Below are 72,089 nucleotides of genomic sequence, written 5' to 3'. Positions count from 1 at the left end.
TAACTATTTTGATGTGCTACCTTTATATCAGTTACACAGTCAGACATGGCCCATACATTGCCCATCCCTGTAACACCTTTAAATAATGGTACCATCCAATCAGGTCACAGTCTTTGAAATTCTCCAGAAACATTCACATGGCTGCTGATGCAGACACTCTTCTGAAGGTGGCGCTCTTAGGTTTAGAATGGGTAAGAGTATCAGAGGTCATACATGATTGCAGTGGTCTTCATCTTCCTGCTGATGGCGTCTGGTATATAGCCAAAAGGTCTTTGTATCAAGTGGCCTGAGGACAGGTTCAACTGCATTTTGCTTGGAGATAAGAGGTCAACTTGAAGAACAATGGTTTGTAATCCCAACACCACAGGGGTTATGTACCTTTGAAGAGGCCAGACATGATGTCCATCTGGCATGTAGGTGCTCTCTTTACTCTATCACTAGAACAAAAGGCACCACACCACAGGACACACAATGTCTTCTTGCCTCACAGGTTTTATGACTCCACAGCACATGGTCAATCTCTTTGATATAGTCCTTTGATGAACTTTAGTGCTATACAGGGTTTGTGGATCAAATTGTGAGTTCAGTCATTCATATTACACGTACGATAGATATTGTCCATGTTGGGTTCCAACATAACCCTCTTTGGGTCTAATTATTTAAACACTTGGATTACTGTATTATTTATATCTCGGTAACTTTGCATGGATCTTGATACTTTACAGCTATCTATTTATTTAATTGGATTTTCCATCTATAAATCCATTCATTTAGGACTATCAGTTTAAATTTTCATACTTATCTGCCACCTGGATTGTACGCTTGCTTTTTTCTTGTCTGTTTTTTCCACCCTTATACACTCAAATTCTTGATCAATAAAATATTTAATATATTGCACTATTACTATTGACCTCTTGTCGTTTTTTTTCTTCAGTCTGGTGATTTATTCATTTTTCCTGATTGGTCACTATTGAATGTAATCCACACATGTACTTTAATAATGGAGACTTCTCCCTTCATATTGATGGGTATTGATTATTGTGTATATATGTATATATATATATATATATATACTGTATATTGAGATTTGCATGTGTATTTTATTTCTTTTGAAGTGTTTCTTATGAGGGCAGGTTTTGCAGCTCTTCACATTGCAGGGATAAGTTCGGAACTTCAAATCATGATGTTTCTTAAATTCCAAGGTTGCCTGTAACATAGCAAGGGAGGGTCTTTGAATATTGTTTTTAGCTGGTCATCCTTGAGTAGGATGTGGTGGAGTTTTTTAGCAGTTTGTACCTTAAGCTGTGGGTTGTAGGTCACCACAAGAGGTACAGGATTATTTTCCTCTTTTTCTCCGTATTGAAATAATTGACTTTTAGGGATCCTTGTGGCTCTAATAATCCGTTCATCAATGAAGGTGGGGTGGTAGCCTTGGTTTAAATATGTCTTTTTAAGAGGGGTTAAGTGTTCATCCCAGTCCGTTGGGCTGGAACAGATACGATTATATCTAGGCCCTGGCTGTAGACGATGGACTTTTTAATGTGTTTCGGATGGAAGCTGTCCCATCTGAGGTATGTGGGATGGTCAACTGGTTTCCCACACACCGATTTCAGGATTGAACCATTTTGAATTTTTATGGTGGTATCCAGAAAGTTGATTTCCATTTTTTAGTGGTCCTTTTCATGGCTAAACTGGAAAATTATTTTTTAGCATCCTGCTCCATCAAACCCTTGGCCTATTTCCGTTACATCGATGACATCTTAATAATCTGGACTGAGTCTGAACAAGAACGTCTAAAATTCCATGACAAATTCAATACATTTTAACCCACCATGAGCTTAACATTGGACCACTCAAACACGGAAATCAACTTTCTAGATACCACCATAAAAATTCAAAATGGTTCAATCCAAACATCAGTATATCAGAAACCAATTGACCATCCCACATACCTCAGATGGGACAGCTTCCACCCGAAACACATTAAAAAGTCCATTGTCTACAGCTTTGTAACACTATTAATTTTATTTTTGCTAGCCATTAAAAGGTATCATAACTACATGATTATTATCTTGTTTTTCCCACTGACAGCAATCTTTTTTCAACTGGCTAACATGGTACCAAACCCTTTTTTTCTTTTAATTAATTCTAATGAAATGTATTATTTTAATATATTTATGCTTTGTACCATGTGTGTCTACTTTTCCATACTAAGTACACCCAAATGATGAGAAGTTCCAACCAAGTCCCCCTCACCACCCCTCAATAAAGAAATGGATTGTAAGTGTTAATAAAATAACATAAGTATTGTAAAATATATTGATCATCGTCATTTTATGTAAATCCATGTGCATTTCATACAGGCTGCTATTTCATATACTCTCACATGTTTTGTATACTCAGTGGCGTACCAACAATGGCAGGAGGCCACGCCACTGCTATGAGGACCGTGAGCCGGGGGGCCTGCAGCGGGCTCTCACCGCACCAGGCCCTGCCTCCACCCACCTGTTAGCACCCGCACTGCCTAGAGGCCCGCACAGAATTACGGTGTGACAGTGTCTTCTGACGCTCCCTCCTCTATCATCATTGCTCACGCTGATGGCTGGAGAGGGGTCCAGGGCGACCAATGATGATGCAGGAGGGAGCGTCAGTAGACGTTTCCACCCCAATCATTCTTCCATGGTGACTGACGTCTCAGAGCAGCATGAGCGATGATGTCATTACAGGGTGCCCGCTGCTCTGAGATGTGCGGCACGTCACACCACACGCTGAGGAGACTGGAGCATCGGGCGGAACCAGGAGAGGTGAGTACTGTATTTATTTTTTAAATGCATTAGATTATGTGGAGGACCATGGGGGGGACCATGCTGTATGGAGGACCTTGGCAAGTGTATTATACTGTATGAAGGACAATGGGGGGTGTATTATACTGTACGGAGGACCATGAGGGTGCATTATGCTGTATGGAGAACCATGGGGTGCATTATGCTGTATGGAGGACCATGGGGGTGCATTTTGCTGTATGGAGGACCATGGGGGGTGCATTATACTGTATGGAGGACCATGGGGGTGCATTATGCTGTATGGAGGACCATGGGGTGCCTTATGTTTATGGATGACCATTGAGGGGTGCATTATACAAAGAAAAAGGGATAGTTGTTCCTGCTTCTGGTAAAATAATTCTTTCTTCATTTTTCGTCCAAAAAAAACGAAAAATAAAGAAAGAATTATTTTACCAGACGCTGGAACAACTATCCCTTTATTTTAGCATATTCTGGTGTGGATCCACCTGGTTCCGTGCAAGCTGGATTATAAGTACTGGGTGAGCTGGCTTTCCTTTTACTATATGTGCATTATACTGTATGGAAGACCATGGAGGTACATTATACTGTATGGAGGAACATGGGGGGGTGCATTATACTGTATGGAGGACCATGGGGGTGCATTATACTGTATGGAGGATCAATCGTGGGTGCATTATATTGCATGGAGAATCATGTTGGGAGCATTATATTGCATGGAGGATCATGGGGGTGCCTTATACAGTAAGAAGGACCATGGGGGTGCATTATACTATATGGAGGACCATGAGAGGTGCATTATATTGTATGTAGGATCATGGTGGGCTCATTATATTATGTGGAGGACCATAGGGGTGCCTTATACTGTATGGAGTACCTTGTGGGCCGCATTATACTTATTATAGAGAACCATGTGGGGTACAGTATATTGTGTGGAGGACCATGGGAAAAGCATTTTATTATATGGAGGACCATGGGGAGAACATTTTATTATATGGAGGACCATGGGGAGTGCATTATATTTTATGGAGGACCATGGGGAGTGCATTATATTCTATGGAGGACGGAGGAGCTTTATATGGAGCTTTATACGGAGGAGCTTTATATGGAAAGCTATGTAGGGCCATTATAATATGTGGGGGTCCATTATACTGTATGCAATTATACAGTGTGAAGGTTTTATGGGTCCATCATACTGTGTCGGGGCCATTACAATGGGAAAAAAAAGTATTTAGTCAACCACCAATTGTGCAAGTTCTCCCGCTTAAAAAGATGAGAGAGGCCTGTAATTTAAATCATAGGTAGACCTCAACTATGAGAGACAAAATGAGAAAACAAATCCTGAAAATCACATTGTCTGATTTGGAAAGAATTTTTTTTCAAATTTTGGTGGAAAATAAGTGTTTGGTCAATTACAAACAAGCAAGATTTCTGGCTCTCACAGACCTGTAACTTCTTCTTTAAGAAGCTCCTCTGTCCTCCACTCATTACCTGTAGTACTGGTGTGACGCCCGTGGAGGTTCGATCGCCACAGGGATACTGCACCTCTTTAATGGGGTGTGGTATCTCTCCTTCGAGGTAAGGATGATGCAACTGTCAGGACCCCACCTTTGCACCCAACACTACACTTCTCCCACCTGTAGGGGAGGCTAATATGCACCAGCGTGCTGCCCCAGCTGGGATAAGTGGAGATGGCTTAACCAAAAGATAGGGGAACCTAGTAGTGGGTGAGGGTGGAGGACGCACATTTAGGTTACACTCAATATTTCATATTTAATAAACAGCCATCTTGGGCTTATGGTCTTTTGATTGTGATCTTCATCACTGAACGTGGCTTTCTGTGTGAACCTGCAGTTGATGGGGACACGGTCCTCGTACTCTGGCCTTGAGTCGAGGAGCGGGCAAGAGTTAACGGTTGTCTCTACCCGGTCAAGGTCCCTACCCAAGAAGGCCTGGAGCAGAGGAATCTAGCTCCACCGCAAAAGGATCCTAGGGGGATGCAGACGGAGCGGTATACGCCACCTGTCCTCGCTATTCTGGCCTAGTCAGAGGGATTCCTGCTGTAAAAGGGGTACCGGCCCCCGATATCTGACTTTGTTACTCTATGTCTCAGTCGGAGAAGCCCGGAGGCTCAGTGGATCCCACCGGGTAACGGAGCGGAGTCACCACCCGTACCCTTGTTCTGTGCATAGTCCAGAGGGAGACCCGGCCTTTCTACACACACGGATAGGAGAGGACTTAGTTTGAAGTCTAGGAACACTTTGGTGCGGGGTTCTGACTAAAGCACCTGAATTACTCGGAGGTTGTCGGACCCCCGGTCCTGGTGGCCGCAGAGCCCCGTGAGGAGCAGGGAGAAGCCTTGCAGCTGCATGCACCACCATGAGTAAAAACCCTGGAAGTCTACCCCTATGGCCTCCGGTCTCTTTATTTCTGCACCGCACCGCACAGCACCAGAACTCCTCCACTACAACTCCCTCCATCCGCCTTTCTGCCCTGAGGCCCTGCTCCGCCTGTGGGGAGTAGCACCATCTCCTGCTGCCACTACATCCTGCCTCAGAGGACTGCCACAGCGCTGGTGGCCATCACCAGACACCACAGGTGGTGTAGTCAATACCACCACTCGATGAACACTAACCCTGAAAGCCCATTACACCCTTTTAAAATGTGACGGCCCTGGGCACGGAACGGGTCCAGGCCACGGCTACAACCCACCAAACATCTGACCCGGCTCCGAGTAACCCCACTTCCCAGGGTGAGGGCTGCGAGCGTCACACTGGCACCTGTTTGAACTTGTTATCTGACTCGCCCCCTGGGCCGTGGGGCACTCGGATCCGGGCAATAGGGAACGATGGGAGTAGTAGTGGCAACCCGGTTCCGTGGCTCAGGGTGGTCAGGCCAGTTGTAGTCCGTTATATTGATTATGTCCGACTACGCCACCCGTGGATTGCGGTTATTAGGAACCGCCGCTGCATGCAGACCGCTGGGGCTGATGAGGTGTGCAGCTATGGTAGTGTGACTCCCCACGGGAAGAGTGCGGCCCCAGGGCAGTATAGTGGATGGTGGGAGTGATGGTAGTGCTGGAGGAGCAAGGAGCACACAGACAACAGGTTGCAGTCCAGGGTCTTTACTAAACAGGTAAACTGACCCACAAACAGTCATAGTCCAAGCTAGGAGGGGACCTGGATGTCTGAGAGCAACGGGGAAATTGGCCCTGGTCAGGGTGAGGGTGTAGGCCTACCGTGCTTTCTGCGCTCCTTCTGGCTATCTCCTCTTTATAAGGTAACAGCCCACGTTTCCAAGCTTTCCGTGTATTCTCGCCTGTATGGCCGGCGACGTGGGTTCCTTTCTGCTCCCAGCCTTGTACGGCTTTACTGGTCCCTTCGGTTGTGGCAGGGCGTCCAGGCTTCTTAGGCCAAGGAATGTACAGTCCCTTGCGGACTGGTTCTCTGCTGGGGGATGTGGAATCCTTCCAGCCTCAGACACCAAAGTCTGGTAGATTAAGTCCTCTTTCTGCCAGGACAGGCTCTCTTCGCCTCTTGTCTCTGGCTGGTGGCTCTCTCCTACTGCCACACTTCCTCTTAGGTGCAATCAACTTTCTGTCCCTGCTCCACTCTGGGACACGTCTCAGAGCTGAGACAGGCAATCCAGTTCTCCCTAACCCTGCCCTCAGTACCAGCTTTTATAGGGGCAGCCAGCTCCCCCTACTGGTGTGGGGGTCGTGACGACAAATCACTCGTCCTCCAGTCACTCCAAATTCAAACTATGAGCATGGGTCAACCATTCAAAGAATGAGTCAGACAACAAGCTGGTTCAAACTCAGAGCATGCTCAAAAGACTACTACAGACAACGTTCTCAGCAATGTTCTATATTTATTTTTTACATGCACAAACCTAAATACACTACATAATGGGAGGGGAAAGGGGTTGTCCGGAGCGGGGTAAGCCATGAAAGTCCAGTGTCTGACCACTCCTGATTGGTCCACATCTCCTTATCTCAGTCTCTGGGCAGATATTGCAGCCGTCAGCTTATAATCTTGTTTCGTTTCTCTGAAATAAGTCTTGGCAATACTGGAACTGTCTTAGTTTAAGTTTCGATTTGAGTAATACGTAGCAAGGAAAGCTTATTGTTATAAGACACAAAATGATGGTTAGTACATTAGCAAAAAAGCGTATAAAAGTTACAAAAGTATAAAAGTTACAAATATATATATTCTCTTTTACCCCGACATTCCCCCCTAAACACTAAGCTTTCCCTTGCTTCGGGGCCTTTGAGACTGTCCATGTGTGGGGAGAGGGGAGGTGGATTTCTTCACCCAATCATCTTAGAAGCTGCCCCCTTATGGGACGCCCCCAGACAATCGAGCCCTATCCTGGGTGACACATGGAGTTCTCCCAACTGTCCCTAAACTAAATCTCTCAATTGGACTTTGTCATGGGGGGGGCTGGTCAGGCTTGTTCAAAGGAGTGTATTTCTCTATATCTTCTCTTGATTCAGAAAGATCCCGGAGGTTGGGACAGCATTGGTTATAGCTTTCCTGTATAAGGGGACTATGCAGCACAGGACCACCAGGCCCAATACTAGTAGACCTCCCATTACTAGACAAACTTGTTGGAGGAATCCCTTGAGCCCTCCCAACCAACCTGAGAAGAAGGAGGTATCTACCCCTGTGTGGTAGCTGTCCACCCTGGGACAGACAGTAAGCATATGGAAAGGATATAGAAGAAGGTAGTCATCTTTTATAGACTCGTTCTGTCTCTCTTGCAGTGGGAGGCGTGAATCCAGGTGCTCTTGCCCTCAAGCTTCAGAGCCGTCGGGGTGGTGAAAAGCACAGTGTACGGTCCCTCGAACCGCGGCTGGAGGCAGTCTTTCCGGACAAACTTCTTCACATACACTAGATCGCCTGGGATGAAATCATGTACTGCATCACCTGTAGATTCTGGGAGAGAAGCGGATACTGGAGAGCGGGTGTTAGTCAATTCTCTAGACAAGGCAATCACAAATTTTACCACTCTATCATGTGTTTCAGACAACTCTTGGGGCCTAATCTCTCCTATCTTGGGTGGGGTCCCAAACAAAATTTTATAGGGAGTCAGCCCATGTTTGGCCTGAGGAGTGTGTGTGATATGATACAATACTATGGGGAGTAGGTCGGGCCAGGGGAGGTGATGATCTCAGGTCATTTTCAAGAGCTGGGTCTTGAGTGTGGAATTCATTCTCTCCACTTTGCCTGAACTGGCAGGATGGTATGGAGTGTGGAGGCCCAAATCTGTTCCCAACATGTTCCAGAGTTCTTCGTAGATATTTGCTGTGAAAGCTGGTCCTTGATCCGATTCTATGACTTGGGGAACTCCAAATCTGTAGGCAATTTCGGTGATCAGTTTCTTGGCTGTGACTTTAGCAGTCATGTTGACAACCGGGTAGGCCTCGGGCCAGGCTGAGAACATATCCACGGCTACCAAAACGTACTCATATTTTCCTGCTTTAGGCATTTGGATATGGTCGACTTGTATTCTCTGCCAAGGGTAGTCTGGTTTAGCCAGGTGTTGGAGAAGGACCCGTGCCGCACACGTTGGGTTCCAGGTAGCGCAGACAGAGCAGGATTTTGAGTATGCAGTCACAGTGGAAGAGATTCCGGGTGCAAAGTACAGTTTCTTGATACCTGCCAAGGCTTGATTCTTTCCTCTGTGTATAGGCCCGTGAGCCCATGCTGCCACAGCTGAGTACATGCGTCTAGGCAAGCAAGGCTTCCCATCCACTTGGTAAAGAGTTGAGTCAACCTTTAAATCTTTGCAACCTGCCAGCACGGCTCCCGCCGCTTTCCATTGCTTGACTTCTTCAGTGGGGGTCTTCCTTTTCTTCTTCACACAATTTTTCTTCAGGCATCCTGACCCCCCTGGATTCCACTCGTGTCTCCGCTGGACTTGTATGATCTTCCGCCGGCTGTTCTTTGGCTTTTGCTCTAGTGAGCGCCACAGCTACGGTTTGCAGGGTTTCCCCCATCCCTTCTTCCTTTTCCTGCCACTTTGATGACACATTCTCCACTGCTGCAGTCTTGGCTGCTTGATCAGCCAGGTGGTTGCCCCTGGCTTCCCTGGAATCTAGTCTTCCATGAGCCTTGACCTTGATAACAGCAACCTGAATGGGTAGTTCCAGGGCCTCCATTAGGGCCTTAATCCATGAGGCATGTTTCACTGGTGTACCTGCAGCTGTGATGAATCCTCTAGACTTCCACAAGAGTCCAAAATCATTGCAAATTCCATGTCCATACCTGGAATCGGTATATATATTCGCCGTTGTTCCTGCTGCCAGGTGGCAGGCCTCTGTGAGAGCCACAAGTTCAGCTTCTTGTGCAGACATGTATGGTGGTAGAACTTCAGCCTTGAGGACTGTTAGGTCTGTTGTGACAGCATATCCCGTGTGGAACTTCCCTTGAGGGTCTGCGAAACGGGATCCATCTGTCCATAGGTGCAAGGCAGGGTCTGCGAGCGGATGTGCCACCATATTCTCTGGAGCAGAAGTCTCTTCCTGCAAAATTTTTATACAATCATGAGGTTCCACCAATGGACCTTCACCCTCTTCACCTTCCCCCCTAGAAGGTGGAAGCAAAGTGGCAGGGTTGATAGTCAGACATCTGGTAAATGTTATATTGGAGGGCAACAATAGGGAATACTGCAGCCGCAGGTGTCTTTGGTTGGTTAGATGTTTCGGAGATGTTTGTTGCAGAACAGCTGAGAGATCATGGCCGGCCTGTATAACTAGATCATGTCCAAGGACGATATCAGCTGATTTGTCAAGGAGGATGTGAGCAGCGTGGACCGCCTTAAGGCACGTGGGGGTAGTTCGGGCAACAGGGTCCAGGCGGGCTGAGTAGTAGCCCAAAGGCCGATACTTATGATCATAGCGTTGTGCTAGAACACCAGAGGCATGACCTTCCGATTCCGAGACAAAAAGGTGAAATGGCTGAGTATAGTCTGGTAAGCCCAAGGCCGGGGCAGAGACAAAAGCCTGTTTAAGGCGGTCAAAACATAGTCTGTGTTGAAGAGAAACACGTGAATCTTCAGCATGAAGCCAAACTGAGCCTCCATCCTTGAGACAGTCTGACATCTCTGGCAAATTTTCTTCAGTGCCACAGAGTAAAAGATCATCCACATACTGTAGAAGGGTGACCTGAGGGTTCTCTTGAACCCATGGCTCCAGAATAGACTTCATAGAATGAGTGAATTGGTTAGTAGAGTTCTGGGCTCTTTGCGGAGTCCTGGTCCATGTAAGCTGTGCTCCTTGAAAGGTGAAGGCAGAAAGAAACCACGAATCTTGTGAGTACTCCGGTGAACGGTCCTGCAGACACAGGGACTGTGAGTGGAGAGGAAATATGTTGGCCTTCCACCCCAACACAGGTGAGGGTATCCGGTGATAGGGATACAGAAGGAGGGAGCTGTGCAGAGGAAATGACAGATGTGGCCACCCCAGTGTCCACCAGGAACTCCAGTGGTTAATGGTCCACCTGTAAAATGACAGTCCCACAGGCGGCCGTGAGATGCGTAGCTGGGAAAGTGGACACTGGTTGACCGAGCCGTCATTGGCGTGGATGAGATGGTTCACGGGAAGGTCCATGGTTGTGTGGACCGTCACGGAACGACCGGTCATGGTACTGTCTGCGGGTTGGACAGTCTCTGAGAATGTGATTAGGGTTACCACACTCCCAACACAACATTCGTCCTTCAGAATCACGAGATTGTCTTCTATTTCTGGATGGTCCCTTGTCATCTCTTCTGTCTCGTCTTCTATATGTGGGAGGAGTATCATCACCTGTGCCTTTAACCATTACCCACTTGATTCCATGTTGGTTGCCAGGGGTGGGTAGCTTTCTTGAGCTTGATATAGCATGGCAGGTGCGGCTTTCTTCTTTGGCTTAGTATCTTTTTCCATTTTTAGCATTGATTTTTGGAAAGCTTTAACGAAGTCCACCGCGTCGTTGAAAGAAGAAGAACGAATCTCGGGCCGTACTCTCAGGACTTCATCTCTGAGAGCGTCTTGTAGGCCATCTACTAGGGCCTGAACCAACAGGGCGGCCTGCGTCTTGACGTGAGGACTGTATCCGAGATCCTCAAAATGCATGCTGAGTCTTGCAGCATATCTTTCCACAGATTCATCAGGGTCTTGCTGAACATCTTGAACAGACCCAGCTTGATCTGACAAGCGATTCTGAGCCCAGGCCTTTAACTGTTTCATGTATTCTAGGCCGGATTCATACGTACTAAGGGGTCCTGCTTTTGTGGAATCCATGGCCTTTTGAAAGCTCTCCGTTTTCGGCTAAGTGAGCCTGGCAATCTGCAGCCAGAGTAGAACCAGCAGCAAGGGCAATTTTACGAGCCAATCCTCCAGCATGGCTCATACAAGTGTTGGCAGGGTTGACTATGGCCCCCACCCGATGTGTAAGGATGTCACCATAGCCTATTGACAGAGTGACAGGGCGTCCTGATGGGTCTACTAGATTACGGGAGCGGCAGGGGTCCCAGACTTCTGAGGGGCTGGGGGGGTGGTGCTCTTTCAGCAGTTGCTTGGAGCAAGGGCCGGAGTATGGGCAATGAATGTGGGGTGGAGGATGCCATAGGAGACGTATGGGGTAAAGGAGGGGGGGCTGGAGTATCTTGAGCCCATCCCTCATCTGGCTCCGTATCGTCTTGAGTAACAGTATGTTGGCGGAGGGAGAGCAGTCTGGCCTGAAATTCTGGGGAGTTGAGGAGGATATCCCCAGGGTTGTGGGTGACTCCCATAGGAAACAGGGGAAGCGTCTCAGCATCGTGGACTGGAGCAGAGGGTGTCACATTAACTTCAGATGGGTGCTCTGGGACTGCGGGCTTTTCCACCTGTGCTGGTGGCTGGTAATATGCACCGGACGGATATAGTAGTGGATATAGGCCGGATTGGGGCTTTCCGGGCCTCCCACAACAAGTAAGAGGTGTAGCAAGATGGCCGTGGGAGGGAGGAGTTAGAGTGGAAGTGGGATTGTTCTTGGGGGCAGGCTGGGCATCGTGCCATGGGCGGCCCCCCCCCATAGACACAGCAGAACTTCGCCCAGGGCGGGTTCTGCTGTCAGCACATACGACACGTCCATCCTTCCGATGATTTAGCGTCGGCGCCATTATAGGGTGGTGGCTGAGGGCTCGGTGTAGTGACAGGCATCAACGGGGTTACGGCCAATTTAGGGTCACATACCAAATCACATTCTGCAGCTTTCATGTATCCGAACAAAGGCTCGGCATTCTCTGTTCCCCCCTGCACCATCTACTCTAAGATGTGTCTGAGCCTGGTGCAGGAGTCCTCACCCAGCTTTCCCAATTTCTGTGTAACACATTCTTTCTACACTGAAAACTAAAGCCTGCCTGTACTGGATAAGCTTATCATGTTATACAAATTCCTAACATTCTTCTTGCCTTCTTGCCTTCCCGTAACTCCACTAATTGGCTTAACTCCTACAGCAGCATTCCGCAACTTACGAGATCTTTCAAATTTGAATATACGCAACATTTTCTTATAGAATGCAATGATCTGTCGCGACTCAGATCACTGGTGCAGTCGACAGGTCGCCACCCGTCAGTGTAGAGTACTCCTCAATACACTGATAAGACAGAGAGTACACCTCAATCTATCCCTTCCCTAACCTTGAATGGCGACTTTACAGTACGACTCACCACGGCACCCTGACTGACAGCAGAACCCCTCCTTATGAGGTTTCTCTGTATAAGACGAAGAGTACCCCTCAATCCGTCTTCTTTCCTACTACGGCACCACCCGTCAGTGTAGAGTACACCTCAATACACTGATGAGACAGAGAGTACACCTCAATCTATCTCCTTTCCTAACTTTGACTTTACAGCAGTCTCTGTGGTATACGAAGAGCACTTCTCAATTCGTCACAGATCCTTTCTCCCTTACACTACAACTCAGGAATGCTTTGAAACCTCGATTATCAGTCACGGGAGGCAGCTATCTAAGAAAAGTACAGTGACCGGGGGAGGAGGAGGTGGTGTTCACACGAGCACGCGCAGGCATGCGACGTCACTCGTTTTAACACTTGCTGGTTCAGGACGTGGTGCGGGACGCCTGAGGTCTCACCACTCGACCGGTCACCCACCCAGATCCAACCTGACAACCCAACAGGAACCGCTGCGGCTGACACACAGGCAAGTGAGACATATAAAATACATCTCAACTTACCGTGTTCGATGGAGGTTGATCAGGCCTCAAATTCAGCCACCGCGGTCACCACCAGGGAAATCAGCGATATGGGTCCAGGAGGGCGGCGTACCGCTAGCCACGCCGCACGTTGAGCGCCATTTGTAGGGGTCGTGACGACAAATCACTCGTCCTCCAGTCACTCCAAATTCAAACTATGAGCATGGGTCAACCATTCAAAGAATGAGTCAGACAACAAGCTGGTTCAAACTCAGAGCATGCTCAAAATACTACTACAGACAACGTTCTCAGCAATGTTCTATATTTATTTTTTACATGCACAAACCTAAATACACTACATAATGGGAGGGGAAAGGGGTTGTCCGGAGCGGGGTAAGCCATGAAAGTCCAGTGTCTGACCACTCCTGATTGGTCCACATCTCCTTATCTCAGTCATATTGCAGCCGTCAGCTTATAATCTTGTTTCGTTTCTCTGAAATAAGTCTTGGCAATACTGGAACTGTCTTAGTTTAAGTTTCGATTTGAGTAATACGTAGCAAGGAAAGCTTATTGTTATAAGACACAAAATGATGGTTAGTACATTAGCAAAAAAGCGTATAAAAGTTACAAAAGTATAAAAGTTACAAATATATATATTCTCTTTTACCCCGACACTGGCCTGAGACAGGAGGCATTGCATGCTAATGTTCCCCTGACCAGAGAACCTCCCCCTTGCTCTCAGACACAGCTTTAATTACACTTGTGGCATCCAGGTCAGGGTGACACATTCCCCCCTAGTGAAATTTAGTACTCCGGGACTAAACAATAAACAAAGATAATATACATGACTATAAAACATTAATAGACAGACGACGCACAAATTGAGTTCTTAAGGTCACAGTGTGGCCTGTGACCAGGTGTCCATATCACCAGCACAACGGGGAGCCTTAACCAGGTGGGGGTCTGTCCTACCCCAAGTCCTTTACAGTCTTAGTTCATTCCTGGGTTAGGCTCCGAATGCAGTCCATACAAGGTCCCGGTTATAAAAGTCCATAACCTGTGAGTCCTTATGGTAGCTGCAAGAAACTGAAACACACTATTAATAAACATGCAGGTAACTTTGGCAAACATTTTAACATTTGGCAACAGGGTTATTTACAATTTTTAGTACACTCTATATTCTCCAGCGAGCGGGTATCTGCCCTTTTGTGCTCCTGGTTGACCTACGTAGCCCACTGTCTGGTGGTGGACCAACCTGGTTTTCCCCACTAGCGTTAGGGGTACAGCTACCAGCTGGGTGTACAGGTAGGGCAGGCAGCTGTCTGCGGGTCCTTTGGCTTACCGCAGGCATGGCAGGCTCACTGTCAGCAGAGGGTTGACTCTCCTGGGCTGCTGGTACAGGCTCTTCTGCCTCTGGAACCGCTTGCTCCTCTTCACCTTCCGGCTCTGGTGTTGGTTGTTGCTGTGCCGGTTGCAGGAAATGCAGGACGGGTACCACTATGGCATCATTTATGCGAGTCCAGGACTGAGGGAACTCTCCGAGAACGGTGCTGATCATTTCTTCCTTGTCCTCTGCGGGTTCAAGGTCACTCTGATCCTCTTCTGCACTACGGAGTTGCTCGGGGCACCTTTTGAGGTGGTCTCTGGAGACGACACTAGTGGTTTCTCCTCCGTCCTTGGTGATTACGCACACCTTTGGGTTGTCGTGGTCAGACTGCAGTACGGTGTAGGGTTCCCTTTCCCACTGGTCGTCCAACTTATGTAGCCTTCTCTTCCGCTTCAGGACTTGCTCACCAGGTTCTAGGGGACCAGCAGGGGCGTGTTGATTGAAGAGTCTTTCTTGCTTCTCTCTCACCTGGGCCAGGCTCTTCTCCACACTCTCCTGTACCTTCTTGTACTGCAGTTGCCTTTCCGTATCCCAGTCCGCATCCGGGGAGGTGTCCTCAGGTATTAGGACTCCCATCTCCAGGTCTATGGGCAGCTTACCTGGTCTAGCTCGCATCAGGTAAGCCGGGGTGCAGTTTGTAGCATTCACCGGGATGTTGTTGTACATGTCTACCAGGTCCGGCAACTTTTCTGGCCACAGGCTGCGTTCCTCCAGGGGCAACGTCTTCAGGAGATCAATGACTATATTGTTCATCTTCTCACACATCCCGTTGGTTTGGGGGTGGTAAGGCGTTGTCCGAATCTTCTTACAGCCATAGAGGTTGCAGAACTCCTGGAAGATTTCAGCTTCGAACGCTGGACCCTGGTCTGTCAGGACCTGTTCCGGATACCCGTGTGGACGGCAGAAATATTGCTGGAAGGCTCTGGCCGCTGTTTGGGCTGTCAAGTCCTTTACCGGGACCACCACTAGAAAACGGGAATAGTGGTCCACGATTGTCAGGGCATAGATGTATCCAGACCGGCTTGGAGCCAATTTGACGTGGTCCAGAGCTACCAGCTCAAGAGGCTGCGTGGTGACGATGGGCCTCAAGGGTGTCTTCTGGCTGGTGCGGTCCTTCCTCCTCAGGTGACAAGGGCCACAGTCTCTGCACCACTTTTCTACTGCTCCTCTCATGCCGACCCAAAAGAATCTTCCTCTTAGCAGGAACTCCAGTTTCTTCCAACCGAAGTGTCCCGCTCGGTCATGGTAAGCCCCCAGGACCATAGCTGCATCTCGCCTTGGGACCACGACTTGCCAGGTCAGCTCGTGCGTCCGGTGGTTGACAATCCTTCTGCACAACTTGCCTTCGTAGAGGAACAGCTTGCTCTTCTCCTTCCATAGCTGCTTGGCTTCCTCTGGGGCATCTGGATCTAGGCGGGCGTCTTCCCGGGTCAGCAGATCTTTCACCAGGCGGACTGCAGGGTCACTATCTTGGGTCTCGGCCCAGCTGTGGTGAGGTAGGGGATTCATCATCACAGTTGTTAGATCCTCCTCCTTCACGCGGTGAGAGTGTTGAGCGGCTCCATACCGGTGAAACGCGGGGAGTTCTACCTCCTCCAGCTCTTCTGGGTCTTCGTCACCTTCAGGTAAGTGAGGCATTCTTGATAGGGCATCCGCGTTGGCGTTGGTTTTGCCTGCCCGGTACTTGATCACGAAGTCATAGTTGGAGAGACGGGCCATCCACCGCTGTTCCAGGGCACCCAGTCTTGCATTGTCCAGGTGTGTCAACGGGTTGTTGTCCGTGTACACGGTGAACTTTGCGGAGGCCAGGTAATGCTTGAAGCGTTCCGTCACGGCCCACACCACCGCCAAGAATTCTAGCTTGAAGGAGCTGTAATTCTCCGGGTTCCTCTCGGTGGGCCTCAGCTTCCGGCTGGCGTATGCGATCACCCGTTCTCTGCCCTGTTGGTTTTGGGACAGTACGGCTCCCAGCCCCACATTACTGGCGTCTGTGTGGAGAATGAAAGGCTGGCCATAATCAGGGTAGGCCAGGATCTCATCCCCCGTGAGGGCCATCTTTAGCTGGCGGAAGGACTCCTCTTCCGGTTTATCCCACTTGAAGGGTGGCTTTTGACTCCTGGACTTAGACTGTCCGATCAGGAGGTCCTGCATAGGAGCTGCCATCTTAGTGAACCCGGGGATGAACCTTCGGTAGTAGCCTACCAACCCGAGAAACTGTCTCACCTCTTTGATGTTCGAGGGGCTTGGCCAGCTCTTGATTGCCGTGACCTTGTCAGGGTCGGGGGCCACTCCTTCCGCACTTACCACGTGCCCTAGGTACTGGACCTTTGGTTTCAGCAGGTGGCACTTTGATGGTTTCACCTTCAGGCCATAGCCTGCCAGGGCTTCGAACACCTCGGCCAGGTGCTTTAGGTGGTCCTCGTAGGTCTTCGAATAGACAATCACATCGTCCAGGTAAAGGAGGACCGTCTCGAAGTTTCGGTGCCCTAGACAGCATTCCATCAGCCGCTGGAAGGTCCCTGGTGCGTTGCAGAGCCCGAAAGGCATGCAGTTGAATTCGCTCAGTCCCATCGGGGTGGTGAAGGCGGTCTTCTCCTTGTCAGCCTCTGCCACAGGAACCTGCCAGTACCCGCTAGTAAGGTCCAAAGTAGAAAAGAAGTTAGCTGATTTTAGTGCGGCTAAAGACTCCTCTATTCTAGGCAGCGGATATGCATCTTTGTGGGTGATACGGTTGATTTGTCTATAGTCCACGCACATTCTCATGGTGCCGTCTTTCTTTTTCACCAGAACCAAGGGGGCTGCCCAGGGGCTACAGCTATCTCTAATAACCCCTGCTTCCTTCATTTCTCTTAGCATACCCTTGGCGTTCTGATAATGTGCAGGGGGTACAGGTCTGTGCCTCTCTTTTATTGGTGGGTGGCTCCCTGTGGGGATGTGGTGTTCTATCCCTTTTACTCTGCCGAAGTCTAGCGGGTGCTTACTAAAGACTCTCTCGTACTCCTGTACCACCCGGTAGACTCCTTGTTTTTGGTGCAGGGGAGTGGAGTCAGCACCCACGTGGAGTTTCTGGCACCAGTCCTCTTTTTGTTTCTGGGAGCCATTACCCTCCGCCTGTGGAGATGGAGGCAAGGGTTCCACGGCCCTGATAGCTTTGTGTTCGACGACAAACAGTTTGGCGAGTGTAGCGTACCTGGGTAAGTGTACTTCCCTCTCCCCAATGTTGAGGATGCGGACGGGCACCCTCCCATGTCGGACATCAACCACCCCCCGGGCTGTCAAAATGGTGGGCCTGCTGTCTGAGTACACGGGTTCTACCATGGCTTGGTAGTCTCTACCTCTCAACCCGATTGCAGTCCGACACCAGATCATCATTTCACTTTTGGGAGGCATGGAAATGGGGAATGGATCACTGAGTCTTACGCTACCGATCTCACCACCAGACAGTTCTACCTGCTGCCGTCTCATCAGGGCTTTTATCTCCTTGTTGAGGACCCTCTGTTGGCTGGAACTAGCATTCACCGCCACCTGTTGTAGAATTACAATTACCTCTGAAAGACAATTTTCAATTATGTTAGCACCCACAGTTATTTTAGGGTGACTTTCATGACGGTCAATGTCCACAATAATCACTCCCTGTGCCGGCAGTTCAACTTTACCAATTTTAATGGTCATCTCCTTGAACCCCATCTGCGGCACGGGTAAGCCATTACTGGCGATGATGCTCAAGTTACTGTCTGGATACCGTGTGATATCAGCATCAGCCCAATACTGCTTAAAAAGTACATAAGGGATAGTGGTTACTTGTGACCCAGTATCCAGCAAGGCGCTCATGGGGATACCGTCCAGCACCACGGGTAAAACCGGGCGCCCCCCAACGTACTTATTACGCCAATTGTAAGGGCCTGGTGATCTTATGCCTGGGGGTTGGCCCTCTGCCCCAGGTTGGACCCGTTTAAATTACAGTACCTGGAAATGTGTCCGGGCTGGTTGCAATGACGGCAAATGGGCTGTCCATCCTCTGCGTAGCGGTCTGTGGGCCTCCCTCGGAACGACGGGATCCTCCTCTGTCGACGCCACGGGACATCCTCCGGACTTGAAGCCAGCTCGATGGGTCTTGACGGGTCCACTTGCAACGCCTGGACGGTCCTGGTCAACGCCGCGACGGTCCTGGTCAGCTCCTGGACTTGGTGGTGCGGATCTTTCGACGGGGCTTGGTTCAGGGCCTGTGCATCAGCCTCCATGGAGTCCATAGAGGAGGGCGGCGCCTCCTGGTGGTAAGTGATAGCAGGGCGCCGGGGGTTTATAGCGCCACTGGTTGCAGATTCACGGAGCACCCTTATGGCCCTGTCCTTAAATTGGGCAAAGGTCAGGTCGGGGTTCTGAAAGAACATGAGGCGCAGTTGGGCCCTGTGGGCGCTAGACAGCAGACCCTCTATGAATTGTTCTGTTAGCAGTTTATCTGTTTCCTGCACACTGCCAGGGTCAGTTTGTTGAATAGCCCTCAAGGCTTCCTGCAGATTTAGGGCATAGTCTCTGATGCTGTCCTGTGCCCGCTGCCTACATCCATACAACCTCATTTTAATCTCAGCGGAGGTACGTGTATCAAAGGTACCCCGCAGCCGGGCCTGAATACCCTTCACAGTCCTTTTCTCCTCAGTGGGCCATGATTTTACCTCCCTCTGGGCTGCGCCAGTTAACTGCCCTGTTAGTATGCTGACCTTCTGTTCCTCTGTCAGGGGGTAAACCTGGAACAAACTGTATAGCCTTTCCTTGAAGTCAGTTAGGGCATGGGGCTCCCCTGAGTATTTGGGCAGCCAGGCCGCTCCAGGGGTGTAGGGCAGGGAAAAGGGCATCACCGCTGCTGCAGCTGCGTTGGTGGTAGTGGGGGCCTCTGTGTCCGACATCTTCCTCCCCCCTAGTCAAGCGTGGTCTACCTTCCGACGATCCTCTTCTGTAGGCCGCGGCTCCGCTGCTGCTGCTATGGACGAGGACCTGGCGTCGCGTCTTGATGACGTCAGCGTCGCTCTCTCTCCCTTCCAGGACCTTGCGCAGCGTCGGTGCGTGGGGCAGAGCTTCGGATCTCGCGCGGTTTTGACGTCCACGCCCCTCTTCTTCCCGTGCGGTGTCCTGAAGATGGCGTCCGATGGCGGGAAGCAGCTGCGAATGGTGGGAAGAAGGCAGAAGGCGGCGGGAAACGGTCCAAGATGGCGTCTGATGGCGGGAATCGGCTCCGGATGGTGGGAAACTTCGCCACAGGTAAGTTACAAAAGTCTTTTTCAGGCACGCAGTACCCGGTGGTTGCGGGCACGAAATCCTGCCGACTACGCCAAAGCTGACTCGCCCCCTGGGCCGTGGGGCACTCGGATCCGGGCAATAGGGAACGATGGGAGTAGTAGTGGCAACCCGGTTCCGTGGCTCAGGGTGGTCAGGCCAGTGGTAGTCCGTTATATTGATTATGTCCGACTACGCCACCCGTGGATTGCGGTTATTAGGAACCGCCGCTGCATGCAGACCGCTGGGGCTGATGAGGTGTGCAGCTATGGTAGTGTGACTCCCCACGGGAAGAGTGTGGCCCCAGGGCAGTATAGTGGATGGTGGAAGTGATGGTAGTGCTGGAGGAGCAAGGAGCACACAGACAACAGGTTGCAGTCCAGGGTCTTTACTAAACAGGTAAACTGACCCACAAACAGTCACAGTCAAAGCTAGGAGGGGACCTGGATGTCTGAGAGCAACGGGGAAATTGGCCCTGGTCAGGGTGAGGGTGTAGGCCTACCGTGCTTTCTGCGCTCCTTCTGGCTATCTCCTCTTTATAAGGTAACAGCCCACGTTTCCAAGCTTTCCGTGTATTCTCGCCTGTATGGCCGGCGATGTGGGTTCCTTTCTGCTGCCAGCCTTGTACGGCTTTACTGGTCCCTTCGGTTGTGGCAGGGCGTCCAGGCTTCTTAGGCCAAGGAATGTACAGTCCCTTGCAGACTGGTTCTCTGCTGGGGGATGTGGAATCCTTCCAGCCTCAGACACCAAAGTCTGGTAGATTAAGTCCTCTTTCTGCCAGGACAGGCTCTCTTCGCCTCTTGTCTCTGGCTGGTGGCTCTCTCCTACTGCCACACTTCCTCTTAGGTGCAATCAACTTTCTGTCCCTGCTCCACTCTGGGACACGTCTCAGAGCTGAGACAGGCAATCCAGTTCTCCCTAACCCTGCCCTCAGTACCAGCTTTTATAGGGGCAGCCAGCTCCCCCTACTGGCCTGAGACAGGAGGCATTGCATGCTAATGTTCCCCTGACCAGAGAACCTCCCCCTTGCTCTCAGACACAGCTTTAATTACACTTGTGGCATCCAGGTCAGGGTGACACATATCAGTATAAAAGACACTTGTCCGCAACCTCAAACAGTCACACTCCAAACTTCACTATGGTGAAGACCAAAGAGCTGTCGAAGGTCACCAGAAACAAAATTGTAGCCCTGCACCAGGCTGGGAAGACTGAATCTGCAATAGTCAAGCAGCTTGGTGTGAAGAAATCAACTGTGGGAGCAATAATTAGAAAATGGAAGACATTCAAGACCACTGATAATCTCCCTCTATCTGGGGCTCCACACAAGATCTCACCCCATGGGGTCAAAATGATTTCAAGAATGGTGAGCAAAAATCCCAGAACCACACGGGGGACCTAGTGAATGACCTGCAGAGAGCTGGGACCAACGTTACACAGGCTACCATCAGTAACACACTACGCCGCCAGTGACTCAGATCCTGCAGTGCCAGGCGTGTCCCCCTGTTTAAGCCATTACATGTCCGGGCCCATCTGAAGTTTGCTAGAGAGAATTTGGATGATCCAGAAGAGTATTTGGAGAATGTCATATGGTCAGATGAAACCAAAGTAGAACTGTTTGGTAGAAACACAACTCATCGTGTTTGGAGGAGAAGGAATGCTGAGTTGCATCCAAAGAAAACCATACCTACTGTGAAGCAACATCATGCTTTGGGGCTGTTTCTATGCCCAGGGACCAGGACGACTGATCCGTGTACATGAAAGAATGAATGGGGCCATGTATCGTGAGATTTTGAGTGTAAACCTAATTCCATCAGTAAGGGCATTGAAGATGAAACCTGGCTGGGGCTTTCAGCATGACAATGATCCACAGCACACCACCAGGGCAACGAAGGAGTAGCTTCGCAAGAAGCATTTCAAGGTCCTGGAGTGGACTAGCCAGTCTCCAGATCTAAACCTTATAGAAAACCTTTGGAGGGAGTTGAAAGTCCGTGTTGCCCAGCGACAGCCCCAAAACATCACTGCTCTAGAGGAGATCTGCATGGAGGAATGGGCCAACATACCAGCAACAGTGTGTGCCAACGTTGTGAAGACTTAAAGAAAACGTTTGAACTCTGTCATTACCAACAAAGGATATATAACAAAGTATTGAGATTAACTTTTGTTATTGACCAAATACTTATTTTCCACCAAAATTTGAAAAAAATTTCTTTCCAAATCAGACAATGTGATTTTCAGGATTTGTTTTCTCATTTTGTCTCTCATAGTTGAGGTCTACCTATGATGTCAATTACAGGCCTCTCTCATCTTTTTAAGTGGAAGAACTTGCACAATTGGTGGCTGACTAAATACTTTTTTTCCCCACTGTATTTCATATAGATGATGGTGCACGAATGAAACAGGTGAATATTAATTCACTGGAGGAACAATATGCTTGTGTACTATAAAGAGCTCTAAATGAGAGAATTTTAAAGTGGCTGCATTGCAATGGCACTATAAAGAGACAATATGCTGTTGTACCATGTGAGGGGCTTGTATATGACACTGAATTTAATAGTTTATTTTGCCTGTAACTGTGTCTAATCGCTAATGTAACCACTCTAAAGCCAAATTATATAATTTTATTTGTGAAGTAGCTCCAAGCATACCGCTACTACAGTTTAGCTTTAAGTTTACACAGTACAGACATGTATATCAGTGACTAGCCTGGTTTTCAAATTTACATCCATATTGATCTTTATTCTCTTATACTTAATGGTGTTGTATGTACTGAGCTTGGTTCTGTTACTATGTTCATGTTCTTATGCTCTATTTATGTAAATACTGTAACTTAGTTCTGGTGTTGTATGTACTGTGCTTGTTTCTGTTACTGTGTTCATGTTCTTATCCTTTATTTATGTAAATAACTTAGTTCTGGTGTTGTATGTACTGAGTTTGGGTCTGGTACTGTGTTTATGTTCTTATCCTCAATTTATATAAAGAACTTAGGTCTGGAATAAATGGGGTTGGTTCTGATATTGTTTAAACACTCCTCAACATTGAAATTGCAACACCGAGAAGGAAAAGTTGTGGAAGTATTGAAATCACAGTATGGATAGACATGTTAATGATATGCAAATTATTAAAAAATGGAAACAAAATTTTCAAACCATCTCTTTATTATTAGGTATGAGTGCCACACAGAGAAATTCCTGCACTCAAACACCTCGGCTGGTGTGAATGAGGTTATTAATGGTTGTCTGAGGAATGTTCTGCCTTGCTGAATAAACTAGGCAAATCATTAAAATCCGCTGCTGGCAGCTTCCTTTGTCATTGTCGACCAATGACATCCCAGATGTGCTCGATGGGAGACAAATCCAAAGCTGTTGCAAGCCATGGTAGCACATTTAGGCCACGCAGGCTGCTCACTGTAGCACCAGCAACATGCGACCTGGATTGTCATGTTAGAAAAGGAGTGTATTTAATGAACTTAGTTCTGGTGTTGTACTGTATATATTGAGTTTAGTTCTGGTTTTGTGTTTATGTTCTTATCTTGTATTTATATATTGAACTTACAGTGGTCCTTGAAAGTTTGTGAACCCTTCAGAATTCTCCATTCTGTATTTCTGCATAAATTTGAATTAAAAATACATCAGATTTTCACATAGAAGTCCTAAAAGTAGATAAAGAGAACAAAATCAAACAATTTGATCAAAAAGATTAGACTGGCACTTTTTAAATGAAGAAAATGATCCAATATCACATGTCTGTGGGTGGCAAAAGTATATGAAACTTTGTTTTCAGTATTTGGTGTGACTCCCTATTGCAGCAATAACTGCATCAGCCAATTTACAGTAATTGTTGATTAGTCCTGCTTGTCGATTAACTATTCTTTTTGGAGAACGACTTGTGTACTTTGGGCCGTTGTCTTCCAGCATGATCCACGTTCTCTTGAGCTTCAGCTACCATGAACGTGTTTCACATATGGCATAAAGATTTTATGCTGTAGTGCAGGTTTTTTTTCTCCAAGCATAATTCTTTTCATTTAGGCCAAAAATCTCTAATTTGGTCTCATTTACTAACAAAACATTTTTTTCCAATAGTCCTCTGGCTTGTCCAGGTGATCTCTATCAAACTGCAGATGGACAACAATGTTCTTTTTGGAGCGCAGTGGCTTTCTCCTTGCAATCCTGTCATGCACGCAATTGTTGTCCAATTGAGTCCTCATGATAGTGAACTCATGAATATTGAAATTAGCTAATGTGATAGAGACCTTTAGTTTCTTAGAGGACAACTTGGGTCTCTTCATTCTTGGGGTGATCTTTGATGGTCAATCAATCCTGGTGAGGGAAATAATGATCTTGAATTTAGTCCATGTGTACACAATCTTTCTGACTGTGGAGTCACAACTTCTTAGAGATGGTTTTGTAACCTTTTCTAGCCTGATGAGCATCAACAACTCTTCTTCTGGGTCCTCAGAAATCTCTTTTGTTTATTACTCGATATACTTCTATATACATGTGTTGTGACTGTGATAGATCCCTGTTCTCTAAGTAAAATAGGTCGCCAACTCACACCTGATTGTCATCCCATTGATTGAAAACAGCAGATTCTAATTTCAACCTTATGATATCAACTAATCCTAAGGTTCACATACTTTTGCCACTCACAGATGTGATATTAGATTATTTTTCTCATTTGCAAAAAGTAATAAAGTCTAATATTTTTGATTCATTTGATTTATTTGGTTCTCTATCTACTTTTATGTTTTGGGGGAAAACCTGATATAGTTTTAGGTCAAAAACTTTCAGGTATCATTGCAGTTTTTTGGTATGAATGACATTACATTAATAGGGTATAAATAATTATTATACTGTACATACGTGCAAATATTATCTATTAAAGGGAAGCTGTCAATAAATTCATGCTGCCCAAACTATCTATCTCTTTTAATCACCTAATAACCTTCAAAGCCAAATATGACAATGAAGAATAAAAATCATTCAGACGAATGAACCCTCTTTAAATTACTTGTAAATGTTTTATTGTTTTTGTATTTTCACTATAAATCTACTGCAGACAAAATGAGCCTAACAATGGTTCCATCAGTAAATGCTTATATAGGAATCTTTTGATTTCCTGATTCCTTAAACCGTAGATGATGGGGTTAGCAAGAGGAGTAAAGACCGCATAGGTGAGACCCACAACCCTGTCATAGTCTACAGAGTAACTTTTTGTGACACGAATGTACATAAATCCAATGCTGCCAAAAAACAGGGTGACAATAATTAGATGCGCTCCGCAGGTGGAGAAGGCTTTCTGGCGCCCAGTTTTCGACTTCATTTTTAAGATTACGTGTATTATCCTGGTGTAAGAGAAAAGAACAAAAGCAGAAGTCAAGAGGATGATGAAGGAGCTGACGATGAATTCCACCATGATATATAACCTTGTATCTGTACATGCTAAAGAGATCAACGGGGGGAAGTCGCAGAACACATTCTCAATTCGGTTTGGACCACAAAATGGAAGGAGAGAAATAAAAATAATCTCAATGACTGGGCTAAGAATCCCTCCGATCAAACAGCTGAAGATCAAATTGACATTTAGGCTAGTCGTCATAATAGCCGAGTATCTTAACGGCTTACAGATGGCCAAATATCGGTCATACGCCATAATGGTGAGGATATAACACTCAGCTGCTCCAAGAGCATGTAGGAAATAAGCCTGTACAAGGCATCCATTGAAAGAGATCTTCTTCTCATCATCTAAGAGATCAATCAACATTTTTGGAATTGTGACAGCTGTATAGCCGATTTCCAAACAGAATAAGGCTGCAATGAAGAAGTACATGGGGAAGTGCAGGGTGGACTCTCTGCAGATCACGAGCAATATCACAGCATTGCCAAAAATAATGAACAGGTAGATTATAAGGAGAAGAGCAAAAAGAAGACCATGGAAGCGTTGGAGATTTGGAAATCCGTGTAAAATAATTTCATAAACTCTGCTATTATTGAAGCCTCTTTCCATCTCCATTTCATCTGTAATATGGATTGATGAGACCAGTGATCTAGCGTTTTATGGTTTCATAGCATCTACAATGAAGGTGAAGAAAGTTTGGAAATAGATTTATGTGACTCCATAGTTACACACTAAAAACAAACCCTATGTAGTTACTGTAGCCCTTTGTAGTCTGTTCTCACAGTTGCCATTAAAGTTATTCACCCCCCCATTGCAAATTTGGTTTACTAGCAAAATTGTCAACCTTTCTGCTGTTTGCATTAAACTAATGTAGCAAGAATAATTTAAATAGCTCAACACAACTAATATAACAAATGATTTCTCCAAATTCAACACAAAATGACTCTACTGCAGTCTAAGAATCATTCACTTCCTTGCTCATTGTTCACCTCCTCTACTTAGTAGAGCACCCCTGGCTGCAAATGTAATACTTAGCCAGACATCAACTTCTGGCAGCGGTCCTGAGAATTTCTCATGGGCAATGATCTTCAGGTCACTAATATTTTTGGTTTTGGGTTCTGCAACTGCTTCCTTCAAATTGCAGCTAAAATATTCTATAGGGTCTTAGTCAAGTGACTATGATGACCATTTCAGATTCTTCCAAGACATATTCAAAAACCAAACCTTGATGGACTGTGAGTTATGCTTGGGATCACTGTCCTGTTGGAAGGTCCAGTGACACCCAATCTTAAGCTTCCTTTACGAAAGCTATGAAGTTTTCTCCTAGGATTTCCTAATAATTTGTTGAATCCACATTGTCTTTGACATGCTGCAGGTTTCCAGTGATACTGGTAACAAAGCAACCCTACTCTGCGCCATGACCATGCTTCACTGTAGGCATCACTGAGCCACCGCTATACTTCACTATCAGCATCACCAGCCACCATCATGCTTCATTTGAAACATCACCAAGCCACCACTATGCTTCATTGTAGGCAGGCACTTTAGTTTCAGCATATACTTCATTCTTCCTCCTCCAGACATGGCAATGATCCATATGCTCGAAAAGTTAAAGTTTTGTTTCATTGCTTCATAGAACAGGATCCGAAAACCACTGAGGCTTATTTATATGGTTTTGAGTATATTGTATATTAATTTGTTTGTGTTTTTTGGTCAGTAGCGTTGACGTCTTGGAGTTCGGGTACGTAGACCTTCAGCGTTTAGTATGCACCTTACTGTGCAAACTTAAACCTCTGCGCCAGCTGCCACCCAATCTTGGTGCAGGTCATTTGCAGTCATTCAAGGGCTTTTGACCACCTGCTCTCCAGGAATCTGATGGCAGCTGGTGATAGCTTCCTCCTTCTGCCTAATCCAGGTAGTGTAGCCAGTGTTCCTGTAACTTTGAATTTGAGAACTCTGCTTCCATTTGTATCTCTAGTAACATTCAATGCCTTTGTATCCTTTTTCTTGCTTGTGCAAGACAATGATCTCTTAACATTTTGGCCATTCTCTTGATTTTATTTCTAACGGGCAATCAAACATTACAAACAAAGAAAACCCTAGCTAGTCCAGGTATTTGATGCGTTTTAGCTCGCCTTATGCAATTAATGAATCACTTGATTATTATATCAGGTAGGCTTGAGACAACACCTGATTTACAAATGATTGCTCTTGTGAGGGATTCTAGTCTGCGTTAATTTATAGGGTGAATTTTATCTTCAACCTCAAAACAAAAGAAAGTATTGATTGACCAATTCTGAACCTCCTATATTCAGAAAAGTTGTATTTTGTGCTGAATTTGGAGAAACCACTTGTTATATTATTTTGGTTTAGCATTTTTACATTGTTCTTGTTACATTGTTTTATAGCAAACAGCAGCAAGTTTGTCAATTTTTCTAATAAACAGAATCTAAAATGGTGAGTGAATAATTTTGATTGCACCTGTATAGGTGTCCTACCCATCTTTAACATTGATGACCAGCATAAACTGATGTAAAATTATAAATTTTTCAACAATTGACAATTCATAAAATGCGCACTTGCTTTTGAAAAAAGATCTGTCACCAAATTTCACAACATAAGTTGCATATGTTATTACATCATTATCTTAGACCTGATGATGCATGTGTACTTACTTGAAAAATCTATTGTGGATGAAATAAGTATTGAACACGTCACTAATTTTCTAAGCAAATATATTTCTAAAGGTGCTATTGACATGAAAGTCTCAGCAGATTTCAGTAACAACCCTTTTAATCCACACATGCAAAGAAATCATCATAGATGTTCATAAATTAAGTTATGTGTAATAATGAGAAAAAAACACAGAGAAAAAGTATTGAACACATGAAGAAAGAGAGTTTCAAGAAGCCATGAGAAGTCATGACACCAGTTGAAATATATCAGTAATTAGAAAGCAATCCTGCCACTTAGTGAAAAATAATATCAGCAGGTTCATCTGACGGCCTATAAAAAGGTGTCTTATTACCAAGGTGCCACACAAGAAACTTCTCATGATGGGTAAAACCAGTGTGCTGTCTCAAGATCTCCGCAACCTTATTGTTGCAAAACTTACTGATAACATTGGTTACAGAAGAATTTCTAAACTCTTGAAGGCTCCAGTGAGCACTGTTGGGACCATAATCTGGAAATGAAAGGAACATAATTTCACCATAATCCAGTCACAACCAGATGTTCCCCACAAGTTTTCAGACAGAAGAGTGAAAAGAATTATCAGAAGAGCTGTCCAAGAGCCAAGGACCACATGTGGAGAGCTATAGAAAGACCTGGAACCAGCAAATACAATTGTTTCAAGCTATAAGTAATGCACTCAACTTCCATGGCCTGTCTGCACGCTCACCACGCAAGACTCCATTGCTGAACAAAAAGCATATTCAAGCGCGTTTAAAGTTTGCTCAACAACATTTAGACAAGCCTGTGAAATACTGAGAAAATATAGTCTGGTCAGATGAGACCAAAATCAAACTCTTTGGATGCCATAATACACACCATGTTCGGAGGCCAAAAGGCACTGCATATCACTCCAAAAACACCATACCAACAGTAAAGTTTGTAGGTGGGAACATCATGGTGCAGGGCTGTTTTTCAGCATACAGCACTGGTAAGCTTCAAGTAATTGAAGGAAGGATGAATGGACAAATGTACTGAGACATTCTTGATAAAAGTCTGCTGCCATCTACCAGGATAATGAAGGTGAAACGAGGGTGGACATTTCAGCAAGAATATGATCCCAAACACACAGCCAAGAAAACTCTCAATTGGTATCGGAGAAAGAAAAGAATGGCTAGAATGGCTAAAATGGCTGAGCCAATCACCTGAGCTGAATCCTAAAGAAAATATATGGAAGGAACTAAAGCTCAGAGTTCATAGAAGGAGCTCACAGAACCTTCAGGATGTGAAGAGTGTTTTTATGGAAGAATGGGCCAAAATCACAAATGGGCAATGCCTGCGACTAGTTTCACCATACAGGAGGCGTCTTGAAGCTGTCATCACCAACAAAGGCGTTTCAGAGAAGTATTAAATAAATTTCAGTTAGCGTGTTCACTACTTTTTCCTTGTGTCATTTCTCATTGTTACACACAACAATGTATGAACATCTATGGTGTGATTTCTTTGCCTGTGTGGATTGTGTGGTTTGTTACCAACATCTGGTGAAAATTTCATGTCAATAGCACCTTTAAAAATATATTTACTTAGAATATTGGTGACATGTTAAATGCTTACTTCACCCACTGAATGTCAAAATGGTTGTACAGTCCTGATCGTAAAATGAATATTTTTATAAATCCAGCTATAGCGCGAAAGAGCTTATGAATGAAAGTGTATTCAATGTGTATGCAGCGTGAGATCTCAGCAGGGCAGAGAACACTGAGGAGCTATCAATCAGGTGATGTGGGCAGATATTAAGTTTATACTATAAGGGTATGTTTATATGTTTGGTGTGGCAGATTAATCTGCACCAAAAACCAGACTGTTGGCAGGAAAAATACTGTGTAAAATACACACATTTTTTATGTGATTTTACTTGCATTTTCACAGTTTTTTTACATGCTTTTTTTCCCCCCATTCACTTGAATACGTAAAAAACACTGCAGCTCAAACATGTAATTAAAAAATGCATTGCGTAAATGAGACTTTAGAAATCTCATTTATTGTGCTGCAATTTTAGATCGCTGTGTTTTTTCCGCATGAAAAGACGCACTGAGAAGAAACGCAACAAAACACTATGTATGAGCGTATCCTAAAGAGCCTCTCTCACTCTGGAGGACCTGTATTAGGTTATGTTCACATGTAGCGTCTTGGCTGCGTTTTTGTTTTCATGGCAAAAAAAATTGCGTTTTAGAGTAACAGCAAAATAAATGAGATTTCTAAAATCTTATTCACAGGGTGCATTTCTTTTCCTGTAGTTTTGCATTGTATTTATAAAAAAAAAATGCGGCATGTCCAATTCTTTAATCAGTTTTGAAGGGTTTTTCACCCATTACAGTGAATGGCAAAAACTGCATATAAAAAAGAATACATATTCTTTTTTCATTTATTTATAGACTGAATGGTGGGCTAAATTTTTTCCATGTTTGTGTGTCTATTATCGAAGCTCTCATAGAAGTGAATATAGAGAGCGCAGTGATGAGATACATGGTCTCATTATAAATGTCCGAGAAGGGAATATCTCTTTAAATCATTAATAATCCCTACGTAGTAATTACTTACAGTTGTTTAGTAAGTGGGAGAATTTTTTTCTATAGCTCAAATATTATTGAAAAAAAAACCCCCAAATATTGTGATTTTTGTTGATACTTTAAATGTCAAAGCATGTAGCACAACGGAAAATAGGAAAAAGTATCTCCATACCTGAATTCTGCTTCACTCGTGGATTATGTGAGACGCTGTTTAAATAGAATCAGATGTTCTGGGAGTTTATTCCCTACAGGAAATAATTAATTGACATTTAGAATGATTTCTCCCTGTCGTGAATATGTGATAATGAGATATTTTTTATCTTAATTGAATGTTATAGCTCAGATGTTACACTATAAAGAAGAGAAGGATAAGTCACAATTAATCCCAAATATATTAAACCTAAATTCAGCCAAGTAAATTTTTTGGCACTTCCAAAGCATTGTCAAATAATGATCTATACAGAATAATGGGCCCCATATAATGCTCCATACAGTATGAGCCCTATATATAGCTCCATACAGTATGGGCCCCATATATAACTCGATTCATTAAAAAAACAAATATACACCTCTCCTCGCTGACGGCAGGTCAGGACTCCTTAGTGTCGCCATCTTCCAGCTCTCTGCACTATGAGAGCAGAGGGCGCGCTGTAGTGATGTCATCGCGCCCTCTTCCCTGACACGTCACAGTGTCAGAAGATGCTGAAGACGCCGGAGCTGCAAAGGATCGAGCATAGGTAAGTATTGCAAGTGTTGGGGCCCTGAGCAAGCGGGCGGGCCCACTCACAGGTGCTGGCATCAGACTCCCCCAAGTCACCAGCCTCATAGCGTGCCAGGGTCCCCTATGGCTAGTGGGACCCCCCTCTTGCTCAGGACCCCGGCACTTGCCCTGGTGCTGATGCCGGCCCTGCTGGGATCCATTATAAGTAATGTCAATGATATGGGGCTAAAGTGCTTTGCACATTGAATAATCTTGTTGAATTTTTTTCAAATCAAGGCTTGTTGTTTCCAGGATGAGCAAAAGCACCTGATGTGAGTGTTAGGTCCCCTGAACATATTAGATAACTCTCAGCTGAACATGGCCGACAGCTATCTGTACCAACTCACCCATAACAGAAACATTCTGCTCTGCTGAGTGCTAATGTTTCCCCTAGGAGAGAGCCCTTGCCGGACAACTCTGATGATGGTAGTGACTTATCTCTCGGAGAACAAAAGGTTTGGTCATTGGAAATCCAACTGGCTTGACCCTTCTTTTCCCTTACACAGTCCCGTCTGTGTGGGGAGAGTCAGGTGGCTACCATAAATATTAGGCTCTCAGCTGGAGATTCTAGGGCCATTAAACCCTAATGGACGTTGTCAGAATAAACAGCCGGGGGAAGGAGGTGGGGGGTCACACAGATTCCACCACTGTTACCACTTTGTCAGAGATGACACCAGAGATCACCCAGATCCTACTGCTGCCACTAGTTGCCAAGGATACACAGCCGGGGAGGAGGTGGGGGGTCACACACATATCACCACGGTTACCACTTTATCACAGATGACACCGGAGAGATCACCTAGATCTCACCGCTGCCACTAGTTGTGAAGAGAACGCAACTCTGCTGCTTCAATCGTCAGGAAAATTACGCAATTGAGTGACAAGTGATGGACGCCGCCGCGGCTGCTTTTACTGCTAGGCCGGTTATTGGGGAACTCCCAGTGAGCGTATGGTATATACACCTTATATAGAATATATGTATATACCCCTGTACTGTCACTGCCAGCTCCACAATAGAACTACTAGCTGCCACAACCAATCGTTTATACTGGCCGATTGGACACCCATTACAGATAGCGTATGGCTTCAGGGGTGCGATTTACAGAGCAAGAGGAACAGAGCTATTAAATTTTATATATTTAATCCAGAAAGATAGATAGTGTTTATAAAAAATATACAAAGATGATACAGAATGGGAACAAACGATATATGCAATTATATGCAATTATATGAAATTAAAAGGAATAACGAAAGAAAATTCCTAAACCTATGTCATGGAAATGGCTCAGATCTTAGCGGAGAGAAGCACTCTAATTGGAAAATGGACAGAACCTACAGCAAGTTGTACCTTCCAAGTACTGACAAATGACCCAAACCCAAATACTGCCTTTTATTAGCTCAAGGTTACGCCCATATACCTCCCCTTGATGACTTCATGTGGACACTGATTGTGGAAGGTGATAGGACCTTCAGAATTTTATGAGATCCCCAACTTACAAGATATCTTCACCCCTGGAGGTTCCAGGCATTAGATATTGTTGTCATATTTCTTATCACAATTTTACCTTTACATAGAGATCAAATATGACCTGGATAGATTCAGCTATCGGGCCATTATTAAGTTGAGGGGTTCTAATGGCCTTACAGCGATATGACTGCATTCTGTTCGTCCCTTCGCTACGATGCCAAAAATCTATCTCCGATAAATATTGGATCAATGTAAAACCCCAATATTCATATCTGGATGCCAGAGACAAAGTGTCTAGAACACTCTCAGAAAATTCATTTGAACTCTGGATACTCCTTCCTGGGAACAAAGGAAGCCAATGCACTTCTCTCCTCCTCTGCGTAAACAGATCTCAGCCTTGTTGTCTGTTTCCCAGAGAATCTCCTGTTTAATTACCTGGACATTGCAGGAGGTCTCTGCTTCAAATGAGCTGGAGGTGTCCGCTCTCTTTCTTTAACTTCCCGTTATAATGAATTCCACTTCAAAGGAGGTTGGAGTGTCAGCTCCTCTCCAGTTATCAGTAGTGTTCTCTCTTTCCCATATGTTTAATGTGAGGGGAACATGTCCCCTCTCTGGAGATGTCTGACTCTGTATGAATTTTAATTTTTCTCCTTATTTATGTGAATGGGATTGGAATGCAAGTGAAAGGGACTGAGCTGCATTATCAGACAATGGCCATCCATGTCACAATCAGGAGACCAAAGGGGATATCACTGGGCAATTCAACTTGGCAAAAGGGACAACAAATCATTGGGAAAATGGGTCATCTTTGGAAAGAATCAAGTTACCATCAGAATGAAGACAATGGACCTGATTCTTCAAGACTGGTGCTTTGCACCCAAGTTTTGATGAAGGGTGTGCCGGAATAAGATGCCTCAAATACATTAATGAATTAAATTAAAAGTACATGACCCTTATTTATTCTGACATCATCTGTCAGGAGAGAATGAGCAGGCCTCTCGACACACTGGATTGTTGGCCAATCTTGCCAAAATTGTTGAGTTCACATATCTTAAAGTTTCCATAAATATTAGATTAAAGTCAGCTGAACCCGCTGATGTCGGTAGTGTCCGCTGAAAGTCTAATGTGTAAGGGGACCTCCCGAATCTTCCCCAGAAGAGGATGTCGGGAGAAATAAGGATCTGGCATTTCCAATTTCGGACCACCGATCCTTTTTTTTATTCTCAGCTAAGTAAGCCAAGGGGAGTCTGACAGCGTCCCTCTCACAGAGAACACAAGAGTGTTTGGCAGAGCGAGGCCTCCTGTGTAAGGAAAAACCAGGAGAGAGAACTACCGGCTGTACAATCGGCTAAACCATTGTTCATCCAACAGCTGTCTACTGTGTATGTGACCTCTTAGATCTAATGTGTATGACAGTCTAAACATTATAACTACAGATAAGGCTCCATATGCAGCTCTCCTACCACTCTTTGGTCTCTGGGGAGGGGACTATACTCAATCCTTTTCTGGAGACCATTATAGTCTATGGTCTTTCTCTGTTAATTGACTCTGAATCATTTCAGCTGCGACAAAGAAGGCACACTCTGCTGCACTTGTACCACATTGCATGCATGTCCTTCTGCACTTGTACTACAAAGCATACACGCTAGTCCTTGAAGAGCAATGGATATGTGCAATAGTAAACTGGGCATTTCTTGCTGAGGAATGAGCAAGGTAACTCACGCTGGTATTGCACAGTTTTTGTTGCACTGCTTGTTGGGCCGATGTCACTATCACCTCTATGCTGATGACACACAAATCTACCTCTTTGGACCTGATATCACCTCCTTACTAACCAGAATCCCACAATGTCTGTCCGCTATCTCATCCTTCTTCTCTGACAGATTTCTAAAACTTAATATGGATAAAACTGAATTCATCATCTTTCCACCATCTCACTCAACCCCCCCATCTTACCTATCTATCAAAGTTAAAGGCTGCCCACTCTCCTCAGTCCCACAAGCTCGCTGCTTTGGGCTAACTTTGGACTCCGATCTCTCCATCAAACAACATATCCAAGCCCTTTCCACCTCCTGCCGACTCCAACTCAAAAATATCTCCCGGATCCGCACATTTCTCAGCAAAGACTCTGCAAAAACATTAGTGCATGCCCTCATCATCTCCCACCTCGACTCCTGCAACCTCGTGCTCTGTGGCCTCCCTTCTAAGACTCTCGCACCCCCTCCAATCTATCTTAAACTTTGCTGCCCGACTAATCCACCTGTCCCCCCGCTATTCCCCGGCCTCTCCTCTCTGTCAATCCCTTCAATGGCTCCCCATTGCCCAGAGACTCAAGCTCAAGACCCTAACCATGGCAAACAAAGCCATCCACAACCTGTCTCCTCCATACATATGTGACCTAGTCCCCCTGTACTTACCTGCACGCAACCTCCGATCGTCACAAGATCTCCTTCTCTACTCCCCTCTTATCTCCTCTTCCCACAATTGCATACAAGATTTCTCCCGCGCATCCCCCCTACTCTGGAACTCTGTACCCCAACACATCAGACTCTCACCTACTGTGGAAACCTTCTAATTGAACCTGAAGACCCACCTCTTGCGACAAGCCTACAACCTGCAGTAACCACCGCTCCACCATACCGCTGCACGACCAGCTCTACCCCCATCTACTGTATCCTCACCCATCCCTTGTAGATTGTGAGCCCTCGCAGGCAGGGTCTTCTCTCCTGTACCAGTAGCTGACTCATTTTGTTCAAGATTATTGTAAGTGTGTTTGCTATGTATACCCCCTTTTTCACATGTAAAGAGCCATGGAATAAATGGCGCTATAATAATAAATAATAATAATAAATAATAATAATGTTACTCTTTTCTCCTTGCTGCTCTATATGCTGTATATATACACATTTTGTAAATATACTATAAGTTCTGCAATGTTCTGATGCTCCTGTTCCAGCAACTGTCCGGAGGGAATGATACAAGAGGTGGCTAGACCGTAAGTGGGGTCAAGTGTTACCAAAGCACACATTTCTGGAAGTTGTGTGAACAGAGTCACTAGTGGAGAAGGTCCTGTGATTACCCAGGAGGTCTAGGTGTATGATGAAAGGTTGGAGCTAGAGGGCCAACATATGGAAACATCTCCTGAAAAGAAAGGCATTGGGAGCATCACTGGTGGTGGCTTGAGCTACAGGCTAAACTGTGGAAATGGTCCCGGTACATTGCCATGAAGTCTAAAGAGAAGCCAAACAGGTTTACAGGTGAGAGGCACCGAATTCTGGCACTACAAAAGGAAGTCCTTGGAGTAGAGGTCTGGCAAAAATCTAAGAGAGATTAGAAATTTGCATGGCTACAAAGTACACTGTTAGGGTGATTTTACATTGCGTTTAGGGACACAATCAGTAGCCCTGTTGATGCATACACATCATCAACCCCCCACCACAAGACGGGATTGGGACGTATGCGCTGACTGTGCCATAGACTGTCATGGTGCCGGCAAAGCAAACATGCGCTCTGACGTGCATCATTTTTAGGAGTATAGGCCTACTAGAGGTGGACACTCAGACGTAGGACACTCCCAGCAGATGATGTCGAGAGTTGGAAAGATCAGAGAATTAGAATTCAAATATTCAATCATTTTTGTTAGTGCAAGAGACAAACCACTGCCAGAGCTGTGAAGTACAGGCACCTGTAGACTGTGTATCTTGCAACTTAGAAAGGCGCCTTCAAAAACATTGCCACCTTAAAGTGCAACTATCCTTTCACATGACTTTAAAGAAAAAAAAAAAAAACGTAATGTTGTAACAATGTTGATAAAAAGCACTAGGTATTTAAAGGTGATAACTTCCAACTTAATTACAGCTTTAACACTGTTTCTTCTCCATTCTGGTCTTTCAAGAACATTCTTGCCTAACTATGGCTGATGGGACGGGCATTCAGATTGGTGAAGTATGTCAGTACTTCATCCTCCATCTTAGCAGCCAATACTTCCCCAAATTCTTAGTTGCAGCATTGTGACCCCACACAAGGATCATAGCCATCAGAATTTTGTGGTACTTAAAATATCAAATATTACTGCCATGATTATGATTAACTTTTGTAATTATAAAACGAAAAACCTGTTTTGTAAGTAATATTGAGTTTGTTCTGCAATTGACCCTCAGTGTGCCTTTCTAAAGGCCCAAGTACACATTAGAGTTGGCCGAATCTGTTAGAACCAGACAACCATCTGACATGAATGGGACCTCTCGACTCTCCCCGACAAACAATGTGGGGGCAAAGAATGTGGGCACCTTGAATTTCAGTACCTCATCCTTTTATTCTCCCAGGAGATGCCATAAAAGGCTTACAGGTATGTGTAGGGGACAGCTGAGAGAGATATCTGGTGGACAAACAAGTGTTTGGTCAATGGTTATTGAAGGTATATGGGCACATTAATTCTTTCTGCAGCATTTTTCTTTGGGCAAATCCAGATTAGCCACCTAAAATATAACTGTGACTGTCATATCACATATATACACAGAGAATACAAGGAGGAAGTCTACAGCTCCAATAAGACTGCACTACGCTAAAAAAAGAAAAAAGCTACAAAATTCTCAAAAAAATCAAATGTATGAAACAGAAATAAAATATAAGACATTCCCTCTAAGCTGATATTTCAAGTGAATGTCTATCAATCATTAAAAGGAACCTGTTAGGTCATTCATGCTGCATAGAGAGAGACCTGTCAATCAAGCAAAGCCAGGCGGGAAGAAACCAAGTAGGACTCACGCCAATTAGTAGTTTCTCATTCCCAGCTCCTGTTTAATTTATGTTTTCTCTGAAACCTTGCAATATTTTAGAGTGAAACATCAATATCTGCAATTTGAGAGCCTTTCCCTTATTCATTTTGCCTGCGGTTTGAGATTGGCCAACAATGTGTATGGTGTCCCCATGACTCTCACATAAAAGATGATGTTGTGGGAGAGAAGGGCAAGACCTATTGGATTTAAATGCACAATCGTTTTCGTTTTTCAGAGCTATCTGGCAGCAGCTTTCTCCTCTCTCCCCATTGAACACCCATAAGCTCTTGGCCGAGCGAATGATCGTGTGTATGGGGGAGTTCGGCTGACAACTATCTCAGGTGTATGGTCACAATAGATAGTATGATGTTTATAATTATCATACACCATTAATCAGACAGAAAGGGTTTTGACTCATTCTCCAACCTCTGTACCCCTTCTACATGTCATGTACAGAATAGTCCAATTTTTTCTTGCCCTTCACCCAATGTCCGGAACATCCATGACTGAAAAGCCACCATAGAAATGTAATTATCAGGCCAAAGTCTTACATTTCTGTCTTGTTGTAAAAACTTTTGATTTTCATAGAACGCTTAAAAGCCAACCGGATCTCCTTGTTCCGCAGGCTGTAAATAAAAGGATTCAATATAGGGGTAAGGACCGAATAAATAACAGCTAGAACACGGTCATAATACAAAGAGTAACTCTTAGTAAGACGCACATACATAAAGATAATACAGGTAAAAAACAACAGGACTACAGTCAGGTGGGCCACACAGGTGGAAAATGCCTTAATTCGCCCAGCAGAAGTCCTTATTTTCAGGATGGCTAGAATTATTTTGATATAGGAAATGATGATAAAGGTGAATGTCACTAGGATAATAAAGCTATTGATGACAAAATCAGCGAAAACATTAATGGATGTGTCGGTGCAAGCCAAACTGAGCAAGGGCGGGAAGTCACAAAAGATATGCTGAATTTCATTACTCCCGCAAAAAGGCAGTCGGGATATAAGGATGACTTCTGTAGTGGGGCAGAGAAAACCCAAACTAAAGCAAGCCGCTACTAGCTTTATAGTCATTTTGGAGGTCATAATAGAAGGGTAACGCAGTGGGTGACAAATTGCCAAATAACGGTCATAGGCCATGGTGGTGAGAAGATAACACTCACTGGCTCCAAGAGAATGAAAGAAATACGTCTGCAAGAGGCAGCCATTAAAATGTATACTCTTCCTTTCCGCCAAAAGGTTTGTTAACATCTTTGGGATGGTGACTGCTGTGTACCAAATTTCTAAGAAGGACAAAATACTGATAAAAAAGTACATGGGTGTATGGAGACGTTTGTCCAACCTTATAAGAACGAATATAATCACGTTACCGGCAATGGTAAGAAGGTAAACGAGAAGAAGACAGATAAACAGGAAAGTCCCATATCTGTAGAGCGTGGGGAATCCTACAAGAATGAATTCCGTCACAGTAGTGCTTGTATTCCATCCTTCCATCATGGGACCTGGAATGGAAAAAATTCACTTATAGTTTCAGATCCTGACATGATACTGAGCATTGATCATGAACATGTAATATTAGATTGCTTCTTATAAGTCTTACGTCTTACCCACTAGCAAATCTGTAAGTACTTCAAATATTATCGGGGTTTTTTTCATTCCTGTTACTTGGTATCCTTCTGTGTCCAAATCTCAAATAGTAGGATTCTGTTCTGATTTATCACTTATTCATTTATATAGCACCATCATATTTTGCAGGGCTTTAAGGATATTATCATCACTGTCCCCATTGGGGCTCACAATCTAAATTCCCTATCAGTATGTCTTTAGCGTGTAGGGGGAAAAAATGGGGAACCCGGAGGAAACCCACGCAAACACGGGGAGAACATACAAACTCCTTGAAGATGTTGTCCTTGGTGGGATTTTGTAGTGATTTACATTAATTTACCTATGACTTTTTCTCTATAATTGTTATATTTAGACTGTAGTTTTAAAAGAAAAATCCACCTCTTAACATGTTTTGACATGAGAGCTAATTTTTAGATTAAGATTAATTAATTTAGATTCATTTCTACATTTATCTTTAGATATTTTTATGTTTCTCTTATGTGGCGCCCCTGAGGGTTCAGTCGCCACAGAGGTACTGCATCTCACCCAGAGGTGTGGTATCCCACTCTCAGGTAAGGATAGAGTGCTGCCCAGGACACTAACACCTGCATCCAACACATCCACTTCAGTAGTGCAGGGCGAGATTGCTCCTAAGGGAGAGCACAGTCCCTGGTCCCTGGCTGGAGTGGAGGGGAACCAAGTGAGGTGGAACCATGTAGTGGGTGTGGGTGGAAGACGTAGATCAGGGGAGCACAGGAAAGGAAGTGATATAAAAAAAGGGAACCATCTTGGGAAGTGAGTTCAGTTGGAGGAGGAAAGTGAGGGGAGCAGGGGCTCTGTACAAGCTCTGCTCCAGAGTGGGCCTAGCAGAGAGGCCCAGGACTGAGGAGATGAGTGGAGCAGGAAGGAAGGCTCCAGGAGGAACGAGAGGATCCTAGGGGTACGGGCAGTGCTGGAGGCCACCCGTACGCCCGAATCTACCAGGTGTGGAAGGATCAAGCCGCAGAGTGGACCGGCCCCTAAACTAGTGGAGAACTACAAGGCTCAGCTAGAAACCGGAGGCTTCTGTACTTTTAGGGTGCAGTTGCCACAGCCACAATTACATAGACGAAAAGGTGGCCACAGAGGGTCCAGGGGACTGCAGGTCGCCTGACAAGACCCGAGGCTACCGGATCGGGACACTGATTGTGAGGCGCAGGGCAGGAGGGTGAGAGCCAGAGCAGGAAGACGACTGAGAAAGGCACATAGAACAGGGTCCTGTCAGGCACTCTTGAATTACCTGAGGGATTGCTGAACCCCTGCTTGGTGAACGCAGCGCGACGTGGGAGGCTGTAACCTGTACAGTGCATCCTGAGGAAATTAACAACTGTGAGTAAACTCTGAAGACTGCACCCCACTGTCTCTGTGAATTACTGCTGCGCCATCACCCCTGCACTACAACGCCCAGCACCACCTATAACAGCTACAACATCCCTACACTGCCCTGGAGCTAAGCTCTGCCTGTGGAGAGCTGAACCAACTCTGCTGCACTAACATCAGCTCCAGAGGTTCTGTACAGCAGCGACGGCTCCATATAGCCGCATACATAGGCGGATTATAATGAGGGCAATCCGGGCTACCGCCAGGGGCCCCGAGCCTGCAGGGGGCCCGCGGCTCCGGGCGGGGTGTCTAATGCCGGATTGCCCTCATTATATGTGCGGGTCGCCGTGACACATACCGGTAGCAGTGGCGGGAGGGGGGGCCCCGGACCGCTCCCCCAGCAGCGGCGCACGGCCGCTACTTCTTCATCAGCCGGGCCAGCACTGCAGCAGTTAACTTCCCTGTGCTGGCCCGGCCGCGTCACTGCTAGGAGACACGGCCCTATGCGTGGCCGTGTCTCCTAGCTGTGACGTCACGCAGTGCGCGCCCGGCCTGCACTGCTGCAACGGAGAAGTCAGAGCAGGCAGGAGGAATGGAGCCGGGGGATGGTGAGTCTGTGTGTATGTGTGTGTATGTGTGTGTGTGTGTATGTGTGTATGTATATATGTGTGTGGGTGTGTGTGTGTGTGTGTGTATGCAGGCAGATATCATTGTGTGATGTCTGTTTATATGTATTTTTGTGTTTCAAATGTGTTCATGCGTGTATGTATATGTCTGTATATGTTTGTGTGTCTGCGTGACTGCATGCGTGACTACGTGCGGCCTCCTGCTGAGTATAGTTGGTGCCGTGCGGCCTCCTGCTGTCTCTGGGGGGGCGCCATGCGGCCTCCGACTATGTATAGATGGCGCTGTGTGGCCCTCTGCTGTGTATAGATGGCGCCGTGCGGCCTCCTGCTGTGTATAGATGGCGCCATGCGGCCCTCTGCTGTGTATAGATGGCACCGTGTGGCCTCCTGCTGTGTATAGATGGCGCCGTGCGGCCCCCTGCTGTGTATAGATGGCGCCGTGCGGCCCCCTGCTGTGTATAGATGGTGCCGCGTGGCCCCCTGCTGTGTATAGATGGCGCCGTGCGGCCTCCTGCTGTGTATAGATGGCTATGTGCGGCCTCCTGCTGTGTATAGATGGCTAAGTGCGGCCTCCTGCTGAGTATAGAAGGCGCCGTGCGGCCTCCTGCTGTCTCTGGGGGGGGCGCCGTGCGGCCTCCCGCTGTGTATAGATGGCGCCGTGCGACCTCCTGCTGTGTATAGATGGCTACGTGCGGCCTCCTGCTGAGTATAGATGGCGCCATGCGGCCTCCTGCTGTCTCTGGGGGGGCGCCGTGCGGCCTCCCGCTTTGTATAGATGGCGCCGTGCGGCCTCCTGCTGTGTATAGATGGCTACGTGCGGCCTCCTGCTGAGTATAGATGGCGCCGTGCGGCCTCCTGCTGTCTCTGGGGGGGCGCCGTGCGGCCTCCCACTGTGTTTAGATGGCGCCGTGCGGCCTCCTGCTATGTATAGATGGCGCCGTGCAGCCTCCCATTGTGTATAGATGGCTACGTGCGGCCTCCCGTTGTGTATAGATGGCTACGTGCGGCCTCCCGCTGTGTATAGATGGCTACGTGCGGCCTCCCGCTGTGTATAGATGGCTACATGCGGCCTCCCGCTGTGTATAGATGGCACCGTGCAGCCTCCCGCTGTGTATAGATGGCTACGTGTGCTCAATATTGAGTCATACAATTAATGTAAGGCTATGTGCCCACGATACAGAAATGTTCCGGATTTTTTGAGCGTTTCTGCATCTCCCTGGCAAAAAAAACGCATGCGAATTTTACATGCGGATTGTACATGCAGATTTTACATGCGGATTGTACATGCGTTTTTCCGCCCGGGACAAGCGGATGTGAAGCGTTCTTCACTTGCATTTCCGCATGCGGGTTGTCAAGCGCTTTCCAAGCAATTTTAGCATCACTTGGAAAGGGCTTCACAACTTGGTTACACTATATAAATCCATTCAACCAGCATGGATTTATATAGTGTGACCGTAAAAGAATGGTAAAAAATAAAAAATATATACTTACCTTCTGATGGCCTGCTGACGTCAGCGGTCGCGTGACCCGTCAAATGACTAAATGACGTCACTGCAGGTCCTTTTCAGACCATCGCGAGCTGCTGGCAAGCCAGGACGCATTGGATAAAGACACCGGGGGTCATCAGAAGGTAAGTATAATATTTATTTTTTATTTTATTCTTTTTTTACAGGTTCTATGGTACACGGGTCCGGAGGAGAGTCTCCTGTCCTCCACACCCAGGTACCATCCGCACATTGAAACGCATGGATTCCGCATCTACAGATGCAAGGATGCGGATTCCATGCGTTCTAATGCAAGTCAATGGCGGCGAAAACGCCGCGCTTCCGCAAAATAATTGGTAATGCTGCGGATTTTTCCGCAATGATAATCCGCAGCGGAAATTTCCGCAGCATGTACACAGCACATGCGGATTATCATTGGGGAACATGGCAGACCTTCTAACAAGCTTTTTTTAAGCGTTGCTGCAGCGGAATTGCCGCTGCGGAAACGCTTAAAAAACGCATAGTGGGCACACAGCCTAAAAAAAAAATATTATAATTAATATTGTGCCAAATTAATTTCACATGAACTATCACATGATCTATCACAGGAGATCATGTGACATGTCACGTGATAAATCAGGTGTGTGTGTGTGTGGGGGGCCCGCGCCTTCTCCACTGCCCGGGGCCCTTGCTACTCTTAATCCACCCCTGGCCGCATACCACAGGTGGCGTCACAAACTATATATATAAAAACTATAAATCCCCTGTAAATAATCCCCTTTTGATTGACCGCCCTGGGTCACGCACCGGGTCACCACCACTGTGACATCTCCCCTAGCAACGACCGGCCCGGCACCGAGTACCCCACGGCACAGGGGGCGCGTCTCTTACAAGGCATCAAACTCCACGGATAGCCATAGAGTTAAAGGGGGCATCAAGAGTCAAAAATCTGTAACCATTAATAATATTATATGAAAATTGTTCACCCAATAATATACGACCATTTTCAATTCTGACCTGAATCATAGATCGAAAATCCAATTACTTGAAGCCGGACAGGTTTCCACTTCCACATATGACACATCAAATAACTTGCTCATCTCCGTTAGTGATGGTGCATCATAAAGCCCGTGACCACCAGGTCTGACACAGTTTGCACAACTTCAAAGCCAGCCCTCTTCTTGGCACATTTCAGCTAGAGATCATCACAACACATATGTTGGCTCAACTGCTCTCCATACACATGACTCTGACTTCCCAAGAGATACTGGGATTTGTTTTTTTGCTTTTGAAACTAAGCCTTGCAATCATTGTGCCATGCACTGTAGTGCACTGTCTGACATAGACAGAAGAGGGCCCCTGATCAAGAACAGTAAGTGGGTCCTTTGCAGTCCAATAGCTCCTCATAATTCATAATACCACCTGTTTTGGAGGTGGAAATGGCCCCCCTACCTCTTGGGCCCCTGTGCGGCTGCACAGGTTGCAGCAATAATATGCCCTCCCCTACCGCAGGGCACAGGAGACATAGTCTACTGGAAGCTCAATGGGCCAGCGCAAAATCTCTAACAAGGCCTCCAACAATCACTAGTATTTAATAGTATTGGTCTTCTCAAATGGGGTCAAAGGACCTTTTGGGACATCTTAGGCTCCAGGATCCAGTTCTTACTACAACCCCTGAACCTACCATAGTTCAGCCTCTAAAGAGCACCCTAAAGCAGCTCAGAGAACTAGCGACTGCAGGAGTGGCCACATAGTGGGAAATGAAGCAAAGATACCGGTAACACAAATCTGCTAAGGAGACAGTGAATAACAGGATAGACCTTTTGCAGACTATACCCGAGACATTAGAGACAGTTTTCTGATTGGTATAAAATTACTTGGCCAAAGATCCCCGATGTACGCTCAAGACAGAGTTCTTGTGTTGTAATCCATTTCCAGATCAGTCACTGAACTACTGCTCGTTGAGGGCTTGAGGCTACCATGGCGTGCAACTGTGATTTGTTAAAATTGTGTAATGCAGAGACACATTTAATTCCGAGAGTCAAGACTCACAGAGAGTTGGACCACACAAGCCACCATAGAGACACTGACCCTGAGTAAGTGAAGATGAAATCATCAGCGCTAATCTGTTCAGAGACTGTGTGTGCTGTTGTACTTATTATGTGAGTTGGATCTGGCAGTTGGTAAAGAGAACGTGTCAGGTGATCCAGGCTGCCCAATCCACAGGCAACATCAATCAGTGCCAGGCTGCAGGATTGCAACCAGGTATATGCTTCTCTGAAGTTCTCCAGTGTGTTAGAGAAAATATAGTTGGAAAATCCAGCTGGATCTTCAAACTATAATTCCTGGTTTGGGCACCCTGGATCACCTGACACGTTCTCTTAAATCTGCAGTAAACAGAAGAGAGTTTAATTGTGCTCTCATTGTCTCATAAGAAACATATCACAGGTGCAGGCAGACAAAATTGAATTATCTATCTCTATGCCTATACACAAGAATTGGATCTATGTTATTAAAAATACAGAGTCCCGACCACTATAAAGATATAGTATAAAATTGATCAGCAGAGAATTTTGGACCAATTTAGATTAAAAAAAATGCTGATTTAAAGCTCCAGCATCAATAACTTACATAACATCTTAATTTTAACAAAAGGTATTTGTGAAATTACAAGTTATTAAGGTACCAAACAGAGGATAAAATTATTGGCTGTTGTAATAATTGATGATTTATCTGAAGGAAATGGTATTCTCGTGGAATAATACAGATGTAAATTGAAAGTAATAAGTCCATTTAAAACATTCACCTAAAATTGTAAAAAAAAAAACCTAAGAAAAAAATGCTATATCTCATATGATAATACTATAACATATTATTATTTATGTGTTTATTTTACTCACTTATATAGCACCATTAATTCCACAGCGCTTTACAGACATTATCATCACTGTCCCCATTGGGGCTTCCAATCTAAATTCCCTATCAGTATGTCTTTGGAGTGTAGGAGTAAGCCAGAGAACCCGGGGAAAACCCACACAAACTCCTTCCAGCATTGTTATTACTATTATTATCATATTATTATTATTAATAATAAGAATTTATATTCACAATAAATATAATTATTACTAACATCGACATATTACTATTAATTTTAGAAATTATTAGAAAAAAAATAGAAAATATATGCAGGATAATTTTACAAATTTGTAACTTAACATGGCAGGAGTTTTTAGACTTGCCACTAATAATTATTCATTTTTAGTTAATTTTTATTTATGCAATTTAGATCCATCATATTAGTGTCATGTGAAAAAGAGTGTGTGTATGTGCATGTATACATATATATATATATATATATATATATATATATATATATATACAGTACAGACCAAAAGTTTAGACACACCTTTTCATTTAAAGATTTTTCTGTATTTTCATGACTTTGAAAATTGTACATTCACACTGAAGGCATCAAAACTATGAATTAACACATGTGGAATTATATACTTAACAAAAAAGTGTGAAACAACTGAAAATATGTCTTATATTCTAGGTTCTGCAAAGTAACCACCTTTTGCTTTGATGACTGCTTTGCACACTCTTGGCATTCTCTTGATGAGCTTCAAGAGGTAGTCACCAGAAATGGTCTTCCAACAATCTTGAAGGAGTTCCCAGAGATGCTTAGCACTTGTTGGCCCTTTTGCCTTAACTCTGCGGTCCATCTCACCCCAAACCATCTCGATTGGGTTCAGGTCTGGTGACTGTGGAGGCCAGGTCATCTGGCGTAGCACCCCATCACTCTCCTTCTTGGTCAAATAGCCCTTACACAGCCTGGAGGTGTGTTTAGGGTCATTGTCCTGTTGAAAAATAAATGATGGTCCAGCTAAACGCAAACCGGATGGAATAGCATGCCGCTGCAAGATGCTGTGGTAGCCATGCTGGTTCAGTATGCCTTCAATTTTGAATAAATCCCCAACAGTGTCACCAACACAGCACCCCCACACCATCACACCTCCTCCTCCATGCTTCACGGTGGGAACCAGGCATGTAGAGTCCATCCGTTCACCTTTTCTGCGTCGCACAAAGACACGGTGGTTGGAACCAAAGATCTCAAATTTGGACTCATCAGATCAAAGCACAGATTTCCACTGGTCTAATGTCCATTCCTTGTGTTCTTTAGCCCAAACAAGTCTCTTCTGCTTGTTGCCTGTCCTTAGCAGTGGTTTCCTAGAAGCTATTTTACCATGAAGGCCTGCTGCACAAAGTCTCCTCTTAACAGTTGTTGCAGAGATGTGTCTGCTGCTAGAACTCTGTGTGGCATTGACCTGGTCTCTAATCTGAGCTGCTGTTAACCTGCGATTTCTGAGGCTGGTGACTCGGATAAAGTTATCCTCAAAAGCAGAGGTGACTCTTGGTCTTCCTTTCCTGGGGCGGTCCTCATGTGAGCCAGTTTCTTTGTAGTGCTTGATGGTTTTTGCAACTGCACTTGGGGACACTTTCAAAGTTTGCCCAATTTTTCGGACTGACTGACCTTCATTTCTTAAAGTAATGATGGCCACTCGTTTTTCTTTACTTAGCTGCTTTTTTCTTGCCATAATACAAATTCTAACAGACTATTCAGTAGGACTATCAGCTGTGTATCCACCAGACTTCTGCACAACACAACTGATGGTCCCAACCCCATTTATAAGGCAAGAAATCCCACTTATTAAACCTGACAGGGCACACCTGTGAAGTGAAAACCATTTCCGGTGACTACCTCTTGAAGCTCATCAAGAGAATGCCAAGAGTGTGCAAAGCAGTCATCAAAGCAAAAGGTGGTTACTTTGAAGAACCTAGAATATAAGACATATTTTCAGTTGTTTCACAGTTTTTTGTTAAGTATATAATTCCACATGTGTTAATTCATAGTTTTGATGTCTTCAGTGTGAATGTACAATTTTCATAGTCATGAAAAAACAGAAAAATCTTTAAATGAGAAGGTGTGTCCAAACTTTTGGTCTGTACTGTATACAGTATATATACAGTATATACATGCACACACACAAACATTCAAATCAGTCTATTTTTGAAAAATGTTTAAATCTCTAACTTTATACAATAGAAAATTAGATTTGTTTTTGAAGGTATTGACTTACCTTTAAGTTTTATGAAAGCACAAAAAGTATTATTACTTTTTTTTAATAAACACTACCAACAGTATTACAAAGCTGCTGGGTATGATAGACCTGGACATTTAAACCACAGTGTGCAAGAATTACGGTAGTTTTTATATAGCCTGCAAATATGCAAATATCTATTGGGAATTAGCCTAACCTTATACACATGAGGGGAAGGTAAATCCCCGACTTATTAGGATGATTATTGGTGCTAGTAGCAATACAAAAACAACTTGATGTTTAATAGTGATTATAAATTATAATATGATAGATTTCAGTATTTCAGTATTAAATCCTGATTGAAATCCAGCCGCATCCTGCTGATGTCATACATGTGCATGGTATGTATAGTAATCAGTTAAGTTTGAGTCTTGGAACATTTAATAATATGGGAATAATAATACCTCTCAAATTCCTGCCACATTCCCAGTTCACAATGGTCAATCCAGGATTGTGTATATTTAGCGGTACTGTGGCTCGGGGCGGTAGCCATGTGTGAGGTACTCTTCTCTTACGCCCGTCACGTTACATGAAGGCGGGGGTCCTGGCTGGGTGTGTGGACTTGTGCTGTGGGGGTGTTATGTCCGTGCAGGCCACATGTAACCAATGTTGTTGGTTGGCCAGGACCAGTTGTTCTAATCCGTAGGAAAAGTTTTTTTTCTTTTGCATATAAAAAAATATGGATGCCATACTGATGGTAAAAATTGACTCACAGACCATAATGGATGAAAATTGAACCAAAAACACTGAGCAAACGCAATCTGTTTTTCCCATATGTAAAAAAAAAGGGGTAACATTTCTCCTTTTGGAGAGTGACATGCCTGTAAGGAGGCTTATAAGCCATGCTATGCTCCTCTTCAAAGAGGAAGAGGACTTGAACTCTAACGCCACCTAGAGGAAGTAGCTGACATGCCTTGAGATTCTATCCCACGGTCCTGTGCTCTTCTATCTGTGTCCGCTAAACACAGAAGGTTCTGTCACTGTCCGGGTGCTGATTACCTTTTGCCTTTCTCCATTATTTTGAGACAGCAGATGTTTTTCATTTGTTATCTAGCCTGTCCTATCACACTGCACGTGCTACTATTTAAATTCAGGGGCGGACATACCGCTGGTGTAGTTGAGGGCAATCTGGCCTGCTTCTCGGAGCCCTCATCATATGCGGCAGGCAGGAAGCGATCCCTCCAGCTCCGCTGCTGACAGGAGGAAAATGGCAGCGGAGCTGAGGGATCTGTCCTCTGCTTCCTGCCTGGCACTTCTTCTCTGACACAGACACGCGCAGCTTGATGACGTCATCATGCAGCCCATGCCTGGGTCAGAGAGAAAGTTGCCGGCAAGGAGGAGGATGCTGCAGGGGAGCGGGCTGAGAGGAAAGTTGTGTTTTTTATTATTTTTTTATACTGAAATGCTGGAGAGAGAAACAGGAGAATAAGGGGAGGTGGGGGAGAGCAATTATGGGGATGGGGAGAACAATGATGGGGATGGTGGCGATGGGGAGAGCAATAATGGGGATGAGAAGAGCAATGATGAGGATAGTGGCGATGGAGAGAGCAATGATGGAGATAGGGAGAGCAATGATTGAGATGGTGGGGATGGGGAGAGCAATGATGGGGATGGTGGCGATGGGGAGAGCAATGATGGGGATGGTGGCAATGGGGAGAGCAATGATGGAGCTGGGAAGAGCAATGATGGGGCTGGGAAGAGCGATGATGAGGATGGTGGCAATGGGGAGAGCAATGATGAGGATGGTGGCGATGGGGAGAGCAATGATGAGGATGGTGACGATGGGGAGAGCAATGATGGGGATGGTGGCGATGGGGAGAGCAATGATGGGGATGGTGGCGATGGGGAGAGCAATGATGGGGAGAGCAATGATGGGGCTCGGGAGAGCAATGATGGGGATGGAGAGAGCAATGATGGGGCTGGGGAGAGCAATAATGGGGCTGGGGAGAGCAATGATGAGGATGGTTGGGATGTGGAGAGCAATGATGAGGAGTGGGAGAGCAATGGTGGGGATGGGGAGAGCAATGATGAGGATGGTGGGGATGGGGAGAGCAATGATGTTGCTGGGAGAGAGCAATGATGGAGTGCTGGGAGAGAGCAATGACGGGGATGCTGGGGGAGAGCAATGACAGGGGTGTTGGGAGAGAACAATGACTGGGGTCCTGGGAGAGAGCAATGATGGGGGTGCTGGGAGAGAGCAATGATGGGGGTGCTGGGAGAGAGCAATGATGGGGGTTTCACTTTGCTTGTACTGGAAAGCCTTGTATATTTTCCGTGTGCACATAGCCTTACAGTTAATTGGGGAGAGTCACAGAGACTGAATAATTTATAATATTGGCCAGTGGAGATTATAGATAATGGGGGGCACAGTGTTGCTTATCACTTTATATTTTGATTACTAAGTGGCTAATAATATATTAATGGGGGGGTACATATCTGTATTCAGGGACGCAGTGCGGGGGAGACACATGTATATACACAATATATGTGACCTTGTTATTTTCTAGGCTGGAGATCATCGTGACAAGACGAGTTGTAGCTGGGAGATGTCAACATGAAGGTCTGACCAGATGGAGAAGAAACAGCAGAAACCGACTCTGATCAGATGAGACGTCAGTAGTGATGAGCAAGCATGCTCGCTACTGTTCGGTGCTCGCCCGAGCATCTCATTGCTCGAGATGCTCGGCGCTCGCCGAGTATTTCTGGGGTTGCTCGGCGGGAGCTCGGGTCCCCTCCCTTCATGTTTGGCGCTCTTTAGAGCGCCAATCAACGTGCAGGGATTGCCTGCCACTCACTGTAATGCCGTAGCCATGTTGTTTGTGGCATTACAGTGATTGGCTGGCCGCACAGCGTCATCAGGTGTATATCAGACCTGGCGCCGCCATGCTCGTCACAGTCACTCCAGAATCAGGCAGAGTAGGGAGAGGTGATGCTGCATCAGGGAGAGATTTGCTTGTGTATTAGGTAGTGTAGGGAGAAAAACCGTACATTACACATATCCATCTTAACAAACAGTCCTTTTGAGGACTAACTAATCCATCTGTAGAGATATCAGGCAGGCAGTGTATATAGGCAGGCAGGGTATATAGCAGACTGCAGTGCATATAGCACAAGAGGCTCCATTCCAATTCTGCCTTCTGCTGCTTGTTAGATATTTCTATACAAAGGCCCAGGACTCAGGGGCCAGGAATACTTTTTTTTTTTTATCTTAATCCTTATTATTTGATTAAAAAGCAATCCAGAGAACACCGTTTTTCTGCGCCATTTGCTTGTTGGCACTGCAGAATGCAGCCAGGTCCTTTGCATATTACAGCGCTAGAAAACCAGCTATTTAAAACTGTGTTTTGTCCGTCAAACAGATCACATATACGTTGTTAGAAAATACTGCCATTTCTGGCCTCCATTAACCCTTTCGCAACCATGGGTTTTGTCGTTTTTGCTTTTTCGTTTTTTGCTCCCCTTGTTCCCAGAGCCATAGCGTTTTTATTGTTTGGTCAATATACCCATGTGAGGGCTTATTTTTTGTGGGACGAGTTGTACTTTTCAACGCCATTACTAGTTTTACCATATCATGTACGGGAAAACGGGAAAAAAATTCCAAGTGCGGTAAAATTGCAAAAAAAGTGCAATACCACAGTTGCTTTTTATTTATTTTTTTTACCACGTTCACTGAATGCTAAAACTGATAGCCATTCTTATTCTACAGGTCATTACGAGTTCATAGACACCAAACATGTATAGGTTCTTTTATATTTAAGTGGTGAAAAAAAAATCCAAAATTTGGTAAAAAAAATAAATAAAAAAATAGCGCCATTTTCCGAGACCTGTAGCGTCTCCATTTTTCGTGATCTTGGGCTGGGTGAGGGCTTATTTTTTGCGAGCCGGGCTGACGTTTTTATTGATAACATTTTGGGGTAGATCTGATGTTTTGATCGCCCGTTATTGCATTTTATTGCAATTTTGCGGCGACCAAAAAACGTATTTCTGGCGTTTAGAATTTTTTTCTCGTTACGCCGTTTACCGATCGGATTAATTCTTTTTTTATATTGATAGAACGGGCTATTCTGAACGCGGCGATACCAAATATGTGTATGTGGGGTTTATTTTTTATTATTTTATTTTGAATGGGGCAAAAGGGGGGTGATTTAAACTTTTATATTTTTTTAATTTTTTTTATTTTTTTAAAAACTTTTTTTTTTCACTTACTGCATGTTTCAATAGTCTCCATAGGAGACTAGAAGCAGCAGTTGTTTGATCGGCTCTGCTACATACAGGGGACCAGCAGGTCCCATGTATGCAGCAGAAATGGTCCTGTGCTATGAGTGCCGACCACTAGGTGGCACTCATAGCGGCCAGATCATGACAACCACAGGCGTCTGCTGCAGACCCTGGGTTGTCATGCACGCCCATCGGCGACCAGCGATCATGTGACGGGGTCGCAGGTGGGCGGGGCTTAGGACGCTCTTCCAGGAAGCGCGCGTTAAATGCCGCTGTCGGAGATTGACAGCGGCATTTAACATGTTAACAGCCGCGGGTGGATCGCGATTCCACCCGCGGCTGTTACGGGCACATGTCAGCTGTAAGAATCAGCTGACATGTGCTCGGTTCAGTAAGGGCTCAGCGCAGCAGCCCTCACTGAACGGGCAGTATGCAAATGTGCGTACTAATACGGCATGGGCTCTAAAGGGGTTAAAAATGTCCTTTAGTGTGTCAGTGAAGCAATTCACACCAGTTTGCTGTTCAAACTACTTACCTACAGGCCAGGTATTTAAAACTCTGTTTTCTCCGTCACATGGATCACATATACTGTACGTTGTCAGAAAATACTGCAATTTCTGGCCTCCATTAAAAATTTCTTTCAGTGTGTCAGTGAAACTATTCCCACCAGTTTGCTGTTCAAACTACTTACCTACAGGCCAGGTATTTAAAACTCAGTTTTCTCCGTCACACGGATCACATATAAATTCGCTCCAAACTCAGTCATTTGTAGTGAGCGTGGAAGATACTGTCCTCCATTTAAAATTTTTTCCATTTTTAAAAGGCACGTGGCAAGGGACGGGGAACTGGACGTGATGGTGATGGTGCATGGAGAGACCAAGGACAAGGCCGTGGGCAAGCTGAAATTGTGCCACAACAAACACCCACATCTTCTCGCCTGACCATCCTGTCCCAATTCCTAGGGGACTGCAGCACACCACTATTGAACCCAGAGCAGTGTCAAAAGGTTGTTGGTTGGGTAGTGGATAATGCTTCCAGTCACTTAGCCACCACCCTGTCTTCCACACGGTCAAGTCTCAGTAGCCGTGAGTCTGGACCGCATATTCCTCACCCTGATCCTCCTTCCTCCCGCCATGCCAAGTGCCCGGAGACAACTGATCCCACACTTGGACACTCCGAAGAGCTGTTCACTTTTCCATTTATAGATTAGGGCCTCTCGCCCGGTCCACTTGAAGCAGGGCAAGAGGAGATCGCGTGTAGCGATGCCCAAATATTTGAGCAGCCACGGTCACACGAAGGCGACGGTGGGAAAGTGTCACAAGAGGTGGACGATGATGAGACACAATTGCCAGAAAGTCAGGAGGATGACCAGGGTGCGGAACTGGAAGACGAGGTGGTGGATGATATAGTAACTGACCCAACCTGGCAGGATGACATTTTGCGAGCGAGGACAGCAGCACACAGGGGGAGGGAGGCAGAGCACTCCAACAGGCAGGAAGAAGCAGTGTGGTGGCCACAGACAGAAGGCAGGCAACCGTTCCCCGTAACACCAACACGAAGGAAGTTGCCAGTACAACTGTTTGGTCTTCCCGAGTCTGGTTGTTTTTTAAAGACTCTGCCGATAACCCCAAAAAGGCCATTTGCACCACCTGCCAGGCCAGCATCAGCAGGGGTGGTAAAACTAGCAGCCTGACCACCATCGGCATGATCAGGCACATGGCAGCAAAGCACCCGACTTTGTGGGCCGAACCCCAGGGTCCAGGAACAGTGTCTGCAGGTGGCATCATTGCTTCTTCCGCTGTTGTGCATGCAAGCCAATCCCCTGTCTATGGTGCATGCGAAGATGCCTCCTGCCCTGCACCTGTCGTTACACACTCTCAAGTAGCAGCATCAGATAGCACGTCAATGTCCTTGTCCCAGCGCAGCGTTCAGTTGTCCATACCTCAGTCCTTGGAACGCAAGAGCAAATATGCAGCCAACGCCCCACAGACCACACTACTAAATTCTCACATTTCACGACTGCTTGTGCTCGAAATGTTGCCTTTCAGGCTCGTGGAGACGGAAGCATTCCGCAACCGGATGGCGGCGGCTGTCTCTCGGTACTCGGTATTCGGTATTTCTCCCGTTGTGTCGTCCCCGTATTACACAAGCACGTGTCCCAAAACATTAGCCATGCCCTCCACAACGCAGTTACCGGTAAAGTCCACCTAACCACGGACACGTTGACAAGTGCTTGTGGGCAGGGACGGTACATCTCGCTGATGGCACACTGGGTTAACATAGTGGAAGCCGGGACCCAGTCGGACCTTGGGACGGAACACGTCCTCCTGATGCCAAGGATTGCGGGCCCTAGGTCAATCAGGGTTGCCCCCACGGTCTACACCTCCTGCACCTCATCCTCCTCAGCCTCCTCCTCCTCTTCAGCTTCCATCTCCGAAATGACCACATCAGTCACAAGCTGGAAGCACTGCAGCACTGCCTGGGCCAAGCGACAACAGGCTGTGCTGAAGCTAATATGCTTAGGTGACAAAGCGCACAATGCTGAAGAGTTGTGGACAGCTCTGAAAGAGCAGGCAGATCTGTGGCTCACACCGCTGAACCTACAGCTAGGCATGGTCTTGTGTGACAATGGCCGGAACCTGGTGGCGGCTCTGAGGCGAGGCAAGCTCACACACATACCATGCCTGGCCCATGTGCTTAACCTCATGGTTCAGCGGTTTCTCACATCCTACCCGGAGCTGCCGGATCTGCTTGTTAAAGTATGCCGCCTGTGTGCCCATTTTAGAAAGTCAGCTATAGCTTCCACCTCCCTTGCCGTGTTTCAGCAGCATTTGCAGCTTCCGGCTCCCAGACTGGTGTGTGATGTCCCTACGTGTTGGAACTCTACACTGCAGATGTTGGGAAGGATTTGTGAGCAGAAGAGGGCAGTTGTTGAGTACCGGCATCAACAAGGCCGTTGGTATTCAGTTCAGACTCCACACATAAGACCTCAGGAGTGGACATGGATGTCACACATATGTACCATCCTCCAAAACTTTGAGGACTCCACCAAGATGGTGAGGGACGATGACGCCATAATTAGCGTCACCATCCCACTTCTCTGTCTTCTGAAACGCTCTCTGCTCACAATCAAAGAGAATGCATTGTAGGCGGAGCACGATGAGATGCCACAAGGAACCATACAGGGTGATTACACACAGTCAAACCTCATCTCATCCCAACGTGGATTGGGTGACAATGAGGAAGAGGAGGAGGAAGAAGGACAGGAGCTAATTTCATGCACTATAGACGGTACTACATGCACAGCTGTCATACCGTCTGTTCAGTGTGGATGGCCAGAGGACAGAGAGGAGGAGGAGGAGGAGAGCATGGTTAGTCATCCTCTTGGTGAGGACACGGAAGTCTTGCCTGTTAGTAGTCTGGCACGCATGGCTGAGTTTATGTTACGCTGCCTTTCCCATGACCCTCGCGTTCTCAAAATTTTGAATGACAATAATTACTGGTTGGTGACACTTCTAGACCCACACTACAAGGAGAACTTTATATCTCTTATTCCTGAGGCGGACAGGTCTACAAAAATTGGGCTGTACCAGAACTATTAAAAAAATTCCCATCTGAAAACGCTGGCGGCAGAGGGCACACTTCGTTGGACAACCAAGGAGTACAGGCGAGAGAGACAGAACTTCAATCCAGCAGAGGCAGGGGAACACTGTCAAAGTTCTGGGAGAGTTTTCTCAGACTCTTCCATCGCACAGGTCCTGAGGCGCTAAGTACTCTCACAAGTAGTGCAAAGTTTTGGAAGATGCTGAGGGAGTACCTTGCCGACCGTACCAACGTCCTCCATGATTCCTCTGTGCCTTATAATTATTGGGTATCCAAGCTGGATACGTGGAAGGAACTGGCTCTCTATGCCTTGGAGGTCCTGGCCTGCCCTGCCGCCAGCGTTTTATCAAAGCGGGTTATTAGTGCTGCTGGTGGAATTACAACTGATAAGCACATCCGCCTGTCAACTGAAAATGCTGACAGGCTGACTCTTATAAAAATGAACAAGGGGTGAATTGGGGCAGACTTCTCAACACCACCGAATGATAGCAGCGTAACATAAACTCAAATCCAGTGTCTTTTCTTGGGAGGTGTATTCCCATGCACCTTTTCACACCCACACATGGGTATGTGTGGCACCCCAGGGGTCTGGTGACCACAGTAATAGAGATATTATGTCTGAGAGCAAGTGGGAGGTTTCTCTGGTCAGGAGCCCTAAGCATGCAACACGGCCCACCCAGACCTGTGAGGGGAGGAATCTGCCCTTATAAACTGGGTCTGGGGCGGGATTAGTGAGTGAAGTCCCAGACAGAGCCTGCAGAACAAGCAGAGCAGTCAGAGCCTGGAGAGGGAAAGTAAGAACCAGGAGCTCTGTAGGAACAGTAGCTGAATACCAGGGGCTGGAGCTGAGCAGAGTTCGCCCTGGTTGAAGACACTAATACCGGACACGGAGTCCGAGGCTGTGGGGACATCCAGGTCCAGCAGCAGAATCCAACCGGCAGGGGATTCCTTGTCCTCTGGCCTTAGAAACCCGAAGGCACGGTCACAAGCAAGGGACCAGCACCGCCATCGTGAAGCGGAGGCTAACAGAAGGCCCCAAGTCACCGGCCATACGGGTGAGCACCACACGGTATACTCAGGGACGTGGGCTACTTCTACCCGCATAGAGCAAGGTAGCCAGGAAAGAGTGCAGATAGTCGGGGAGGCCTACAACTTCACCTGGCCAGGGGAGATCCTGCTTGCTCACAGACTGACCAGGCCCCTACTGCTAACCAGTACTCCCGGGAGGGTCTGTGTTATACCATCAGTAAAGACCCTGAACTGCACCACACGTCTCTGTGTTTCATCGCCGCACCAGCACCATTACTCCTGGGACGCTCACACCATCACTCCCATCATTCACTCTAGCTGCCCTGAGGGGAGTCATCCCATTCTTGGCTGCGCATATAACATCAACCTCAGCGGTCTGCAGCGCAGCGGCGGTCCCCACTGACCGCAATCCACGGGTGGCGTAGTCGGACAATTACAATACCAATAGACTGCCACTGGTTTGACCGCCCTGGGCACGGACCGGGTCACCGCCACGGAGGACTACAACCCCCAGCGATCCGGCACCGGGTATCCCCCTGCACAGCACAGGCCCAGCTGCGTAAGGTCCTGGAAGGAAGAAAGAGCGATGCTGACGTCATCGGAGCGCGACGCCAGGTCCTCAACCCCGACGATCGACTGTGGAGCCGCGGCCTACGGAAGAAGAGCATCGCAAGGTAGGCCACGGTCCACTAGGGGGGAAGGAGGATGTCGGACACCGAGGGGAGCTCCACTGCCACAGCCGCCGCCAGCGCAACCGCTACAGCGGTCATGCCATTCACCATGCCCTATATCCCGGGGGCAACCTGGCTACCCCAGTACTCAGGGGAGTCACATACCCTGAGTGACTTTAGGGAAAGACTTGATAGCCTCTTCCAGGTATACCCCTTCACAGAAGAGCAAAAAGTGAGCATTCTGGTGGCCCAGTTAATCGGGGCAACCCAAAGGGAGGTAAAGTCCTGGTCACCTGGGAAGAAGAGGACTGTCAGAGAGATACTAGCCCGGCTGAAAGACACATTTGACACCCGCACCTCAGCCGAAATAAAGCTCAGATTTTACGGGTGCAAACAACGGGCACACGAAAGTATAAGAGACTATGCTCTAAACCTACAAGAGGCCCTGACAGCCATTAAGCAGGCAGACCCTGACAGCGTGGGAAATGAAGACAAGCTGTTGACCGAACAGTTTATTGAGGGTCTACTGTGCAATGCCCACCGAACCCAGTTGCGGGCAATGGCCTTACAGGACCCTGACCTGGACTTTGCACAGTTCAAGGACAGAGCCATCCGGGTGCTCCGAGAACCGGCACCAGGTGGCGCTGTGACCCACAGGCGCCCTGCTATCACTTATCACCAGGACGCGGCACCCTTGTCTGCAGGGCCTGTGGGAGCTGATGCGCAGGCTTTGAACAATGACCCGGCTACAGACCTGCACCATCAGGTCCAAGAGCTGACTAAGAGCATTGCCGCGCTAACCAGAACTGTGCAGTCTTTACAGGTCTCTTCTCCAGGAAAGATCCAGCTGGCATCCGGACTGGAGGACGTCCCGTGGCGCCGACTGAGGAGGACCCCACCGGCCAGAGGAAGACCCAGCGACAGATACAACGAGGACGGACGACCCATCTGCCGCCGCTGCAATCAACCCGGACATATGGCAAGGTACTGTCATTTAAACGGGCACAACCTGGGTTAGAGGGCCAACCCCCAGGCATAAGATCATCAGGCCCATCAAACTGGCATGACAAATACGTAGGGGGACGTCCGGTCTTGCCTGTGGTACTGGATGGCATTCCTATGAGTGCCCTACTAGACACCGGGTCACAGGTCACTACCATCCCGTACGTGCTCTTCAAGCGGTACTGGAATGACTCGGACATAACCCGCTACCCAGATGACGACCTGAGCATTATAGCCACAATGGTCAGCCCGTGCCACAGATAGGATTTAAGGAAGTGACCATCAAGGTCGGTAAAGTTGAACTGCCGGCACAAGGACTTATCATTGTGGACATTGACCGTCACGAGAGTCACCCAAAAATAACCCTAGGTACTAATGTAATCGAAAACTGTCTTGCAGAGGTGATTCTTATTTTGCAACAGGTTGCCAAGAACGCCAGTTCCAGCCAGCAGCATGTTCTCCAAAAAGAGATCCGGGCACTGATGGAGCGGCAACAAGTGGAACTATCTGGTGGTGAGATAGGTAGCGTGAGAATGTGTGACCCGTTCCCTATTGCCATGCCCCCAAAAAGTGAGATGATGATTTGGTGCCGGGCAGCTATTGGTCTAAGAGGTAGAGACTACCAAGCAATGGTAGAACCCGTCTACTCAGACAGTAGGCCCACCATTTTGACAGCACGGGGGGTGGTCGATGTACGCCACGGGAGGGTATCAGTCCGCATCATAAATATCGGGGAGAGAGAAGTATACCTGCCCCGGTATGCCACGCTAGCCAAATTGTTCACCATCAACCAGAACTCTGTACAGGCCGTGGAACCCTTGCCTCCATCTCAACCAGAGGAAGGTAACGGCTCTAAGAAACCAATGGAGGACTGGTGTCAGCAACTGCATTTGGGTACTGACTCCACTCCCTCACACCAAAAACAGGGAGTCTATCGGGTGCTTCAAGAGTATGAGAGAGTGTTTAGTAAACACCCGCTAGACTTTGGGCGAGTAAAGGGGGTAGAACATCACATCCCAACGGGAGACCATCCTCCCATAAAGGAGAGATACCGACCCGTACCCCCTGCACACTATCAACACGCCAAGGGGATGCTAAAAGACATGAAGGAGGCTGGGGTAATTAGGGACAGCTGTAGCCCCTGGGCAGCTCCACTAGTCTTGGTGAAAAAGAAAGACAACACCATGAGAATGTGTGTAGACTACAGCAAGGTCAACCGTATCACACACAAAGATGCGTACCCGTTACCAAGGATAGAAGAGTCCTTAGCTGCATTAAAATCTGCTAACTTCTTCTCTACTTTGGATCTCACTAGCGGGTACTGGCAGGTTCCTGTAGCAGAGGCGGACCGGGAGAAGACCGCATTCACCACCCCGATGGGACTCAGCGAATTTAACTGTATGCCGTTCGGGCTCTGCAACGCACCAGGAACCTTCCAACGGTTGATGGAATGCTGTCTGGGACACCGGAACTTCGAGACGGTCCTATTATACCTGGACGATGTCATCGTCTATTCCAGGACCTATGAGGACCATCTGGAACACCTGGCAGAAGTGTTTGAAGCCCTGGCGAACTATGGCCTAAAGGTAAAACCCTCAAAGTGTCATCTACTGAAGCCAAAGGTGCAGTACCTGGGACACGTGGCGAGTGCTGACGGAGTAGCCCCCGACCCTGACAAGATCACCGTGATTAAGGACTGGCCAAGACCATCCAGCATAAAGGAAGTGCGGCAGTTCCTCGGGTTGGTAGGCTACTACCGAAGATTCATTCCCGGTTTTACCAAGAAGGCAGCTCCTATGCAGGACCTCCTGATAGGCCAGTCCAGGAAGGCCAAAAACCAGAAGCCACCCTTCAAATGGGAAAAGCTGGAAGAGGAGTCCTTCCGCCAGCTGAAGATGGCCCTCACGGGGGATGAAATCCTGGCGTACCCTGATTACAGCCAGCCCTTTATCCTCTACACAGACGCAAGCAACATCGGGCTAGGAGCCGTACTGTCCCAGATCCAGCAGGGGAGAGAACGGGTAATTGCTTACGCCAGCCGAAAACTGCGACCCACGGAAAGAAACCCTGAGAATTACAGCTTGTTCAAGCTAGAGTTCCTGGCAGTGGTGTGGGCAGTAACCGAACGTTTCAAGCATTACCTTGCCTCTTCCAGGTTCACCGTGTACACGGACAACAACCCGTTGACACACCTGGACACTGCAAGACTGGGTGCCCTGGAGCAGAGATGGATGGCCCGCCTGTCCAATTTTGAGTTCACGATCAAGTACCGAGCAGGACGCTCCAATACCAACGCGGACGCCCTGTCCAGGATGCCAAACCTACCGGACGAAGGGGAGGATCCAGAAGAATTGGAAGAGATCGAACTCCCTGCGTTTCACCGTCATGGGATTACCCAGTATTCCCACCGTGTGAGGGGCCAGCAAGCCGCTACGTTCAACCCCTTACCCCACTACAACTGGGCGGAGACGCAAGACAGTGACCCTGCAGTTCGTCTGGTGAAGGAGATGCTGACCCAGGCTGACGCCGGCCTGGACCCAGACGCTCCGGAAGAGACCAAGCAACTGTGGACGGAGAAGAGCAGACTGTTTCTCTACAAGGAGAAGTTGTGCCGCAGAATGGTCAATTCCCGGACACATGAGCTGATCTTGCAGGTGGTGGTACCGAGACGGGACGCAGCTATGGTGCTGGAGGCCTACCACAATGGGGCAGGGCACTTCGGATGGAAGAAGCTGGAGTTCCTGCTGCGTGAATGGTTCTACTGGATAGGCATGAGAGGAGCCATTGAGAGGTGGTGTAGAGACTGTGGCCCGTGCAATCTAAGAAGAAGGGACCGTGCCAGCCAGAGGACTCCCCTGCAGCCCATCATCACCAGGCAGCCGCTGGAACTGGTCGCTCTGGACCATGTTAAACTGGCTCCAAGCAGAAGCGGGTATGTCTACGCCCTAACCATCGTGGATCACTACTCCCGGTTCCTGGTGGTGGGCCCTGTCAAAGACCTGACGGCTCAGACAGCAGCCAGAGCCTTCCAGCTGCACTTCTGCCGCCCACACGGGTACCCGGACCAAGTGCTGACGGACCAAGGACCAGCCTTCGAAGCGGAGGTCTTCCAGGAGTTCTGCAACCTGTATGGCTGCAAGAAGATAAGAACAAAGCCCTATCACCCCCAAACCAATTGACTCTGCGAGAAGATGAACCAGGTGGTGATAGATCTGCTAAAAACATTGCCCCTGGAAGAACGCAGTCTGTAGCCTGAGAAACTGCCTGATCTGGTGGACCTGTATAACCACATCCCGGTAGGTTCCACCAACTGTACCCCGGCTTACCTAATGCGAGCAAGACCTGGTAAGCTGCCTGTTGACCTGGATATGGGAGTCCTGATACCCGAGGACACCTCGCCAGAAGCAGACTGGGATACAGAACGGCAGCAGCAGTACCGGAAAGTACAGGAGAGCGTTGAGCGAAGTCTCTGTCAATCAAGAGAAAGGCAGGAGAGGACTTATAACCAACATGCTCCCGCTGTTCCCCTGGTACCTGGAGAGCAGGTCTTGAAAAGAAAAAGGCGGCTCCATAAGTTGGACGACCAGTGGGAAAAGGACCCGTACACCGTACTGCCCTCAAGCCACAATAATCCAAAGGTGTACGTCATCAGCAAGGATGGAGGAGAGACCACAGCCACTGTCTCCAGAGACCACCTGAAAAAGTGCCCCGAGGAGTTGCAAAGCACGGATGAAGATCAGGAAGACCCTCAACCCATAGAGGAAAAGGAGGAAATGATCAGCACCATACTCGGAGACTTTCCCCGGTCCTGGACACAAGTAAACAACGCTATCGTGGTGCCCGTCCTCACCTTTCTCCAGCCAGCCCCTCAAGTGCCTACAGAAGACCAGGTAGAGCTGGAAGAGCAGCCGGCCCAGGAGGCAGAAGAATCCACACCAGCAGTACAGGAGAATCAACCCTCTGCTAGTAGTGAGCCTGCCGTGCCCCTAGTGAGCCAAAGAGTGCGCAGACAGCTGCCCAGATTGCCTATAACATCCCCTACACCCTGTAGTGCAGGACCAATTAGTGAGCTCCGCAGGTCCACTAGAGTCACTAAAGGTCAGATGCCCGCTCGCTGGAAAATCTAAAGTGATGCACTGTGAATTTATCTGTTTATGGTTTATGTTTGTTGCCTGTTATTAATTATGTTTCTCAGTTACCCTGCAGATTTATTTGGACTAACAGGTTATGGACACTGGATAACCGGAACAATTTTGTAGATAGTTGCACCTTGGTGCCTCTTGCGAAGACAGCCGCGGAAGAGAAAACCTGTCTGGCGTGGCCTACTTGCGGCCCAAAGTAGCTAGCTCCAGCCTTGCAGCCACGCCCAGGGCCAACGCAAGGGGTTTGCTTTGGACAGGTCCCCTACTTCGCTTAAAGCTTCACCTTGGGTGATATGGACACCCGGTTGCGGACACGCCGTGACCTTTAAGGAACTAAAGCTTCTTGTAAATATGTTATTGTATTACTGTTATACCCTGTATTTATGTTTCTTTAAAAAAAAAAAAATGTGTTTAGTCCCGGAGTACTAAAATTTACTAGGGGGGAATGTGGCACCCCAGGGGTCTGGTTACCACAGTAATAGAGATATTATGTCTGAGAGCAAGTGGGAGGTTTCTCTGGTCAGGAGCCCTAAGCATGCAACACGGCCCACCCAGACCTGTGAGGGGAGGAATCTGCCCTTATAAACTGGGTCTGGGGCGGGATTAGTGAGTGAAGTCCCAGACAGAGCCTGCAGAACAAGCAGAGCAGTCAGATCCTGGAGAGGGAAAGTAAGAACCAGGAGCTCTGTAGGAACAGTAGCTGAATACCAGGGGCTGGAGCTGAGCAGAGTTCGCCCTGGTTGAAGACACTAATACCGGACATGGAGTCCGAGGCTGTGGGGACATCCAGGTCCAGCAGCAGAATCCAACCGGCAGGGGATTCCATGTCCTCTGGCCTTAGAAACCCGAAGGCACGGTCACAAGCAAGGGACCAGCACCGCCATCATGAAGCGGAGGCTAACGGAAAGCCCCAAGTCACCGGCCATACGGGTGAGCACCACACGGTATACTCAGGGACGTGGGCTACTTCTACCCCCATAGAGCAAGGTAGCCAGGAAAGAGTGCAGATAGTCGGGGAGGACTACAACTCCACCTGGCCAGGGGAGATCCTGCTTGCTCACAGACTGACCAGGCCCCTACTGCTAACCAGTACTCCCGGAAGGGTCTGTGTTATACCATCAGTAAAGACCCTGAACTGCACCACACGTCTCTGTGTTTCATCGCCGCACCAGCACCATTACTCCTGGGACGCTCACACCATCACTCCCATCATTCACTCTAGCTGCCCTGAGGCAATACTTCTCCCGTGGGTAGTCATCCCATTCTTGGCTGCGCATATAACATCAGCCTCAGTGGTCTGCAGCGCAGCGGCGGTCCCCACTGACCGCAATCCACGGGTGGCGTAGTCGGACAATTACAATACCAATAGACTGCCACTGGTTTGACCGGGTCACCGCCACGGAGGACTACAACCCCCAGCGATCCGGCAGCGGGTATCCCCCTGCACAGCACAGGCCCAGGGGGCGCGTCATATGCGCGTCCTGATTTTGGATATTTTCTCTTGTCCTCCTCCTTCTCCTCATCCTCCACCACCATATCACCAGGGTGACCGTGGTCCGTGATGCAACACCCACATAATTTTTTGAAAGGGTGTTTATGATGCACGTAAAAAAAAAATTTTATACAGTATGTTCATGTATACCCCCCAGGGGTAAATGTTTGTCAGCCCATACACTTAGTGCATGGGCATTACAAGTATAGGAGGCCCGCTCCTTCTCACATTTTTTTATGAGGCCCTACTCCACGTCTCTTCCAAGGGGCATTGAAGTGCCTCCAAATTTTTGGCAGCCCTTGCATTCACTGCATAGGCCAATACTATGGGAAACTCTCTCCTTTCTAATGGGAATTTGTCGTTACTGTGGCCCTGCTCTATGTCTCTTTAAATTGTTAGTGGGGTTTTTCCTAAATTTGGTCAATTTGGTTAATTTCTTAGTGGGGTTTTTCCTAAATTTGGTCAGCCGTTAGACTCACTGCATACCCTATAACTGTATAGCAAACTCTCTTCTTTCTAATGGGAATTTGTTGTTACTGTGGCCCTGCTCTATATGTCTTTAATTTCTTAGTGGGGTTTTTCCTAAATTTGGTCAGCCGTTGGACTCATTGCATACCCTATAACTGTATAGCAGAGCCTCTCCTTTCTAATGGGAACATTTCCTACTTGTTACTGCGACCCTGCTCTATGTGTCTTTAAATTCTTAGTGGGGTTTTTCATAAATTTGGTCAGCGGTTAGACTCACTGCATACCATATAACTGTATAGCAGACTCTCTCCTTTCTAATGGGAATTTATCGTTACTGTGGCCCTGCTCTATGTGTCCTTAATTTCTTAGTGGGGTTTTTCCTAAATTTGGTCAGCCGTTGGACTCACTGCATACCCCATAACTGTATAGCAGACGCTCTCCTTTCTAATGGGAATTTGTTGTTACTGTGGCCCTGCTCTATGTGTCTTTAATTTCTTAGTGGGGTTTTTCCTAAATTTGGTCAGCCGTTGGACTCACTGCATACCCTATAACTGTATATCAGACTCTCTCCTTTCTAATGGGAATATGTCATACTCGTTACTGTGGCCCTGCTCTATAAGTCCCTCCATCATCAATGAAACAGGATGTGTCTGATGATGTGTCACACACCACATTGCCAGATAAGGTTGTAAAATGTTAAAATTACATTTCCTGGTGAATGCATTTGCCTTAATAAATAACGTAAAAAAAAACAAACAGTAGGATCTTTCTTTAGTATAAAAACAGAGTCACCAATGTAACCTCAATGTAATCACATTGTTCAGCTCCTGCACCTCCTCCTCCATCTCCGAAATGACCACATCAGTCACTAGCTGAAAACACTGCAGCACTGCCTTGGCCAAGCGGCAACAGGCTGTGCCGAAGATAACATGCTTAATGCTTAGGTAACAAACTGCCCAGCGCTGCAGAGCTGTTGAAAGCTGTAACACAGCAGCTTGATCTGTGGCTCTCATCGCTGAACATACAGCCAGGCATGGTCGCGTGTGACAATGGGCGGAACCTAGTGACAGAGAAATGACAGCCGGAGTAGATACGGTTTCCCTCTATGCCAGTCCTTTCACAGAGCTAAAGAATATGACTGTGGTGAAATAAAACTCCCACTGAGAAGCTGTTTCAGATTGAAAAACATTGGACCCACCAGAGGATTTGATTCTGAGGGCTCACCTTTCTCTCCCGCTCAAGAGCCCCATAGCAGCTGCAAACTTAGCGCTATCATGAACTCTCCTGATGTAGAAGCCAGGGCACACAAGAGGATTCTCTGGTGGGACCATCCAACCCTGCCAAGAAGCAGTCCTGGCTAAGAAAAGTGTGTGGGAAGGTTCCCGGACACTCTATGGCTGCTTTTTTACTGAGGTGGAAACCCATGCAAACATGGGGAGAATATACAACATCCTTGCAGATGTTGTCCTTGCTGGGATTTGAACCCAGGATCCCAGCACTGCAAGGCTTCACTACTAACCACTGATCCAATGTGCTGCCGTTCACCCTCTGATATCTAACAGGTTTGAGAAACTTGCACCTACTGCCACTCTATCTTCAGCTCCTTTGTGAGAAACTAATGTATTTGGGCAGCCACTCAGTCTACCAAATAAAATTCCTGAGAAGGAAATTGGGGAAGGTTTCGCTACTGGTACTGTGGGCAGTGTTAATACCATGGCGTCGTACCAAGTTTACTGGAAATATTCCAGGCTGGTAGGAGGCAAGCAGATTCCCACAGAAAAGTACCTGCAGGAATGTTCAGGGACCCGCGCTTGTAGAAGGCGGAGACAACACCGGGAGAAATAGTTGCGGCTGGGGACACGAGGCATCAGGTTGTGAAAAGCTTCTGCCTTCACGAGCCTAAAAGGCCACATTTCAAGTGAAATCAGCTTTAGAGGACTTCCTGGGAGAAATGACAGCTGGAGTAGATATGGTTTCCCAAGTCCTTTCACCAAGCTAAAGAACATGGCTGTGGTGAAATACAACTCAGCAAAAAAAGCTGTGGACTGGCTCCGTACCGTCCCTGGCCACATTCACTTGACCACGTGTTTGTGGATAGGTGGTCCTTCACAGTAAGTTCACTGGAGAGGGCCCACAACATTACCCGTGCTTGTGGAAGGCGGAGACGATACCGGGAGAAATAGTGGTGGCTGGGGACCGAGTATTGACACCCGGCCGCCGCCGGCATGAGGCTGTGAAAAGCTTCCGCCTCCATGATCCTAAAAGGCCCCATTTCAAGTGCAATCAGCTGCCCAGAAATCTGACAGTTTAGTATTGCAGCCTGTGGGTGGGTGGGTGGCTGGCTGCATACTTGCACTTGCGTTCCAAGTAACAGAAAACTAAGCAGATGGTGGCCTCTATCATCATCATGGCCTCACCTCGGCACTATGAACTCTCCTGAAGGAGCAGCCAGGGCCCACCGGAGGAGTCTCCGGTTTTCTGGTGGGTCCTTCCAACCGTGCCGAGAAGCAGCCCTGGCTAAGAAAAGTGTGGCGGAAGGTTCCCGGACACTTTATGGCTCAAACCGGATTGCAGATCAGGCCATTGCCCAACTCTGTAGTCATGAAATTAAATGCTCAAAAAAAGATGTTTGTGTGTCAAAGAACCACCGAGAAGTGTGAGTTGATGTTGGACGGGCTGCCATTGCTTCTGCAAAAGCTGCTTTAGAGGACTTCCTTGGAGAAATGACACCCAGAGTAGATACGGTTTCCCTCTATGCCAGTCCTTTCACCAAGCTAAAGAATATAGCTGTGGTGAAATACAATTCAGCAAAAAAAGCTGTAGGCTGGCTCCATATGTTATGATCTGCAAAAGTGCTAAGGAAAAAGGGGAGAAGCTATCCCTAAAGTAAGGCTAAGCTGAATCCCTACAATGTAGCGGGCGCCCGTTCCTAGCAAACGGACCCACCTTAGTCCTCGGCTAGTCTGAACGAAGACCTATAAAATAAAGGGAGGGAATCCCTACTAGAACTAAGGACTGGGACAAAAACTGGAGACCTCCTAAACAGAACTAATTGTTGCAGAACACCAAAGGAGAAACTGACAAAAGTATTAGAGGTCCCAGAAGGACCAACGAAAAACTGACAGAGATAGGCACCAAAGCACCTGGCTTGCAAAACAGTCTAACAACACTGAAATCCAGCACAGCCAAAAAGGCGGAGCTGGAATATAAAGGCAGCTGGTCACGTGACCGCAAAACACAAGGCGGAAAAAACAAACAGGAGAGTTCTAACAGTACCGCCTCTTTTAGGAGGATCCTCCTGATCCTCCCGGCCCAGGCCTATCTGGAAACCTCTTGTGGAAAGCTCTAACAAGCCTAGGAGCAGAAACATCATCCGCCCCTTACCCAGGAGTTATCTACAGGTCCAAAACCCTTCCAGGAGATGAGATACTTTAATCCCCCTCTATGCCATCTAGAATTCAAGATACGTGAAATTTCATATTCGCCGTCTTCCACCATAGGAGGAACTGTGACAGTGGGATCCCTATCAGATACATCAGCCTTTGTCAACAAGGAAACATGAAACACAGGATTAATCTTCCAGGAAGTAGGGACATCCAACCTAACCGCAGATGGGTTAACAACCTGAAGCACTTTAAATGAACCCACAAACTTAGGACCCAGTTTTTTAGAGGGAATCCTCAACCGCAGATTCCTTGAGGACAACCAAACCATGTCACCCACAGTAAACAAAACCTCCTTACTAGAGATGAGCGTTGTTCTACTCGAACTGTTCGCCAATCTCAAATTCGAGCTGTTTTGGGCGGTGTTCGAGCCGTTCGGCGAACACGAACAATTTGAGAAAAATTCGGCTGTTCGAGGTTATGTTCGATAACTGTTCGTGCACCAAAATCATAACTGGATTTTTTCTCAGTAATGATGAAAATTAATGTTAATACGCAGTTTGAGTGTACAGCGGGGTGGGGGAGGGGCAGGGGATGGATCTCTGCAGGAACAATGAAGATCTCCATTTTTTTTTCTCTTTCCCGCATTTACAGTGGGGAGGTGCAATCTGTCAGCCTATCAGCAGCGCACACACGGAGCGAAGTGCTTTTTTTCACACAAGCAAGGGCATGTGTCATTGGCAGTGTATGTCACATGTCCTTGCCCTATAAGACCAAGCCATTTTCCCCGTCGCCACCATTTTCTCACTGCTGCAGCTGCGTGTTAGACGGCACCGCTGTTGCTGTGTGCGCTATACCTTGTTAATTTCAAGCCAATTTTCACACAAATATACAAATAGACTAATTGTAATTGGAGTCCTTTTCAGGACTAGGTTACATCAGTTCCTATCAGTTTTTGCCAGGCAGGTCTGTGCCAGTGCTGTGCAAGTTTTTTTCACAGCATTTGGCTGAATCTAGCAAAGCTAATCCTTTTTGGCCTATTGCAGAGTGTGTTAGTCAGTGGAGTAGCCTATCTGTGTTGCAAGATATACCACCTGTGTATAGAATACCAATTTTTTTACTGCACCTAGTGTAGTAAAATCTTTTGGGCATAGCATCATTCTATTAGTCCATCTATACTGACCTCCATCAGGTTGCAAACTGAATCTAATTTTTTTCTGCATCTAGCTCTGAAAAAATATTGGGCTTCTAGCTGTGTGTGGGTCTTGTTCTATTAATCCATCTATACTGACCTCCATCAGGTTGCAAACTGAATATAATTTTTTTCTGCATCTAGCTCTGAAAAAATATTGGGCTTCTAGCTGTGTGTGGGTCTTGTTCTATTAATCCATCTATACTGACCTCCATCAGGTTGCAAACTGAATATAATTTTTTTCTGCATCTAGCTCTGAAAAAATATTGGGCTTCTAGCTGTGTGTGGGTCTTGATCTATTAATCCATCTATACTGACCTCCATCAGGTTGCAAACTGAATATAATTTTTTTCTGCATCTAGCTCTGAAAAAATATTTGGCCTTCTAGCAGTGTGTGGGACTTGTTCTATTAGTCCACCTATACTGACCTCCATCAGGTTGCAAACTGAATATATTTTTTTCTGCATCTACCTCTGAAAAAATATTGGGCTTCTAGCTGTGTGTGGGACTTGTTGTATTAGTCCATCTATACTGACCTCCATCAGGTTGCAAACTGAATATATTTTTTTCTGCATCTACCTCTGAAAAAATATTGGGCTTCTAGCTGTGTGTGGGACTTGTTGTATTAGTCCATCTATACTGACCTCCATCAGGTTGCAAACTGAATATATTTTTTTCTGCATCTAGCTCTGAAAAAATATTGGGCTTCTAGCTGTGTGTGGGTCTTGTTCTATTAATCCATCTATACTGACCTCCATCAGGTTGCAAACTGAATATAATTTTTTCTGCATCTAGCTCTGAAAAAATATTGGGCTTCTAGCTGTGTGTGGGTCTTGTTCTATTAATCCATCTATACTGACCTCCATCAGGTTGCAAACTGAATATAATTTTTTTCTGCATCTAGCTCTGAAAAAATATTGGGCTTCTAGCTGTGTGTGGGTCTTGTTCTATTAATCCATCTATACTGACCTCCATCAGGTTGCAAACTGAATATAATTTTCTTCTGCATCTAGCTCTGAAAAAATATTTGGCCTTCTAGCAGTGTGTGGGACTTGTTCTATTAGTCCACCTATACTGACCTCCATCAGGTTGCAAACTGAATATATTTTTTTCTGCATCTACCTCTGAAAAAATATTGGGCTTCTAGCTGTGTGTGGGACTTGTTGTATTAGTCCATCTATACTGACCTCCATCAGGTTGCAAACTGAATATATTTTTTTCTGCATCTACCTCTGACAAAATATTGGGCTTCTAGCTGTGTGTGGGACTTGTTGTATTAGTCCATCTATACTGACCTCCATCAGGTTGCAAATTGAATATAATTTTTTTCTGCATCTAACCCAGCCAATAGTTTTGGCCAAATACCACAGTGTGGCCACTCAGCTCTGCTCGGTTACCATCCATTGTTTTTTTGTGCAAACAACTCCAGAGTTGTGAATTAGTTAACCACCAAAATGAGTGGAAAAAGGCCTGCTGCTGGTGGAAAGGGGAATAGGCGTGTTGGGAAGGGGAAAAAAGGTTGTGTCCGTGGGGTAGGTGTTAAAGCAACAGTAACATCTGCAGAAGAAAGACCATCTTCCAGCCAAACTAAAATGTTTACTTCTTTTAGCGGACAATGTGATAAGATCCCTTTCTTACGGCCACGCCAATCGCTACAAATTCCAGATGAGGCACAAAAACAGCAGGTGCTTCAACGGATATCAAGTGCTCCTTTAAGTGGGCTCTCCTCCACATCAACTTCAACATCACAAATACTCCAGTCCTCAAAGGTGTCACCCAAATCGCACTTGCTTCCTCACAGCTCCCAAATCTCCAGCTGCCCGTCTGAGTATGAGGTAGAACAGATGGTTGAGTCTGCAGAGCTGTTTACTCATACTATAGCCTGGGAATCAGAGGTCGACTCCAGCGCTTCTGTGAATCCAGACGAGGAAATGATCTGCACTGATGCCCAGAATCTTTATGAGTCGGATCCAGGACCAGACGCAGAAGGTTCTGACCATAATGTAGACCCTCATTCCCAAACTGTAACTCCAGTTGATGGAGACAATGAGGAAGACGATGATAAGACTCAAATACCTGATTGGAGCGACAACTTTAGTTTTTTGTCAGGGCAGGAACAGGTTGGCTCTGAGGACGACGGGTGTGATAACACACAGGGTGATGATGATGAGGTTGGAGATCCCACTTACTGTCAACCCACAGTCAGCCAAGAGATGAGGTCAGCAGAGGAGGTGGAGGAAGATGCTAGTGACGACGAGGTCAGGTTGCGCCTTCCTGGACAGAGACGTAGTACTGGAAGCACGTCAACAACTGCATCCTCAAACACAACTCTGCCTCTCACCACAAGTCGTGGTGGCTCTTCAGGTCGCATGGGTGCTAAGCCTTGCATAGCCTGGGCATTAGTTCAGATCGATAAAGATGACCCAACTCGTGTTATCTGTAACATTTGTCAGCAAAAGCTAAGTAGAGGCCAAAAAATACATAGTTTGAGTACTTCATGCATGAACCGGCACATGGACATGAAGCATAAGTTGCAGTGGGAAGCTCAGTGTGCTACAATGCGGCCTAGCCGGCCGGGCCAACCACCGTCTGCCATATCTTGTGCATCCGCGGCCTCTTCATCCTCTGTGACTGGGGGGACAGCAGTCACACCTGTTTTGGGGCGCAGACCTGCCACCTCTTTACCCGCAACAGCCAGCGTGATTGGCAGGTCATCATTTTCTTTGGAGGTGGGAACACCAGCTGGTGTTGAGCGCTGTCCGACATCGATAGCACCACCTTTGGATCAAGGCAACCTAACATGTCCGCCTGCATCTTCCTCACAGACCGGCAGTTTGCCGGGGACACCCTTATCAACCCCGTCTAAGCACAATAGCCAGCCCTCGGTCCCTCAGATGTGGACAAGTAAAAGACCATTTCCTCCTAGCCATGAGAAAGCTAAGAGGTTGAATTTCACCATCTGCAAGCTCTTGGCTACAGAAATGCTGCCTTTCCGCCTGGTGGACACAGAGGATTTTCGAGACCTTATGTCCGTCGCAGTGCCCCAGTACCAGATGCCCAGTCGGCACTACTTCTCAAAGAAAGGTGTGCCTGCGCTCCACCAGCATGTCGCACACAACATCACCGCTTCTTTGAGAAACTCTGTGTGTGACAGGGTGCATTTCACCACAGACACTTGGACGAGTAGGCATGGACAGGGGCATTACATGTCGCTGACTGGGCACTTGGTAACTATGGTGACAGCAGGACAAGGGGCTGCTGTCCAAGTCTTGCCGTCCCCACGAGTTGTGTGTCAATCCTCTTTATGTCAAAGTTCCTCCACTGCTTCTGCCTCCTCAACCTCCTCTCGGTCTTCCACCTGCACCCAAAGCCT

General features: G+C 46.7%; 2 protein-coding genes across 2 annotated transcripts; both read right to left on the bottom strand.

The window, feature by feature from the left end:
- Nucleotides 1-24,682: 24,682 nt before the first annotated feature.
- LOC141171787 (olfactory receptor 6N1-like) lies at nucleotides 24,683-25,639 on the bottom strand. The gene has a single exon (XM_073655428.1). It carries the CDS (start codon nucleotides 25,637-25,639, stop codon nucleotides 24,683-24,685), a length of 957 nt encoding a protein of 318 aa, XP_073511529.1.
- Nucleotides 25,640-37,823: 12,184 nt separating this feature from the next.
- LOC141171786 (olfactory receptor 6N2-like) lies at nucleotides 37,824-38,780 on the bottom strand. The gene has a single exon (XM_073655427.1). The coding sequence runs from the start codon at nucleotides 38,778-38,780 to the stop codon at nucleotides 37,824-37,826; it is 957 nt and encodes a 318-aa protein (XP_073511528.1).
- Nucleotides 38,781-72,089: the final 33,309 nt, after the last annotated feature.

The sequence above is a fragment of the Phyllobates terribilis genome, unplaced genomic scaffold (genome assembly GCF_046119375.1).
Source record: "Phyllobates terribilis strain yellow unplaced genomic scaffold, ASM4611937v1 Scaffold_12__6_contigs__length_324123572, whole genome shotgun sequence".
NCBI classification, from domain to species: Eukaryota; Metazoa; Chordata; class Amphibia; order Anura; family Dendrobatidae; genus Phyllobates; species Phyllobates terribilis.
The sequence above is the reverse complement of the archived record's forward strand: the minus strand, read 5'-3'. Positions and strand labels throughout refer to the sequence as shown.

What these genes read in the sequence shown, in the direction of transcription:
- LOC141171787 (XM_073655428.1), bottom strand. Translation starts at nt 25,639, where the DNA reads ATGGAAAGAGGCTTCAATAATAGCAGAGTTTATGAAATTATTTTACAC.
- LOC141171786 (XM_073655427.1), bottom strand. Translation starts at nt 38,780, where the DNA reads ATGATGGAAGGATGGAATACAAGCACTACTGTGACGGAATTCATTCTT.